General features: G+C 42.9%; 1 protein-coding gene across 1 annotated transcript; it reads left to right on the forward strand.

The window, feature by feature from the left end:
- Positions 1 to 39,628: 39,628 nt before the first annotated feature.
- Positions 39,629 to 52,708, forward strand: ADAMTS1 (ADAM metallopeptidase with thrombospondin type 1 motif 1). The gene is made up of 9 exons (XM_077480029.1): positions 39,629 to 40,383; positions 43,503 to 43,849; positions 44,699 to 44,831; positions 45,223 to 45,390; positions 46,112 to 46,398; positions 47,334 to 47,520; positions 47,627 to 47,802; positions 48,588 to 48,763; positions 50,342 to 52,708. Exons 1-9 carry the CDS (start codon positions 39,834 to 39,836, stop codon positions 51,075 to 51,077), a joined length of 2,760 nt encoding a protein of 919 aa, XP_077336155.1. The 5' UTR covers positions 39,629 to 39,833; the 3' UTR covers positions 51,078 to 52,708.
- The last annotated feature ends 19,381 nt before the right edge of the window (positions 52,709 to 72,089 follow it).

Here is a 72,089-nt window from a genome sequence, read left to right on the forward strand (position 1 = left end):
GCTGCCTCATGTAAACTGGTCCAATCAGGGTTGAGATGAGAGTAATCAGTCCAGTACTTACCACTATTTGAAATCCCTTTTTCTAAAGTAGAATTGCTCCACAGTGCCAGCAGCTACAGAGGGTGGTGAGGGTTTCCCTTATTTGCTGTTTTGTTAAGAATATTTAAAACATTTTATATATATAGCCGGCCACACCTCTACTTTACCTTTCATCAGTTTAAAAACACCTTCAGCTTTCCCAGATACACAACAAATTTCATGATAAGCAGTGAGAGTGATTATTGTCTACTTGATTTAAACTGATTTTACCTTTTCACCGGGCATGGGGCAAATAACGAAAACATTTCAGGTAATTACACTCACTTTAAATGATCCAATGAGTATGAGTGGGGAGTTGTTCTTACATGAGAACCTCACAGTTTGCCTTCAATGTAAAATCAGAACAACAGGCAAAAATAACAAGATAAAAATGATTATAGCCCATTAAAAGATAAAATAATAAAAACAGTTTTTGCTGAAATATTTACTTTCAATCCAGAAGTTTTCCCCTGCAGTATTTTTTTTATGCCACTAGATGTACTCAGTCGCATAGATAGCATCATTCCACCCTCTTTCTCTGAGCCCAGGTCTTCCTGGATACACTCCAGCCTATGGCTGGAGAGTGAAAGTAAATGCAGCATTGTGATGAGCTCCTCTGTCTTTTTTCTCATATCAGCATGATTCTTTTCTACACCTGAAATTGGCTCCTTGTGCTGTTTCTTTCTTCCTAGTCTTCAGTTTTAAGGCACCAGTGACCATTTGGTATGGAAGATCCTACTGGCTCTTGGTTACTATCTAAAGGCTCTTACAGAGAGTTGAGGAGGGTTGGACATACAAGCGTAAGTCAATGACCCTACAGCATTTATGCCAGCTGCTATTTCTGTAAACATAAATGGTCTCAATGTGCAAACCTATCCTCTGGAGCGGTGTGGGGGCCACATTGCAGTCACCCCCGAGACAGGCTTATCAGAAGGAAAATAGGAGTAATCAGTCAAAGATCTTCAAGATCCACAAATGGCTGGATTTGAAGGCAACATAGCCATTTAATGTCTATGGGCAATTTAAAGTGTATTACCCATCAAATATTATTTTTTTAAATAGGGAATTACTGTATGTTCCTTACAGTGCCTTGCGAAAGTATTCGGCCCCCTTGAACTTTTCAACCTTTTGCCACATTTCAGGCTTCAAACATAAAGATATAAAATTGTTATTTTTTGTGAAGAATCACCAACAAGTGGGACACAATTGTGAAGTGGAACGAAATCTATTGGATTTTTGAAACTTTTTTAACTAATAAAAAAATGAAAAATGGTACGTGCAAAATTATTCGGCCCCCTTGCGTTAATACTTTGTAGAGCCACCTTTTGCTGCGATTACAGCTGCAAGTCGCTTGGGGTATGTCTCTATCAGTTTTGCACATCGAGAGACTGAAATTCTTGCCCATTCTTCCTTGCAAAACGGCTCGAGCTCAGTGAGGTTGGATGGAGAGCGTTTGTGAACAGCAGTTTTCAGCTCTTTCCACAGATTCTCGATTGGATTCAGGTCTGGACTTTGACTTGGCCATTCTAACACCTGAATACGTTTATTTGTGAACCATTCCTTTGTAGATTTTGCTGTATGTTTGGGATCATTGTCTTGTTGGAAGATAAATCTCCGTCCCAGTTTCAGGTCTTTTGCAGACTCCAACAGGTTTTCATCCAGAATGGTCCTGTATTTGGCTGCATCCATCTTCCCCTCAATTTTAACCATCTTCCCTGTCCCTGCTGAAGAAAAGCAGGCCCAAACCATGATGCTGCCACCACCATGTTTGACAGTGAGGATGGTATGTTGAGGGTGATGAGCTCTGTTGCTTTTACGCCAAACATATCGTTTTGCATTGTGGGCAAAAAGTTCGATTTTGGTTTCATCTGACCAGAGCACCTTCTTCCACATGTTTGGTGTGTCTCCCAGGTGGCTTGTGGCAAACTTTAGACAAGACTTTTTATGGATATCTTTGAGAAATGGCTTTCTTCTTGCCACTCTTCCATAAAGGCCAGATTTGTGCAGTGTATGACTGATTGTTGTCCTATGGACAGACTCTCCCACCTCAGCTATAGTTCTCTGCAGTTCATCCAGAGTGATCATGGGCCTCTTGGCTGCATCTCTGATCAGTCTTCTCCTTGTCTGAGCTGAAAGTTTAGAGGGACGGCCAGGTCTTGGTAGATTTGCAGTGGTCTGATACTCCTTCCATTTCAAAATGATCGCTTGCACAGTGCTCCTTGGGATGTTTAAAGCTTGGGAAATCTTTTTGTATCCAAATCCGGCTTTAAACTCCTCCACAACAGTATTACGGACCTGCCTGGTGTGTTCCTTGGTCTTCATGATGCTCTCTGCGCTTTCAACAGAACCCTGAGACTATCACAGAGCAGGTGCATTTATACAGAGACTTGATTACACACAGGTGGATTCTATTTATCACCATCAGTCATTTAGGACAACATTGGATCATTCAGAGATCCTCGCTGAACTTCTGGAGTGAGTTTGCTGCACTGAAAGTAAAGGGGCCGAATAATTTTGCACGCACCACTTTTCAGTTTTTTATTTGCTAAAAAAGTTTAAAATATCCAATAGATTTCGTTCCACTTCACAATTGTGTCCCACTTGTTGGTGATTCTTCACAAAAAATTAAAATTTTATATCTTTATGTTTGAAGCCTGAAATGTGTCAAAAGGTCGAAAAGTTCATGGGGGCCGAATACTTTCGCAAGGCACTGTATTTCTCTCCCCTTACATCCCTTAGTTTTTACCTGTTGATTCAACCAATTCTTTCTTGTATTTCCTGCATAGAGCTGACAATCCTGAAAGTCTCTTGCTGAAATTACAGTAGTGTTGTCAGCCCTCTGCACAAGTGGTCACACAGAGACGAAGGAGGGTGTCACCTCCCCTGATGTATATCCAGCCCAAACTTATTGTAGTTACAAGCCATAGACATTAACCACCAATATTTAGGGGACATGCGGATCCCCTTTCTAATAGGATCATACACGGGATGCATGTTACTTAAAATATTGGTGGAAAATGTTGTTGACTGATGGTTGACTGCGACTAGTATGTGCAATCAGCATGTTGGCCGTTCTTTGTTTATTACATTTTAAAAGGTGCCACTACATGCCATACCTGCAAAACTTGGTCGAGATATGTGTGTGAAGTGTATTTGTGCATATAAAGCAATAAATAGTTACAACTGTAAGGGTCCTTTCACACGGGGCGGATCAGTTCTGATCCGCCCCGTGGATATCCGTTTGCTCAGCGGGGATCACTCCACCGATCCCCGCTGAGCAGGGAGATGACAGCTCCGTCTCTGCACACTGCGCAGGGACGGACCTGTCACAGCGCCGCTCTCCCCTATGGGAGATCGGATGACGACGGACCGCAGTGCCCGTCGTCACCCGATCCGATCCGCAGACGGATGGAAAAATAGCTTTTTCCTCCGTTACACTTTTTCGGATCGTAGCGGGTCGGATGTCAGCGGACTTGTCACCGCTGACATCCGACGCTCCATAGAGCTCTATGGAGCACCCGTTCAGGTCCGCCTGAAAAACTGACAGGCGGGCCTGAACGGGACGTCAGTGTGAAAGAGGCCTAATTCTTCCCGTTTTGATTGAAAAGTAAACAGTAAACAAAAAAATACTAAAAACAAAATACTGTGTATGTATATATATATATATATATATATATATATATATATATATCACAGACCCCCAGACCGGTCTGGCAGTTTAGTTCCAGGTTCTATTCCCTATGAAGTACATGGCAGCCAGGCACACAACAGCTCCACAGTCTCACAAGTTTAATGCTGATTGAACTTAGGGTGCAAGGTGGGCCTTCGAATGCTCCAAAATTAGTGCAAAATATACTTTCTGTCTATAACTGGACCCTTCAGGGTGAACCCCCGTTGTGACTAGTAAAAGATGAACATAAAGCTCAGGAAGCTCCAATGCATGAGCAATCCTAAGCCAGCAACTCTGGAACAATCTCTCCCAAGGGTTCATAAGGACAGTCACCAGAGTTCATGGGGGCCGAATACTTTCGCAAGGCACTGTATTTCTCTCCCCTTACATCCCTTAGTTTTTACCTGTTGATTCAACCAATTCTTTCTTGTATTTCCTGCATATAGCTGACAATCCTGAAAGTCTCTTGCTGAAATTACAGTAGTGTTGTCAGCCCTCTGCACAAGTGGTCACACAGAGACGAAGGAGGGTGTCACCTCCCCTGATGTATATCCAGCCCAAACTTATTGTAGTTACAAGCCATAGACATTAACCACCAATATTTAGGGGACATGCGGATCCCCTTTCTAATAGGATCATACACGGGATGCATGTTACTTAAAATATTGGTGGAAAATGTTGTTGACTGATGGTTGACTGCGACTAGTATGTGCAATCAGCATGTTGGCCGTTCTTTGTTTATTACATTTTAAAAGGTGCCACTACATGCCATACCTGCAAAACTTGGTCGAGATATGTGTGTGAAGTGTATTTGTGCATATAAAGCAATAAATAGTTACAACTGTAAGGGTCCTTTCACACGGGGCGGATCAGTTCTGATCCGCCCCGTGGATATCCGTTTGCTCAGCGGGGATCACTCCACCGATCCCCGCTGAGCAGGGAGATGACAGCTCCGTCTCTGCACACTGCGCAGGGACGGACCTGTCACAGCGCCGCTCTCCCCTATGGGAGATCGGATGACGACGGACCGCAGTGCCCGTCGTCACCCGATCCGATCCGCAGACGGATGGAAAAATAGCTTTTTCCTCCGTTACACTTTTTCGGATCGTAGCGGGTCGGATGTCAGCGGACTTGTCACCGCTGACATCCGACGCTCCATAGAGCTCTATGGAGCACCCGTTCAGGTCCGCCTGAAAAACTGACAGGCGGGCCTGAACGGGACGTCAGTGTGAAAGAGGCCTAATTCTTCCCGTTTTGATTGAAAAGTAAACAGTAAACAAAAAAATACTAAAAACAAAATACTGTGTATGTATATATATATATATATATATATATATATATATATATATATATCACAGACCCCCAGACCGGTCTGGCAGTTTAGTTCCAGGTTCTATTCCCTATGAAGTACATGGCAGCCAGGCACACAACAGCTCCACAGTCTCACAAGTTTAATGCTGATTGAACTTAGGGTGCAAGGTGGGCCTTCGAATGCTCCAAAATTAGTGCAAAATATACTTTCTGTCTATAACTGGACCCTTCAGGGTGAACCCCCGTTGTGACTAGTAAAAGATGAACATAAAGCTCAGGAAGCTCCAATGCATGAGCAATCCTAAGCCAGCAACTCTGGAACAATCTCTCCCAAGGGTTCATAAGGACAGTCACCAGAGTCTCTCTCTTTCTCAGGCCTTTACACTCTGTGTCCTGTTTACTTGGATGTATTCTAGTACCCACTAGATTCTGTATTGGGAACCTTCAGGCCAACTCTATAAATGGGTCCCTCAGCTCTCCCTGAGCTGGGGCCCCGATCGCTTCCTGCAAACTCCAGCTAAGTGACCCAGAGGGCCACAGACCTTCAGGATGGGTCTTCTTCCCAGGAAAAAGGCCCTGCTGTTCCAGGTCCCAGCCTATTTATACACCCCTTAATCCCCTACTGGTCATACTTCCTCCCAGGGATTGACTGAGGCTGTATGAATAAGGCTGCCTCTTCCCACCCACTATACTCTGGAACTCACTAGAAACCAGCGGGAAGCAGTTGAGCCTGCAACCAGCAGAACCCGGAAGAGCCAAAACCACTGGCTACAGAGAAGCCAAAACTAAATGTTTCTTAATCCTACTAGCAATCTAGCTAGTAAGGTGATATGCAGTATATATATATATATTGTTACATTTTAATTGTCTCCTGTGTGCATAGAAACCAATAGAAACTTCTGTACATTTTCTCTCCTTTATAATCAGCCAAGGACAGCATATTGGACGTGAACAAAAGCAAAGTACTGCATCTAGTTATGTGTGTGTGTAACTGCAAACAACAAGCACCATCTTTCAATTTTCAATATATGAGTAGATCATCCAAAGAAAAAAAAAAGAAACGATCATAGAAACTTTTGATTGTCACTGAACGTACCTAGAGGGATGAGTAGGCTTTATTTGCAGTAGACGTGCATTTGGCATTCTGTATATACGTAAACAAAACCTCATTGAATTCCCTTGAATAAGAAGATGAAGGCCAATAGACAAAACCTCCTATGTGCAAAACTGCATCTTCCTTATCTGAAAGAGCATGTTGTATGAAGGGGCAGGGCTGGACTAGGACAAAAATTTGGCCCTGGACTTCATAAATTTGGCCCTGGACTTCATCCAGACCGGCACACTTTAATTTTGCAAACACACACAAAAACAATATATATACTGTTAGAGGGGGGTGGAGGACACAGTGTGACATATTGGGGGGGGGGGGTTGTTGGACACAGGGGTCACTGTAGGGGGGTGAAGGACACCATGGGGGGGTGCAGGACACAGTGGGGGGTGGATGACACAGTGGGACACCGTGGGAGGTGGAGGACACAGTGGGGGGTGGAGGACACAGGGGGACACCGTGATGGATGCAGGACACAGTGGGAGTGGAGGACACAGTGGGACACTGTGGGAGGTGGAGGACACAGGGGAACATCGTGTGGGGTGGAGGACAAAGTGGGACACCATGGGGGGTGGAGGACACAGGGGTACACCGTGGGGGGTGGAGGACACAGTGGGGGTGGAGGACAAAGGGGAACAGTGTGGGGGGTGGAGAACACAGTAGGAGTGGAGGACAGAGGGGGACAGCGTGGCGGTGAAGGACACAGTGGGCAGTGGAGGACAGAGGGGAGCAGCATGGGAGGTGAAGGACACAGTGGGGGGTGGAAGACAGAGGGGGGCACCATGGGGGGTGGAGAACACAGTGGGGGTGGAGGACAGAGGAGGGCACCGTGGGGGGTGGAGGACACAGTGGGGGGTGGAGGACAGAGGGGGACAGCGTGGGGGTGGAGGACACAGTAGGTGGTGGACAGAGGGGAACAGCGTGAAGGGGGACATGAGAGTATCATGGGGCTTCCTGGGATCCTGTTTGGGCCTGAGCGCCCTACATCTGTACTGGCTGCCTCTGCTCCCCCCCCCCCCCCACCGTGATGGCGATAGTACATAGCCTCACCCGATGCCTGCAATAAGACCTCTAATGGTCGCGCTGCTCTCTGGTGGAATACTCTGCAGTGTGTTATGGGATGGGTGGAATAGTGGGGGTTATTTACGAAAGGCAAATCCACTTTGCACTGAAAGTTGACTTGAAAGTGCAGTCACTGTAAATCTGAGGGGTAGATCTGAAATGAGTGGAAGCTCTGCTGATTTTATCATCCAATCATGTGCAAGCTAAAATGCTGTTTTTTTATTTTCCTTGCATGTCCCCCTCGGATCTACAGCGACTTTACTTCCAAGTGCACTTTCAGTGCAAAGAGGATTTTCCTTTAGTAAACAACACCCAGTCTGCCTTGTATCATGGGATGGGTGGAATACTCTGCATTGTATCATGGGATGGGTGGAATACTCTGCATTGTATCATGGGATGGGTGGAATACTCTGCAGTGTATCATGGGATGGGTTGAATATTCTTCAGTGTGTGTTATGTGATAGGTTGAAATACTCTGCAGTGTGTCATGTGATAGGTGGAATGATTTACATAAAACAGAGTACAGAGAACAGAGAACAATTTTTCTGAACTTTTATGGTTCCAGCTCTCACTTGCTCCCCGGGGCACCGCGGCTCCAGAAGGAAGTTCATCTACCCCCTCCCTCTCGGCAATCATCTGGGACAGGTCACAGGTCCTAGATGATAGCCTGGCCAGTCACAGCATGCGGCACGCATGCGTAGTGCTTGCCCGACTGTGAAGCCACAGCCGGGCGCCCACAGTGACAATGCCAGCACAGCAGAGAGGAAGGGGAGATGAGCGTGGCTTTGTTCCCCAACATCGCTGGACCCTGGGACAGGTAAGTGTACAATTATTAAAAGTCAGCAGCTGCAGTATTTGTAGCTGCTGACTTTTCATTTTTTTTTGTCGGAACTCCGCTTTAAAAACACTTCTGGACCGCCCACCGTGGATAAACGTTGGTACTTTGATGTTAAATACCATTGTTATGGCAGCAGATAGCTATACCCCGGTATTTTTTTTCACAGCTGGCGGTCTGCTTTAAGATAAAAGTGGTCTCCTTCTCCTTCAAACGTCACTTCCCAACTGCCTTAAAGGGACAATTTTTTTTTATTGAAAAAAAAATACTTTTTTTTTCTTATTGCTAAGTTTAAATGGAATATCTGAGGTCTTCTTGACCCCAGATCTTACATTAACCAGTTGCCGACCGCCGCACGACGATGTACGTCGACAGCATGGCACGGGCAGGCATATGGGCGTACATGTACGTCCCTTGCCTCCCGCGGGTCGGGGGCCCGATCGGGCCCCCGCCCGGTGCCTGCGGCGGTCGGTTTTCGTCCGGGAGCGATCCGGGACGAGGGGGCGGCCATTCATTCATGGCCACCCCCTCGCGATCGCTCCCGACGAATAGAAATCCCCCGTGACATCACTTCCTCTCCTGTAATGTAAACACAGGAGAGGAAGTGATGTATTCTCTCCTCCGTGTCGGTATTTTTCGTTCCGACACGGAGGAGAGCGGATCGGTGAGTTGCACCAACACTCTACACACACAGTAGAACATGCCAGGCACACTCACACCCCCCGATCACCCCCCCAATTACCCCTGCCCCCCAGTCACAGTGACACCAATGTCATTTTTTTTTTTTTTTTGCATTGGTGTCATTTGTGACTGTAATAACTGTTAGGGCAGTTAGGGTTAGCCCCCTTTAGTTCTAATGTACCCCCCTAACCCCCCCAATAAAGGTTTAACCCCGTGATCACCCCCCGTCGCCAGTGTCACTAAGGCTGGGTTCACATTGCAGCGGTTTATGAGAACGAATGTGATTCGCACCGCACTGCAGTGCAAATCACATCCGATCTCTGTGCGATTCGAGTTCAGCCATTCGCCGCACCCGCCGCACCCGCCACACCCGCCGCACCCGCCGCAAATTCGCACGGGACCCTTTTTTTGGCCCGCAGCAGAATCGGATCGCATGGGTGTTCACACCATGCGATCCGAGTTTGCAGATCGCACTGCGATATGCGAACTGATCTGGGGGTGTCAGTAACATTTCACTGACACTCCCAGCAGTTCGCATAGGGCAGTGTGAACTGCCGCCGGGAGGCATGCGATGCGGGAACCCGCCGCGGATTCGCGGCGTTTCCGCATCGCTCCAGTGTGAACCCAGCCTAATAAGCGATCATTTTTCTGATCGCCGTATTAGTGTCACAGGTGACGCTAGTTAGGCAGGTAGGTATTTAGGTTCGCCGCAGCTTTTTATAGCGCCAGGGACCCCCATATACTACCGCATAAAGCCCCCTGATTGCCCCCTAGTTAACCCTTTCACCAGTGATCACCATATAACTGTTACAGGTGACGCTGGTTGGTTAGTTATTTTTTTATAGTTTCAGGGCACCCGCCATTTATTACCTAATAAAGGTTTAACCCCCTGATCACCCGGCGGGTGTCATTTGTGACTAATAACTGTTAGGGCAGTTAGGGTTAGCCCCCTTTAGTTCTAAGGTACCCCCCTAACCCCCCCAATAAAGGTTTAACCCCGTGATCACCCCCCGTCGCCAGTGTCACTAAGGCTGGGTTCACATTGCAGCGGTTTATGAGAACGGATGTGATTCGCACCGCACTGCAGTGCAAATCACATCCGATCTCTGTGCGATTCGAGTTCAGCTATACAGATAGTATGGCTGAATTCGTGTCGCACCCGCCGCACCCGCCGCAAACTCGCACGGGACCCTTTTTTTGGTCCGCAGCAGAATCGGATCGCATGGGTGTTCACACCATGCGATCCAAGTTTGCAGATCGCACTGCGATATGCGAACTGATCTGGGGGTGTCATTAACATTTCACTGACACTCCCAGCAGTTCGCATAGGGCAGTGTGAACTGCCGCCGGGAGGCATGCGATGCGGGAACCCGCCGCGCATTCGTGGCGTTCCCGCATCGCTCCAGTGTGAACCCAGCCTAATAAGCGATCGTTTTTCTGATCACTGTATTAGTGTCACAGGTGACGCTAGTTAGGCAGGTAGGTATTTAGGTTCGCCGCAGCTTTTTATAGCGCCAGGGACCCCCATATACTACCGCATAAAGCCCCCTGATTGCCCCCTAGTTAACCCTTTCACCAGTGATCACCATATAACTGTTACAGGTGACGCTGGTTGGTTAGTTATTTTTTTATAGTTTCAGGGCACCCGCCATTTATTACCTAGTCTCACTAGTGTACCCCTAAATTTAGGGGTGTCTACTTTCCAAAATGGGGTCATTTGGGGGGGGTTTGTGCCATCTTGGCATTTTATGGCCTTCAAAACTGTAACGCCCTTAGAAAGTCTGAAGGCGGTGCTTGGTTTTCGGGGCCCCGTACACGGCTAGGCTCCCAAAAAGTCCCACATATGTGGTATCCCCGTACTCAGGAGAAGCAGCAGAATTTATTTTGGGGTGTCATTTCACATATGCCCATGGCATGCGTGAGCAATATATCATTTAGTGACAACTTTGTGAAAAAAAAAAAAAAAAAAAAAAGTTTGTAATTTTCCCGCAACTTGTGGCAAAATATAAAATATTCCATGGACTCAACATGCCTCTCAGCAAATAGCTTGGGGTGTCTACTTTCTAAAATGGGGTCATTTGTGGGGGTTTTGTGCCATCTTGGCATTTTATGGCCTTCAAAACTGTAATAGGTAGTGAGAAGTGAACTCAAAAATTTACGCCCTTAGAAAGCCTGAAGGCGGTGCTTGGTTTTCGGGGCCCCGTACGCGGCTAGGCTCCCAAAAAGTCCCACATATGTGGTATCCCCGTACTCAGGAGAAGCAGCAGAATTTATTTTGGGGTGTCATTTCACATATGCCCATGGCATGCATGAGCAATATATCATTTAGTGACAACTTTGTGAAAAAAAAAAAAAAAAAAAAGTTTGTAATTTTCCCGCAACTTGTGGCAAAATATAAAATATTCCATGAACTCAACATGCCTCTCAGAAAATAGCTTGGGGTGTCTACTTTCTAAAATGGGGTCATTTGTGGGGGTTTTGTGCCATCTTGGCATTTTATGGCCTTCAAAACTGTAATAGGTAGTGAGAAGTGAACTCAAAAATTTACGCCCTTAGAAAGCCTGAAGGCGGTGCTTGGTTTTCGGGGCCCCGTACGCGGCTAGGCTCCCAAAAAGTCCCACATATGTGGTATCCCCGTACTCAGGAGAAGCAGCAGAATTTATTTTGGGGTGTCATTTCACATATGCCCATAGCATGTGTGAGCAATATATCATTTAGTGACAACTTTGTGTAAAAAAAAAAAAAAATTTTTTTTTTTGTCATTATTCAATCGCTTGAGGCAAAAAAATAAAATATTCAATGGGCTCAACATGCCTCTTATCAATTTCCTTAGGGGGTCTACTTTCCAAAATGGGGTCATTTGGGGGGGTTTTGTACTGCCCTGCCATTTTAGCACCTCAAGAAATAAGATAGGCAGTCGTAAACTAAAAGCTGCGTAAATTCCAGAAAACGTACCTTAGTTTGTAGATGTGACAACTTTTGCGCAAACCAATAAATATACAATTATTGACTTTTTTTTTACCAAAGACATGTGGCTGAATACATTTTGGCCTAAATGTATGACTAAAATTGAGTTTATTGGATTTTTCTAATAACAAAAAGTAGAAAATATCATTTTTTTTCAAAATTTGCGGTCTTTTTACGTTTATATCGCAAAAAATAAAAATCGCAGAGGCAATCAAATACCATCAAAAGAAAGCTCTATTTGTGGGAAGAAAAGGACGCAAATTTTGTTTGGGTACAACATTGCATGACCGCGCAATTACCAGTTAAAGCAGCGCAGTGCCAAAGTGTAAAAAGACCTCTGGTCATTTACCAGCAAAATGGTCTGGTCTGAAAGTGGTTAAAGAGGTCCTGTCATGCTATTTTTCTATTACAAGGGAGGTTTAAATTCTTTGTAATAGGGATAAAAGTGATCCAAAAATGTATTTTTAAACAGACAGTGTAAAAATAAAAAGTAAAATGAATAATAAAAAAAAAGAAAAAATGTAAAGCGCCCCGTCCCTCCGAGCTCGCACACAGAAGCGAATGCATACGTAAGTTGTGTCCACATATGTAAACCCCACATGTGAGGTATTGCTGCAATTGTTACAGCGAGAGCAATAATTCTAGCATTCTGGTAACCTGGAGAAATGTTTAAATGTCACCTATGAAGGTTTTTTATGTGTCAAGTTTGTCACCATTTCACAAGCGGGTGCAATTTTGAAGCATGACGTGTTGGGTATCTATTTACTTGGCATAACATTATCTTTCACAATAAAGAAAAAAATTGGGCTCTTTACTGTTTTCCCAAACAGTACCAAAAAATTGCATTTGTAAGACAGCTGCGTAAATATGGTGTGACAAAGTATTGCAACGACCACCATTTTATTCGCTAGGGTGTCTGAAATATATATATATATATATATATATATATATATATATATATATATATACATAATGTTTGGGGGTTCTAAGTAATTTTCTAGCAAAAAAAATGATTTTAACTTGTAAACACAAAGTGTAAAAAATAATTTTGGTCATTAAGTGGTTAAGATGGCTGCCTAAACTCTCATAGGAATTTGGCATCAAATCAGACACATATCTTTCCAAATATGACTGATGGAGTCCATAGGGGAACAATTTCCCTTAGCAGTTTCCCTTTCCACTGTAGCATCAGCACTGTGCCACCTATAGGCTGAAAGAATGCTTGCACCTGCCTACACATTCATAGAGCAGGGACATAGAAAAGAAGGCCACTTCTTCATTAGTAAAACCTAGGCCTTTATACCCTCTTCCCCATGTTAACCCCAATGCCCTAAACCATGAAGTAATATGTACTGGGAAGGGGTTAAGATGAAGTACTTTTATCTTGTACATAGTTTTTTTTTAAATTTTGGAGCCAAGATCTTAGCACTGCACATGTGGTTGGGTGCAGCATGATGTGGCAGACAGAAAACACAGAGAGTCAAGGTGCAATTTCAAGAATATATTAACAAACAGACCCACCCTACTGGGAGCACTCACAAGTTGTAACAGCCAAAGTGGCAGGAGAGCGGTGGACCACAGGTACCAGCAGCACTTGTCTTGAGGAGTGGAATGTGCACCCAAATGGGAAGGCTTCCAGGAAGCACAGTGTGTCCCTGTGCTTTCCTTACCCCTCCAGAACCTTTGCCTCACGCTACGCACTGTCCCGGACAGACGGGTGACCTGTCCCTACTCGCAAATTACGTGCCAAACCTGGGAGCCAGGGAACTAAATAGAAGGGTAGGATGGAGCGCTGGCAGGTGCCACTTATGAGATAAATAAATAGATGGGTGATAGAATACTTATGTTGGGCAAGGATTATATATTAGAAAGATGGGTATGTGCATAACTCTGAACTGAGGTTTAGTAGTGAATTGAGGTACCGTAAAGGTAGTGAGATTAAATAGGAGTGAACATTCACTGATCATGAAAGGAATGTAAATAGAAAAGAGATTTTTTATGCTTGGGAGGGGATATGATTTCAATATACAAATACCGTACTGGTGACCCCACAATAGGCATAAAACTTTTTCGTAGAAGTTTAACAAGACTTGTGGCCACTCATTAAAATTAGAAGAAAAGAGGTTTAACCTTAAACTAGAGGGTTCTTTACTGTAAGAGCAGCAAGGATGTGGAATTCCCTTCCATAGGCGGTGGTCTCAGCGAGGGGCATTGATAGTTTCAAGAAACTATTAGATAAGCACCTGAACGACCACAACATACAGGGATATACAATGTAATACTGACATATAATCACACAGGTTGGACTTTTTTTTCGACCTCACCATGTAACTATGTAACATATATCTGTAGGTATACCAGATGAATCAGTGAATATGCTAAAACTATATAGACATATAGATGTATAGCAAAAAACTTTGCATTGTTATCCAGATTACCTCACTTCACTTGCCCAGTGTAAGTATTCTATTGCACTTTTGAAACCAGCGATGGTCTGCTGAACTTTGCAGTCTGTTAGTGCTGCCCTCTTCCGCTCCCCTCTCTCTCTATACATGAACTTTGCAGAGATCGACCGATCCCTAAGCCTGACGAAGCAGCACGCGTGCTCCGAACGCGAGTGTTCAAGCCATGCCCACCGTTCTATAGACATGTGTGCTGTCAATAAATTTGTTTTGTTCCATTCCGTTTCGAATTAGCCGTTAACAAATTTTCGTTAGGTTCGTTAACTTTTGGTAACAATTACGGACCTTCGTTATGATGAATTTATCATTATGAGGGGCTCCCACCATCCCTGTGCTGTGCTGACCTCCTGGGTTTTTAACTTCATCATAACAAATAATCGTAATTAACAAAAATTCTGTTTTTGTCCGATTCTGAATCTCCCATCGACTACTAGTACCAGTCTCCCACTCCTATATTAAAAAAGGTAATTTTCCCAACCCTCACTCAGCAGCAGAAGAAAACCTCTGATTGGTCAACAAAACACCAGTCACGTTTCCGTTGTAATGGAATTTGGATCCAAAATTCGTAAACAAAATTACATACAAAATTCGGAAGCGTAGTAATTCGTATTTCGGATCCTCCCGAATGTACGAATTTACGGAAACAAACCGCACATGTCTACCGTTCTACAGAGTCTGACGTTCTTCCTGCTGACATGCCCTGCTGATGTACCTGCTGTGACATCCTCCAGCCTCAGAGCTATGGACAACACTGGAGCGACCGGGGAGTGACTGATTACTGCTGCCCAGCTTGGAACCGAAGGAACAACCAGCACAGCTGAAGAGAACAAACTGTAACCAAATGCCTGATTACCACTGCTAGAATTTGAGTGTATTTTTAAAGCAAATTAAAGCTCATTTTAGCTAATTTATTACTCTTAGCCCTTGTACACAGGGTCGGAGATTCCGACAACCAAATCTGTCGGATCTTGTCTGAAACTGTTGCATACACACGGTCGGACAAAGTTGTCAAAAAATCCGATCTTTCAGAACGTGATGATGTAATTTCGTTACGATGGGACTACGTTCAGGCTAGTAGTCAATAGCTTTGATGTAGGAATTTGATCTAAGCATGCGTGGCACTTTGTCCGATTGGAATTCTCTACACATGATCGGAGTATGTCCTATCGGAACAGTTTGTCGGAAAACATTTCCAGCAAGTTGGAAAATTTGGTCCGACGGATATTCCGACGGAAACAGTCCGATGCATACCACACACAGTCGGATTATCCGACAACGCGGTCCGATAGGACACATTCCGACGGATTCTCCGACCTTGTGTAGAAGGGCTTAGATGCTGCTCTCTTTCTCCTCTTTCTCAAGGAACGAAATAGACTCTGCCTGACCCAAGATGGCCACGGAAGTCTCATGGTGTGCCAGTATTTAATCATATAGCTATCTCCCTGTGATTGAGGAAATCTTAGAAAATCTAGATTCCTTTTGACTTCCTCCTCCACCTGCATTGCTGCTATGAACAAGTGCCAACCGCAGTGGATGAAGTAGACTGCACCTGCCAACACACACTTTAAGGTCTTATTGACATGGGCGCTGTGGACACTGTACATGTGAACAGGCCATTTGTTTATGTAGCTGGAGCTGCCAGGAGATACATGCAGGCAGCTTATATAGCTCAAAGTGAATTTGACAAGCGTGCAATTGCTGGTGAGCGACCCCCAAACGTACATTGTCATAGAATCAATAATATATACAGAGTTCATGAACAAGAGATACTCTTCAGGTCTCGCTTGACCCTGAAAGACATCTTGTGTCTGGGTGCATTTTTCCAGGTAATCTACTCGTTTATCTTTCATGTACTTTGTATATATTTTTGATTCTGTTTAACAATTGCTGAATGCCATTTAACTATACAGTATATGAACTATTTTTTAAAAACATTGTTCTAATGAAATATTATGTCTTTATACTTATTCATTAATAAGTAAATTAAATTTATTTTATAGTGTTCTAGTTCCAAACTTCATCTTTGGTTACAATTAATTGGATTGCATCCCCATTAAGGCTGGATTCACACCTATGCGTTTTTGGTGCTTTTTGCATTTTGCAGATTTGTACTACAGTCGATTTAACATGGTTTCCTATGGAACACGATCTGTTGTGCAAATCTGCAAAATGCAAAAAGCACTAAAAATGCATAGGTGTGAATCCAGTCTTACTTCAGATTGGTGTTCTAAGGTTTATGTGTTTATTGTCCCTACTTGTACATTATGGCAAAATGTTCCTGCGGGCCCAAAATTTAGTATGTGCATTGGCGGTTGGCTTCCGCTTTAAAGTTTTTCTGAACTTTTATTTTATTTGTAAAAGATAAATTGTCTTTTAGCGCCATCTGGTGGACATGCTGCAGTGCAGAGCAAAATGCAGGATGAAGAGAGAAAGTTATCTACTAAATCAATGATAATACTGGTGGGTGGCACTAATTAAACTATATACATCCTAAAATTAACATGTGCTAGATAATGAAGATTACACCCACTGTAATAGTCACTATTGTGCAATGCAAGAATCAAAAAATGCAACAAAATGCACAAAAAAAAAAAAATCCAACACAGAAAAATGTAGATCCATATGGAGAGTTTACTGAAGTTCCATATGAGCAAGCAAGATATTAGTGCCGTTTGGAATGCATGGCAGTCCCTTTTATTAAGGAGACAGCAGCCTCAATCATCTTACTAATTTGGGACTTCAGGAAACTCTTCATTTTGGATCTATATTTTGGCATATGCACAAAAAACAGACAACTACCCCAAGCACTCAGGAGACTTCTACACAATTGTAATGATGTGCGGACAGTAGGAGCCAATAAGGAATCTGCAGCTGGAACTCTCAGCCACTGCAGCCCTGCTCTGATAGGAGAATCTGTAGGAAAAGCAAACGGGAGGGCGTTAATGCCTTACAAAAAGATTAATTGAAAAAAATGAGCGGAAGAGCCAAATTTATAATTACAAAGGCGGTTAAATGCAAGCATGGTATCGCACCAATAACAGATCCAGTGTCATCTGATCCAGTGCACCACAACTATGGTAAGCTGACATGTTTCAGGGGATCCACCCTCTTCCTCAGAGCTAGCTAGTAGTGTGACAAAAGTCCATCTTGTTCAACCAATGATAATCAAGTTTGAACCGATAATTAAAGGGAGCAGATAGAAAACCTCCATATACAAAAGCCGATACCCACAGTAGATCCAGAGGAAGGCAAAAAATTATAATTTGATCCAATTTGCTCCAGCAGCAAAAAAAGGGGCAAGGCCTGTAAATACCAACCCAGCTACTGAAGGGCCAGGTAGTGAAAACCAGAAGTTGCACCTCTACCAGGACGTACCCTATAGATGTATAATCTTATTGCCCATCCTATACCTGTAGAATGTAATCTGAAATTTTACATATCCATTAAAATATATGTATAGGGATTTTTTTCTGGATAGAGCAGAGAAGGGTTAAAACTCCCACCAGGTATTTGGTTCGATACGCTTAAATGAGTAATACTACACCCATTCTGTATACATTACTGATGTTTAATTACCTTCTGCATGTTTGAAACTGTGTATTGTTGTGATTTTTTACAATAAAACTTATTTGGAACAAAAAACAAAAATAAAACTCCCACTAGATTTTTTATTTATTTGCCTGTGTACCTGTGGGGAAATGTATCTTCACTTCCTCTCTCAGAGATGCAAAAATGTAGAGGAAATCTGAGCTTAATTCTGCTCTTATGCCCTGTACACACGATCGGACATTCCAACGACAAAATCCGTCTGTTTTTTTCCAACGGATTTTAGCCCAAACTTGTCTTGCACACACACGGTCGCACAAAGTTGACGGAAAATCCGATCACTCAGAACGAGGTGACGTAAACCACATATGACAGGACTACAAAGAGGGCGGTAGCAAATATCGTTCGTCTGGTAATGTATTCTGAGCATGCGTGGCACTTTGTCCGTTGGAATTGTCTACACACGATTGGAATTTAAACGATTTTGTTGTCGGCAAATTTTAGCTCCAGCTCTCAAACTTTGTGTGTCGGAAATTCCGACGGAAAAAGTCAGATGGAGCCCACACACAATAGGATTTTCTGACAACACGATCCGATCGCACATTTTCCATCAGAAAGTCCAACCGTGTGTACAGGAAATTAGGCAGCTGCTTTGTAAACAGATTTCTTCATTGGAAGATTTTCCCTTAACCCTTCTTTAAGGACAACCCGAAAATTGGATTTTTTTTCTTCACTTTTTTCTTGGTACAATGGTCGCCCACAAATCAAGTAACCAGATCTTCCCAATGGGGACACAGACAGCAATGAAAACTTGACAGAGGGTCTAACCCTTCCCCCAGCTCTTACCAAAACAGAAAAAAATCTCTGTCTAGACATACACTTTAAGCATTGGCATCTTTGTGCAACAGTTCTGATATTGCATACACTATGAGATGTTTTAACTCATCTAGCAAGAAAAAATAGAATTTGCTTGCAGGTACTTCTGTCTGGAGTGTGGCAACTTCCATGGTGGTGGAGCCATGACACACTTAACATTTTGGGTACAATGTTTTTTATACAGTATAGGAATAATGACATAACAATACGAAATTTCACCAACAGGTGGCGCTTGGTGTATGGGCTGTAACTGTAGTTGCAGTGATTTGCTTCGCTCAGGCTCTGACTTTCCATTGTAATTTTCTTAACGTTTCTTCATCTCTCCCCTCTGATTTATAGGGAATCATAAGCAGTTAGATCCCAATAACCCGAGTCGCAAAACATTTTCGATCCTAACATGCAATTGGCTTGAAGAGTTCAGAGAGAAAAGCAAACGTACAAAATTTGATAAATCATATCAACCCATCAGATTTCTCCCTGACCACACTAAGCTAAATGTGATTGGTTGCTAAAAGTTTTTTTTTTTTTTTTTCAATGTCATACTATACCAGGGATATGCAATTAGCAGACCTCCAGCTGTTGCAGAACTACAAATCCCATGAGGCATAGCAAGACTCTGACAGCCACAAGCATGACACCCAAAGGCAGAGGCATGATGGGACTTGTAGTTTTGCAACAACTGGAGGTCCGCTAATTGCAGATCCTTGTACTATACCATAGTTGGATACCATCAGTAAATGACTTATTTTGTTTGGTCAATAAAAATCATTTAATATCTTTTCTGGAGGACTAGACTTCAATCCCAAGCACAACAACACTCAGACTGACAGATAATGCTTTTCACAGTGCTGTCAGTTAAAGCGGGAGTCCGCCGGGAGTTCCGCCGTTTTTTTTTTTTAAAAGCCAGCAGCTACAAATACTGCAGCTGCTGACTTTTAAAATAAGGACACTTACCTGTCCAGCGCGCCCGTGATGTTGGCACCCAAAGCCGATCTCTCGATCGTCTCTCGGGTGCTGCCGCCCACACCGGGTATGGGAATCAGGAAGTGGAGCCTTTCGGCTTCATTTCCCGGTTCCCTACTGCGCATGCGCGAGTCGCGCTGCGCAATAAGGATGGTCCCGCTGCCTCTGGGATCCGTGTGTTTCCCAGCAGGCAGCGGGGGACTTTCGGAAAGGGGCGTAATCTACGCCCCTTTCCGCAGATAGCTATGCCGGAAGTGGGTGCAGATATCTGTACTGTACAGGTACCTGCACCCCCCTCCCCCCTGAAAGGTGCCAATTGTGGCGCCGGAGGGGGGGAGGATTCCACTGAGCGGAAGGTCCACTTTAGGGTGGACCTCCGCTTTAAGCACAGGAAACGTGCTTACAGGAGGGAATATCTGGTCCTGGAGTAGGCTGTGTTAAGCCTAGAACACATTATTGGGAAAGTAGATAAGCAATCCTTTGATTTTTTTTCCGAATGCTCACACGATGTTGAAGATTAAGAATACCATTAATTGTGGCCATAAATGAAGCCATTCATTAAAATTCATATATGTAGCTACGTTCAAGCTTAGAACTGGAAGTGATGGAATTTGTGTGTGACGCTTCTAATTATAATAATCATAATAATCATTAATAAATAATCAATAATTATAAACCCCCAACCCCACCCACAAATACATACTAATAACTATTAGGCCTTTAGAATTGTGGTTGGAGGGTGGCAAAAATGCGCGGTTGAGCCACAGCTGCAATAGGCAACTGTATGCTGCTATTTATCATAAGGGCTGGTTCACACCACTAAAATGCACTTCAGATCTGTTCCAGATGCGTTTCTGCATGCGCATTTTAATGAGTTTTTGGCACGTTCTGGTGCGTTTTTGATCCATTTTTGATACGTTTTCAGATGCTTTTTCTCTCTCTTTTTCCTGTTTTTCTTTTTTTTTCACTGTACTGGGGAGGGGTCCAGTGCTTTTTTGATGCATTTTTGATTTGTTCCAGTATTTTCCAATGCTTTCTTGATGCAGAAAAAAAAAACGCACTGGACTGCATGCGGTGTGAACTGGCCCCTATAGAAATTTCAGTTTATCGCCTTAAAAAATCTTTATTACCCTTGTTTTCTTGTTTATGAAAATGATTTATTATTGCCATCTTCTTCCAGGTCCTACTTTGTTTCTGATCATGCAAATACTTTACTAATCAAATGAAAATCATTAGTTCTGGTAACAAGAAGAATTTTCCAACGCGTCCCTTCCTAAATTTCATGGCGTGCAATGAGGACGTGGTTGTGCTGTCTAGCGAGAGCGACTGGATTTCAAAACTGGCTGAACAGAATTGCAAAACCTTGGCAGATAAAACCATTTATATACAGCATGTGGATTCCAGCTGTGTGACGCTGTAGAAATCAACTTTAACTTTTTTTTATTTATTTTTTTCATTTTAATGAATTGGGCTGCAATGTATATACTTCTCCCTCTATGTACCACCTGCCCCACCCTATTAGATTGTAAGCTCTTCTGAGCAGAGCCCTCTTAATCCTCTTGTATTCTATTTTATTATAACTGTATTGTCTCATTTTTATATTGTAAAGTGCTGCGTAAACTATTGGCGCTATAAAAATCGTGTATAATATAATATATAATATAATAATAATAATATATTGCGCTCATTTCTAGTCTCCTAGCAGCAGTATATTCTGTTTAGGTTGCTGTGTATCTTTTTTTTGGGGCTAGGTCAATGTTTGCAAATAAAGGCCAACTGACCCTGTGTTCAATATTTACAGGGTTGCCATCCTGCTTTCACAAATCAGCGGCAAAGATCCAGGGTCAGGACGGTGACGCTTTGGCGCTCCCCCCCTGGACCCTCAGACGGCACATCTTGAAAAGTTCTCACCTTTGTTAGAAACAAATATAGCAGGGCAGTGCCAATGTGTTTGAAGTTGAATTGCTGTCAGCCTTTGTGCAGATGATTCTGGGATGTGACGTCAACCGGCTGGAACACATTTTCAACTTGCAAAGTGTAAAAAAGTAAAAATGTGGATTTTTAGACACAGGTAGGAAACAATTAGATGAGCTCACCCTTATAGAAACAGCTATGCGGTATCTTAAACAAGAGTGCCATCTGGTGTCTGATTGTGGTAAAGCGTATGGTCATTTAAGGTGGAACGGAATTGTTTAACACATTTCACACTCATACAAAATAAGTAAATTCTTTCTTACTTTTAATGTTAAAGCTGCTGCAAGTATTTAAATATATTAACATGGGATAACGGGAATGACTGTAAAAGATATCAGTCTCTGTGTGTTGTTCGTAAAGCTGTAAGATCAACGATATGGCCAGGATCTGTTGCTATTGTCATCTTCAGCCTTGGAACCTTCATCAGTATGACCAGAAATACAGATTTACTGCAAGTTTGAGAGAAATAACATCAAGATCAGTTTAATGTTTCTGTGGCTGATTGCCCAGGAATGAGCAGAGAAGCCATGCAGGTCTACTTGAGCTGCCTGCCCACCAGTGTGCAGGAGTAATAGAAACTCATTTAGAGTGAGTGAAGCATTTAAACATGGCACTTTTATCCTCTAATTATCTGAAGTGGATTGAATAATGAGATAGAGAGAGAAAGAGAGGGAGCGAGAGAGAGGGAAAGAGAGGGAGAGAAAGAAGAAGCAAAAAAAAAGAATATATATATATATATATATATATATATATATATATAGATAGATAGATAGATAGATAGATAGATAGATAGATAGATAGATAGATAGATAGATATCTAAAAGTATTGGGACACCTGACATTACACGCACACATGAAATTTAATGGCATCCCAGTCTTAGTCCGTAGGGTTCAATATTGAGTTGGCCTATCCTTTACAGCTATAACAGCTTCAACTCTTCTGGGAAGGCTGTCCACAAGGTTTAGAAGTGTGTCTATGGGAATGTTTGGCCATTCTTCCAGAAGTTCATTTGTGAGGTCAGGCACTGATGTGGACAAGAAGGCCTGGCTCGCAGTCTCCGCTGGTTGATGTCAGGACTCTGTGCATGCCAGTCAAGTTCATCCACCCCAAACTCACTCATACATGTCTTTATGGACCTTGCTTTGTGCACTGGTCCAAATCATTTGGTGTAGGTGAGATTATGGTGTGGGGTTGTTTTTTCAGGGGTTGGGCTTGGCCCCTTAGTTCCAGTAAAGGGAACTCTTAAGGTGTCAGCATACCAAAACATTTTGGACGATTTCATGCTCCCAATTTTGTGAGAATAGTTTGGGGATGGCCCCTTTCTGTTTCAACATGACTGTTCACCAGTGCACAAAGCAAGGTCCATAAAGACATGGATAAGCAAGTTTTGGGTGGAGAAACTTGACTGGTCCTGACCTCAACCTGATAGAACACCGTTGGAATGAGTTAGAGTGGAGACTGTGAGCCAGGCCTTCTCGTCCACATCAGTGTCTGACCTCACAAATGCGCTTCTGGAACAATAGTCAAACATTCCCATAGACACACTTCTAAACCTTGTGGACAGCCTTCCCAGGAGAATTGAAGCTGTTATAACTGCAAAGGGTGGGCCAACTCAATATTGAACCCTACGGACTGAGTGGGGTGCCATTAAAGTTCATGTACATGTAAAGGCAGATGTCCCAATAATTTTGGTAATATAGTGTATATATTAATATAGGCATTTGTATAGCTCTATCAATTAACACAGCACTTTACAGCACTATTTATTCCAATCAATTCCTACCCCCAAGGAGCTTACAATATAATAATCAATATCCTAATGACATATATTAGTGCCAATTTAGACAGAAGGCTATTGCCTATCAGCATGTCTTTAGAGGGGTGGAAGAAAAGCATTGTACCCAGTGGAAACGCAAGCCAACTCCATGCAGATAACAAGGCCAGAGTTTAAACCAAGGATGTCAGAAGCAAGTGCTACAAGTGCTAACTACTGAACCACAGCCCTGTGTGTATATATACTGTATATATATATATATATATATATATATATATAGTAAGATATGTTCATGAAATTCAAGATATAATAATTACTTGCAAATACATACACGACTAAAGGACAGGCTGTTCCATATGGTGTTGGCATACATAACTTATTGATGCAAGGAAAAAAATAAAAATGTTGCTCAAGGCAAATATCTCTGTTTAAACGATTAGGAAGACAGTGCCTGACACATTGGGATGGTTAGCGGGTGTCAACGGGAACCAGAGAAAAGTCACGTTGGAATGACAGCTAGGGTAGCGTTAACAACCATGTAAGTACAGTTTGTGCTCATTCGCAGTGTAACAAATCAGAAACTTGCCCAGACAAATGGAGCAGATGCTTTAGTGAAATAGACCATGGTAATTACATTGTACAAAACACCAGGTTTTCAAACATTCTCACACAGGAGGAAAGGTGGTCTGACCCACGGCATCCAATCATGACCTCTGTTTTACACTTTAAATACCAGAACCAACACTTGAGACATTGCTTTGGTCAATGCTACAGGCTACTGTCAGAAGAAGTTCTACCAACCATTGAAGAATGACAGGAGTGATAGCGTGATGGTTTTTTAGGGACAGTACCAGGTTTTAAACATTTGTCCCTCAAATTTTTTTCTGCCACACAGAGACAAGAACTATTGCAACAGCAACTTACTTTCTGAAAAAAATCTAAGGAGCTGATAACTGTGAACTGGCTGTTCACAGTTATCAGATTTTACTGTCCCCTTGTGGTTGTAAACCCTCACATACATCCAGTGAAGTGAATAGCCTCAGATGATACACAGAGATAAAACAAATCCTCCTACATAATGCCGCGTACACACGAGCGGATTGTATGGCGTACTTAGTCCGTCATACAATCCGACGGACAGTCCGTCGTACTTTCCACTGAACGGACTTGACCACACACAGATGCACAAACAGTCCGTCGAAAGCTTGCGCGATGACGTGTACAGCACGTACGACGGGACTAGAAATAGGAAGTCCAAGACACAGCAAAGCACCCTTCCGCCCTGTAAATCCTTTCTGGGCATGCGTCATTCTTAGTCCGTCCGACTAGCATACTGACGACCATATTGTCCGCTGAAACCAAAGTACGACGGACAGAATTTAGAAAAAACCGAAATACTTAGTACTCCGGACTGCACGCTGAAAAAGTCCGCTGAAGCCCACACACGAGCGGATTGTCCGCTGAAATGTGTTTAGACGGACTAAGTACGCCATACAATCCGCCCGTGTGTACGCGGCATAAGTTTTACTTGTTTATCTGCAGGAATCTATTGTCTACACCTCTTCAAAGAGCTGATTTGTGATACAAATCCTTCTGCATCTGTGAGGAGTACAGAGGAGGGGGTGGAGAACTTCAGCTATACTGTGTGAGAGCTGATTGGAGGAAAGGGACACATCCTCCCTCCACATGCGCTCATCTCCCTCCTTGACACAAATTTTAGCTCATGTTGTCTCATATGTTGGAGAACTTGTCAGAAGTGACTCACGCTGATAATAGAGGAAAGAAGCACCAGAGAGAAACAACACTTAGAGCTTTGGAAAGAGAAGAGTAAACACTACAGAGTCAGACAACAGAACAAAAAAAACTTCTTGCACGTATGTGTTGATTAGAAAATCATAAAGTGTGTTTTAAAAGCAACTAGTCCAAGTAGCTGGATGTGATTTGGTATCAGCCAGTCAGGATAGAACGCATGAAGGTAGAAAAATCTTCAGCCTTTAGAATGACTTTAATTGTCCAGTCACAGGCTGGGGGCGGGAACAAGACTCAGCTGTATTACTTAACTGCAGCAGATCAAATTCAGGTCTCCAAGCTAGCTAATATGTTTTGTGATATTCCTTACCAGTCTCTCTCAACTTTTTTTTTTTTTAACACAAATGAACCCTTGAAGTGATGTTCCGGTTTCAGGCCACCAATTCATTGGTGGCCAGTGGGAAAAATGCCCCATTTACGCTGGTAGTCAGAATGACACCAATACAGACAGCTAAAAAGATCACTGGGTCAATGCAGCTAGCTCTGCCACAAGGCATTGGCCTGTGAACTATGCAGACACCATCAGATTAAAGGCCAATAAGCCACAGCTCAAGGAACCCCTAAAAACCTCTGGATGGAACCTTAGGGTTCCTTGGAATCCTGGTTAAGAGTGGCTGCTCTACACTTCACAGCAAGTTGAGTGTATTTTACAATGTTGCAAGCATGCTACATCATATCTACATTAAACTGAGTATTATGGATCACATCCAAAATCAGAAACCTTGGTCTAGTCTAGTGGCTTGGGAGGAATAGAAGACACTGGTAGAAAAAATGGAGAGGAAGAGAAGAGCAAAGAGAGGGAAGTAGAAGGAATAAAGAGAACCTATGGGACTCTGCAACTGGCCATCCTAGTTGTGCCCAAGGATAACCTGTGTCTTTTTGGACCCTACCAATGTCTCTGCTTGGGCCATAAGCACAGATATGTTCCTCCCCCTAATCAGTAAGCAGTATAAGAAAAAGAATGCCAAGGATTGTGTCTGAGACAGAAATGTCTCTGTTATACTACTTTGAGAGAAAGGCAGCAAAGGTCCACTTGAATGCCTTTTGAAAGTTCCCTTGACAAGTATTAAAGAGGAAGTAAACCCTGATGAGTTTACTTCCTCTTTCATTCCCTGCAAAGGCAAAGCATAATGGATTACTATGCATCGCATAGTAGCCCATTATGTGTCACTTACCTGACACAGGAGCCAGCGAAGTCACCGATGTCCCCTGTAGTCCGGCGCATCCATCTTGCTGGTGGCGTCTCGCAGCTCCGCCGCTGTCATTCGGCGAAGCCGCGATGATGTCACTCCCCCGCATGCGCACTGGAGTCGACACGCGTGGCAGCTCCATTCTTGGAAATGTCGCGCTCAGTGCGCCTGCGCGCCGCTGTCTACGGCGCATGGGCCGTAGACAGCGGTGCCCGTTTTCGGGCAAATATCTCCTAAACCATATAGGTTTAGGAGATATTGCTTGGACCTACAGGTAAGCCTTAATCTAGGCTTACCTGTAGGTCAAAGTGGTTTGTAAGGGTTTACAACCACTTTAAGAGATACTGTCATTGACATTATGGAATCCTTAATTCATGATGTCTGTATGTGAGGTTCAGTTATTATATTCAAAGCTGGCATCCTGTCATCATCTGGAACAATGTCCTGTCATGTTCATCAGAAGGTTACATGCATCTAAAGTTTCCCTGGAATGTAATGAATTGTCATTCTGCATGAAATTAGCCGACTCATTTTCCGAAAATAAGAGTATAAAACAGGAAGGTGTAGTAATATGCCCTCAGGTGTAAAATCTCCCCAAAAAAGAAACGCTTTATACTTTGGTAACACATCACGTCATTAAAATTACCCTTGACCCGCCTTTGCTTGCCAAACTCAAGTTTTCAGAAATGTTACAATACCTCATAAATGCCAGTAAAATTCACCTGTGGGTGTACAGGTGCATGGCACATTGAGTCTGCCAAACAAAGCAGTCTGTTTTTGATGCCTGTAAGATTATCCATTCGGCCTGCCAAATGGGTGTCAATGGAAATTTATGTATCATTTTAGGAATTTTAACATAATCAAACAGGATCTCAAAGAATAGATTTAAAGTTGTATGCCAGTTGGCATGGGCGTGTTCTCTAGAGGTAAATACAAATTGAAGTACACAACTGATATACTGTTCTGTGGAGTGTTGCCACCCTAGACCTGTGCCTATATAGTGTTTGCACCTTCCAAATGCTGCTAAAAGATGATTTCTGGTTGTTTTAAATATTTCTATTCAGATGAATTCAGTAAGGCAGGGTAAAGACGATACACAAAGTTCAGTAATCCATAGCTGCCAATCAGAATTCATGCATCACTGATCTGACCGTAGCAGGGGAGATTGGTTTGGTTGTAAGTGTTTGGCCCTCTTTAGCTGGGAAAACCGAGTTTATTACCTTTTGATTCCCAATTGCATACTACAGATTAAAGTTGTAGGCCAACCGTTTCTGTGAACAAAGCCTGGAAACATTGATATCATCTTTGCAGTGCGAGTGCATGAGTGGGTGAGAGTATCTTAACCTTTTCTATTGTGTAAATGTCTTTATTCTTAAATATAAAACCAGAATCTGGTGATGCTTCTCACAACATCTGCAAACCTTTGCTTCACCAAAATGAATCTGTCACTGGTCTCACTTTAGAAAACTGAAATATGACGCGTTGTTACATCGGGTTCCTGCACTTTGTACATCCTTTTTAAATGAGTCCCAGCACATAGAATTACAGATAACCTATGTACGATTTAAGGGAATGCAATTAAAGCTGAGCTAGTCTGGGTGGCACAGTGGCTAAGCGGTAAGCACTTATGCTTGTAACACTCAGGTCCTTGGTTTGAGTCTTGTGGGTTTTCTCTGAGTACTCCAGTTTCCTCCCACCCTCCAAAGGCATGCTGGTAGGTAAATTGACCCTAGTACATATTGGTTAATCACATGTGTTATCCCATTCTGCATGCTAGTTCCAAGCCAAGCTATTGGGGAGGATTGAGGAAAGACCTGGTGATCTTTGTCATAAAAAATTATGTGTATACAAGTTGACTATGCACATTTGTTATCACATTCTGCCTGATGGTCCCAAGGCTAGCAACTGGGGTGGGTTGAGGAAAGATCAGATGACCTACTTTGTAAAAAATAAATAGCAGAGAAAATTCTATGGAGAATGTTTTCAGACATGGTGCCTACAGAGCTGGTCCACAGAACCCCATGAGACTCAAACATGACTGAACAGATATATACATACATACAGTATGTAGTCCAATGTTAACAAGGAGCTATGTTAGCAGCTATGCAGTTAAATTAGAGGTATGTTGGGTGTCTCAGTGGCAAGCACTGATGCCTTGTATTGGATCCTTGGTTTGGATCATTGGGGTTTGCTTTGAGTACTCCAGTTTCCTCCCTCCCTCCAAAGACATGGCTGGTAGGCTAAGTGACACTAGTATGTGTGTACAAATTGGTTAAACATGTGTTATCTGCATGCTAGTCCCAAGCCAAGCTATTGGAGAGGGTTAAGGAAAGATCTGGTGACCTTCTTCATGACAAATTGGTCATAGTACATGTGAACAAGTTGACTATACACATGTGTTATCACATGCTGTCTATTGGTCCCAAGACTAGCAAATGGGGAGGGTTGAGGAGAGACCTAGTGACCTACTTTGTAAAAAAAAATTGCCAAGAAAGATCTATGCAGAATGTTTTCAAGTGTAGTAGACATAGTGCCTACAGAGCTGGACCACGGAGAGTCAGATATGACTGAACAGATATATACATGCATATATAGGCCAATGGGAACTGGCAGCCATGTTAGCAGTTATGCCGGGTTAAGGTTTAAAATACTCGCCTTTCCTATAGAAAATTCCTCAGGATTTTTCCAGTGTTGGTCACGTGTCTACAAGCCTGTGCTAAAGGAAAGCCAGTACAAACGCTATACTACAAACAAGGTCACATGACCAATGCCTAGACTTCTGGTCTCATGCCAAGCATAGAAGAGAACCCTGAGCAGCATTTTCTCTAGGTACTGAGCCATCTCAACAAGGCTGTTATTGTAGATTTCATACAGAGCCATGTATGCACAGATAGTGTTGCAAGATATGTGCAATCACTGATGAGCAGTTATATCAGGAGACTGAAATCCAAATTGCCAAAGAGAAGGATAAAGTGTTTTATGCAGTTTTCCATTCATTTTGATGTACAAAACACATGAGCAAAGATAAAGTACCCTCTGGGGCAGTTACAGGGAGCTTGCTCCATATGCACCCAATGGTTCACGTTTATGTAGGTATTCAGATCCCCGAAACTATGCTCATTTTATAAAAAATCTTTACAGGTAGAATATTGCAAAGTGTAGTAACATAAAAAACCAATCATATTTCAAGGTTCTTAGATGATAACAGGTGATTGGTCGCTATCAGTTAGTTCACTACAGAAACCATTAATGATTTTTACACCACCAAATTAAAATATCCCATTAGTTAAAAAAAAAAGTGCCTGAAGCTTAGCGGTTAAACGTGTCAATAGGCCATGGCTCTGTATTGGAGACGGCGCAGCTTGGATGTGTAAAAGGGGCAGGTTGAATGCATAAACGGTCACTGTACAAGCTGAGAAAGCCTCACTGTTCCCATTTCCTAGAACTGCGGATCTTCCCTCCAAGAAAGCCAAGAAATGGACGATTTTTTTTTTTTTAATAAGTTGCCAAAAAAAGAACAGTGATGTTAGAATTAAAAAAAAGTAGATTGCATCGAGCAATAAACAGGGCTTCCATATATTTCAGCAGAACTAACTGGAGCTGCTGTACTATATTCTATAAGAGCCGCCACTTTGCTGAGCATCTGCTTCCAGTTGGACCCCGCCTCTGCCTCCTCTGCCAGAAGTACAGGAAAAGATGTTATTAACCCATTCCGCTACACTTTTTCTTGAAAGGAGAGTCAGAAAAGCAGTTCTGAAACTTTGAGAGCTGCGGCTTTACGAGTTGACTGTGGGCCATGTAATTCCCAGTAGTCCTGCCGTACAAGAGTCCTGGGTAATATAACATGTTGGCTTTTAATACGATCCTAAAGCTATTCGGTTTTTAGTGTTTCTGACAATGTGAAAAACAGAAAGCGTGGCTCGGGGACTGCCCTGTCTATATGTCACTGCTGTAACTGGACCTAAATTGTATGTGGCAAGGGAGAGAGAGCGAGTAAATCTATTATTTTGAGCAATACTCTCTTATAACAAAGTATTATGAACAGGCCATGGCAACCAGGATGTGTACAGGGAAATCCGTTAATCTGCGGAGCTGATTTTGAATTAAATAACTTGAAATGTCTGTCTGGGAGTTGTATTCTGACAGTAGCGATTGGGTTACCTGCCTCTAGTATAGGTTAGTACTGGCGATAAACTCTAGCAAAGCCTTTTTCAACTTTTTTACCCTAGAGGGTAAAGGGTAAAGGGTAGACCCTTAAAATAATTTTCTTGTCTTGGGTGAACCCTTGCTAAAAGCAATTCATTGGCGGTCAATGGGAAAAATGTCTTTCACATTGGTGGCCAGTGGGAAGAATGCCCCTTACAGAAGTGGTGATAATGCCACCCTTGCAGGCAGCTAAAAAACTCATTGGTCACAGATCAAGAAGATGTGAGCTTCTTTTTATCTGTCAAAATGTTGGTTGGGCTTGAGGACTAGATTGCAGCAGCTCTGGCACAATAGGGGGGCCTTCTCAAGTGGTGGCAGCCTCCCAAATTGAGAAATCCAAATGAAATTGAGAAAAATAACACCAGATAGTCATCTTATGAGACCATATTCAATTATGCAGGCTAAAAGTCAATCTTCCTTTTGCCACATTTTAACGTGGATGGAAAAGAAGAAAGGTAGCAGCGCTCTCTGCAGGGGCAACTCAATCCATACACCATTCTTACTACTGTCACATTTTAACCTGCAATAAATAATATTGAGTCCTAAGACTACTGTATAGCACTTGTTTTCTCAGTTTAAAAAAAAATCTAATTATGCAACTGTTTCTGCCAGGTGGCATTGGCCCTGGAACTATGCAGACACCATTACATGGGAGGTCAATCACCTAAAGCTAAAGGAACCCCTAGCAACACTGGAGGAAACTCAATAAGGCCATGGAACCCCGGTTGAAAATGACTAGCTCCAGCCCAATGCTTCATTTGTATGATCTCAGAAACCCTACATTGATTATTTGGATTATTTTACTTCTTGATCTATATTACCAAAGGAAGTCTATATCTCATTATGCTGATATCAGAAATATCATTGGCTCCTGTGGGCTCGGGCACCACAGAAGAGGTCAAGGTTCTCTTGCAAGAGCCGACCAGTCCATGCCCTCAAGGACCTTACTATCTCAAATACATACATAGACATGCTAGGACTTTTGTAGGCAGTAACCAATGAGCCTTTGATGGTGACATCTGAAATCTCATTGGCTCATGTGGGCCTGGGCACCACAGAAGAATTCAAGGTTCTTTTGCAAGCCCCCTCCCCCACTGGAAACCCCAAAAACTTCTGTGATCTGCCAAGAACAACAATTTGCAAGGAAAATCAAACATGTGTCTCCTTTGTTTCAACTGGTATGTCTAGCCGGGAATTTCTGCTCTGTACTAAAAGCACCAATAGTCAAAATGATCAGATCATTCTTGGTAATATAATGGCTATGAGTTTATGCAGCACTTTTCTATACATACCAGTCCTTGACCTCAAGGAGCTTACTATCTAAGGTCCCCTAACTTATATATATATACACAGACACACTAGGGCCATTGTAGACAGGAGCCAATGGACCTACCAGCATGCCTTTGATGCTGACATCTGAAATCTCAATGGCTCCTGTGGGCCAAGAGGTCAAGAGTCTCTTGCAAGGCCACCCCCACTAGAAACCCCAAAAATGTCTGTGAACTGCAGAGAACAACAATTGGCAAGGAAAACCCAACATTTGTCTCCATTGTTCCAATTGGGGGTGTCTGCTCTGAACTAAAAGTAACAACAGAGTCAGAATGATTAGGTCAGTCTTGGCAATGTAAGGGCTATGCATTTATGTAGCACTTTTATATGCATACCAGCCCCTGCCCTCAAGGGTATGGTTCCCTATCTCATATTCATACATGGACACACTAGGGCCACCGTAGACAGGAACCAATGAACCTACCAGCATGCCTTTCGTGCATGTGGTAAAATATGGAAGCTCCACACAGATAGTGTCCTGAGTAGGATTTAAACTGAGGGCCCCAGAGCTGAAAGCAAAGTGCTAAGGGTCACTTCCTGCTATGAGTTCCCTCATTGTTAACTACCCAATGCTTTAAAAAATCACTTAATGGCATTGAATATTTTGCCCAATTCAGCACTGGGCAGCCAATAGATGATACATTTTTCAATGAAAAAACTGACCTGATTTCCCCATCCACACACTCAATGTGGATGGAAGAATCTTCCTGCTGCGCCATTGTATTCTGACAGTGGGAAGACTTCCCCGTCACCACAATAGACTGATAGGCGTTGCAGGCTATAGCTGATGGTGCTAATCGAACGGTAAAAATCCAACAGTGCAGTTATCCAGTTATCATTCTGGACAACCACCCTGCCCTTACATGGACTGAAATGTAGTCAGTCCCTGCTGAACCAGCTGCATTTCCATCCATGTATGCCCGGCAAGGACTAAGCTCATATAAATCAGAACAATATGCGTTTACAACTCACAGGAATAATTCAATTAAGTGACACTGTTTGCAATCTAAGGGCTTCTATGCAAAGGCCAAAAGGGAATGATTAGCATTTGCGTCTGAAACTCAGCAGTGTCTCCTGCCATGTGATGTGTGAATATTGTAATGAAGCAACACTTTATCTTTGTTTTGCAGGAAAAAACAACATATAAGTGATAATCCTGGCCCCATTCACTTAAATTGGGCAGCAGTGGCTTTCCAAACCCTTTCCTCCACCCCGAGTAACATCAACACCTAATCCAACACTCCATAATGTACAAATCCTGGGTTTGTACATAGCACAATCTTACAATGGCTCCACACGGAATTATTTTTGCATGTCATCATAATGTTCTATTACTATTATTCATCAACCTTGCTGTTTATTTTTATTTTTTTTAACAGTTGGATATAAAAAAAGAACAATTATCTGGTATAAATAAAAGAACGATCATTGATCATGAGTGCAGCTCAGATGTAATCAGAATAGAACAACATTTTTCTCATTTCTTATGGAGGGATAACTATGGACTTCTGTTATTTGGCCGACTGGACTGGCAATGGAAAATCTTTTCATGTATGGCTAAACAGACCTTCACCCATTTACAAATGCCATATACAATTTTAGAAGAAAAACACTTTCAAATACCTCTTTTTTTTTTTTTTTTTCACCTTCACTTGACATACACTATATTGTCAAAAGTATTGGGATGGCTGCCTTTACACACACAAGGAGGCTACTTTTAGATATATAATCTTATTGGCCATTTTATACTTGTATAATGTACTCTAAAACTATACATACACTATATTACCAAAAGTATTGGTACGTCTGCCTTTACACGCACTTGATCTTTAATGGCATCCCAGTCTTAGTCCGTAGGGTTCAATATTGAGTTGGCCCACCCTTTACAGCTATAACAGCTTCAACTCTTCTGGGAAGGATGTCTGCAAAGTTTAGGAGTGTGTCTATGGGAATGTTTGACCATTCTTCCAGAAGCGCATTTGTGAGGTCAGGCACGGATGTTGGACGAGAAGGCCTGGCGCACAGACTCCACTCTAATTCATCCCAAAGTGTTCTATCAGGTTGAGGTCAAGACTCAGGCCAGTTAAGCTCCTCACCCCGAAACTCGCTCATCCATGTCTTTATGGACCTTGATTTGTGCACTGGTGCGCAGTTATGTTTGAACAGGAAGGGGCCGTCCCCAAACAAGCTGATTCCCCTCAACTAGATGGATGGGGGAATCCTCCCTGCTGCACTGCAACCACTGATCAAGCAACTTTTATCTGACAAGATCAATAGATCAAATTCTGTTCAACTGCAGTGACCAGACATGGGTGGAAATTCAACTTGACCCTGCTGAAGTGGCTGAAGTTGGATCCATCCATGGCCACCTCACATTCATTCTTCACCCTGTTTAAAAATAATTAAAAGCCACCAGCTACAAATACTATAGCTGTTTTCTTTTAATATAAGGACACTCGCCTGTCCAAGGGTACAGTGCCATCCTCACCCAAACCGGTTCTTTGATGGCCTTTGGGTCCCTGGTGCTGGCATGTTTACTGTAGACAGCCAGCTGGGATTCCTTGCAACTTCACAGTGGCGCGAGCCACTGTGCACTTTATGAATGGTCCCGCATTGACATGTCCCAGAAGGCTGTGAGTGGGGGGACATCTCCGGTGAAAACCCCCCTCAAAAACAATGGCAAAGCTAGAAGAGGGGAATGGCATAAAGCAGAATTCCTCTTCAGGGATGGATCCACCATAGCGATCTAAACAGAAGTGGCTTATTTGCTGGGGGTGCATCCCCCCCAAAAATAATCAAAAATAGAAGAGGGGGAATAAAGCTGATCATCATCATTAGGGTAAAGTTCTGCTTTAAAGTGGTTGTATACCCTCTTGGTGATGTTTACCTACAGGTAAGCCTACAATAAGGCTTACCTGTAAAATGAATATCTCCTAAACCTGCATGGTTTAGGAGATATTCACCCTGCATGCAGCCGCTGATCCTTGCCAGAATGGAGGGCTCCCGCGCATGCGTGGGAGTGACGTCACTGCGGCTCCGGCCACTCATAGCGCCGGAGCCTACAAACCCAGAAGAAACACCAGGGAACATGTCAGCCCCCTCAGCGGAACTGGGCGCTGCTGCGGGGGCTTCGCTCTAAACTAAGTATTTCATAATGTGCTAGTATGTGTTGTATACTAGCACATGATGCTATTGTCTTGAAGGTTTTCTTTTTCTTTGTTTTTTTCAGCGGTTTACTACCACTTTAAGGATATTGTATTATATCCAGGGCCAGATTTATAAGGGCCAGAATGAGCAATTGCCCCGGGTCCAGCTCTCTACGAACATTATATAAAACAATTTGAAAAAAATATACATAAAATAATTGAAAAAAATAATAAAATAATATAAAATGTATGATAAATAAATATACAGTGCTGTGAAAAAGTATTTGCCCCCTTCCTGATTTTTTATGTTTTTTGTATATTTGTCACACTTAAATGATTCAGGTCATCAAACTAATTTTAATATTACACAAAGATAATCAGACTAAATACAAAATTAACTTTTTAAATGACGATTTCATTTATGAAGGGAAAAAAGCTTTCCAAACCTGCTTGGCCCTATATGAAAAGGTAATTGCCCCCCTAAACCTAACAACTGGTTGTGCCACCCTTGGCGGCAACAACTACAATCAAGCGTTTGCGATAACTGGTAATGAGTTTTTCACATCGCTGTGGAGAAATTTTGGCAGACACTTCTTTGCAGAATTGTTTTCATTCAGCCACGTTGTAGGGTTTTCCAGCATGAACGGCCTGTTTAAGGCCATGCCACAGCATCTCAATTGGATTTAAGTCCAGACTTTGACTAAGCCACTCCAAAACCTTAATTTAGTTTTTTTTATAGCCCAGAGGTGGACTTACTGGTGTGTTTTTGGATCATTGTCCTGCTGCATAACCCAAGTGTGCTTGAGCTTGAGGTCTGGAACTGATGGCCGGACATTTTCCTTCAGGATTTTCTGCTAGAGAGCAGAATTCACGGTTCTCTCAATGATGGCAAAGCAGCCCCAGACCATCACACTACCACCACCATGTGTGACTGTTGGTATGATGTTCTTTTTATAAAATGCTGTGTTAGTTTTACATCAGATGTAGCGGGACACACACCTTCCAAAAAAGTTTAACTTTTCTCTCATTAGTCCGCAGAATATTTGCCCAAAAGTCTTAGGGATAATCAAGATTTTATTGGCAAATTTTAGAGGAGCATGTGTGTTCTTTTTGGTCAGCAGTGGCTTTCGCCTTGGAACTCTCCCATGGATGGCATTTTTAGTTTGCTATTGTTAAATCATGAACACTTACCTTACCTGAGCAAGCGAGGCCTGCAATTCTTTAGATGTTGTTCTAGGTCAGTGATGGTGAACCTTGGCACCCCAGATGTTTTGGAACTACATTTCCCATGATGCTCACCTACACTGCAGAGTGCATGAGCATCATGGGAAATGTAGTTCTCAAACATCTGGGGTGCCAAGGTTCGCCATCACTGTTCTAGGTTCTTTTATGACCTCCTGGATAAGTCATTGTTGTGCTCTTGGAGTCATTTTGGTTGTCTGGCCACTCCTGGGAAGGTTCACCACTGTTCCAGGTTTTCTCCATTTGTGGATAATGGCTCTCACCATGGTTGGCTGGAGTCCCAAAGCCTTAGAAATGGCTTTGTAACCCTTTCCAGACTGATACATGTCAACTACTTTGTTTCTCATCTGTTCTTAAATTTATTTGATTTGTGCCATGATGTGTGGCTTTTTTAGATCTTTTAGCGTGCTTCACTTTGTCAGGCAGCTTCTATTTAAGTGATTTCTTGATTCTACGGGTCTGGCAGTAATCAGGACTGGGTGTAGCAAGTAAAATTTAACTCGGCTTTCCAAAAAAAACAAAAAATGTTATTAATTACAGTTCATTCATGATTTAACAAGGGGGGGGGGGGTGATTACTTTTTCACATAGGGCCAGGCAGGTTTGGACAGCTTTTTTTCCATAATAAATGAAATTATCATTTAAAATCTGCATTTTGTATTTACTTGAGTTATCTTTGTGTAATAATAAAATGTGATCTGAATCATTTAAGTGTGACAAATATGCATAAATTAGAAAAATCGGGAAGAGGGAAAATACTTTTTCACACAACTGTATATTTTCTTTTATTAAAGGTATCTTGTGAAGTAATATTTTACTGTCCGCCATCTGTAAAACACTGGACTGGTATGCTGTATAGCAGGGATATGCAATTAGTGGACCTCCAGCTGTTGCAGAACTACAATTCCCACGAGGCATAGCAAGACTCTGATAGCCACAAGCATAACACTCAGAGGCAGAGGCATGATGGGACTTGTAGTTTTGCAACAGCTGGAGGTCCGCTAATTGCATATCCCTGCTGTATTGTTTTTCAATAATGAATTTTGGCCGCTCACGCAAACCATACATAGGGCGCCATGACTGTGTGTGTGTGGTCATGTGTGACCTCAGAATGATGTTGTGTCATGCAACTGTGTGACTGTCATTGAGACATTGGGAATGTAAACCCCCCCCCCCCCCCATGAACCTGAAGTGCCCCCAAGGTCTAAATCTGTCTCTGATTATATCACTTTAAATGGTTCTTCATAGAGGAAGTAATCTCCCATCTTTAAAAGAGAAGTAAAGGTTTTTGGTTTTTTTTCAAATTCATACTTACCTCGGTGGATGCATCTTCTGTCCCCCGGTGCCTCTGTGCTGAGAACCGAGCGATCAAACACTGCCAATCGCTCAGTTTTTAGAGCTCTGTGAACAGAGAGCTGTAGACTGTCAAACAGCAGCTCTCTGCTCTACTCCCTCCTCGCTCATTGGAGCCTGAGCTGTGGAGGGGACGGAGCGACAGGCTCAGGCTCTCAGCAGTCAGGCTCTCAACGGCTCACTGAGAGGCTGAGCCGGGTGTCAGTCCAGGCATCTGGTGGATCCCAACTTTATTGTAGTGATGACTCGGTGCCTGGACTGATTTGTGTGGCTTCAGCAAAGAGCGGACTTCAGCTCACTCTCTGCTGAAAAGGGGTCACAGGAGTGCAAAACAAATTGCACTCCTGTGACCCATAGGAGAAATACAGCTAAACGAGCTTTGGCTGGACTTCTCCTTAAAAAGAGAAGTATGGGTTTGCACTTTTTTCCCTAATAATAAATATCTAGGTGGGTGCAGCATTGGAGCGATGCTGCAGCTGTCCCCCGCCTTCTCTGCACTGAGAACTGAGTGATCGAACACTGCAGACGGCTAGGTTCTTTCGGTTCCCCAAGAGGAGTGCTGCTGACCATCAATCAGCAGCACTCCTGCTCTGCTCCGTGGAGGTGCGGCTCGCTGAGAGGCTGAGACTGCCATCAGTCCAGGCACCTGGTGGATCCAGACTTCCTAAGTCGGGATGACGCGGTGCCTGGACTGAACTTGGTGACACCAGTGGAGAGCGGACTTCAGCTCACTCTCTGCTGAAAACGGGTCATAAGAGTGCCAAATGAATTGCACTCCTATGACTCATAGGAGAAGCCCAGCCAAATGAGCCCAGGCTGGACTTCTCCTTTAAACCTCCTTTAATACTAACCACAACATACCAAGCCATTATCAACTCTGCCCTCAGCTACTTCACCATTCTTGTCTCCAAATATCACCCAAATCGTCCTCTCCGCTCTTCTCAAAACCCCCTACTCGCAAGCTCTCTTCTTCTTGTGCTCTTCTCCAGGATTTCTCCAGAGCCTCTCCCATCCCCTGGAACTCACTACCTCCACCTATCCCCTACTCTCGTTACCTTCAGGCGATCCCTGAAAACTCATCTCTTCAGTAAAGCCTATCACGTCTCTAACTAATCTTTTACCACTTACATCAGCTCATTCCCCACAGTTACAACCTTTTGTACCAAATATAAAAAATAAATATGTGGTGCTACCTTACCCAAATATAGTGAATCCTAATAGTGAACACTATGTATATACGAATAAATACAAAGTGCAAAATGTGATCAATAAAATATAAACTAAATATTTGCATGCCAACTTCAAAATGTTTCAAGTAAATATGAACATAACTTCAAGTGCATGCATTGTAATAAAGTTCAATAAATACAATGGCAATATCCTATATTCCAGTGCCACCTGCCCCATCCTATTAGATTGTAAGCTCTTCGGAGCAGGGCTCTCTTAATCCCCTTGTATTATAACTGTATTGTCTCCCTTTTATATTGTAAACTGTTGGCGCTATATAAATCCTGTATAATAATAATAATCAACCTCATTCCTCTGAGCATTTTGCTTGGTCTGTTGCAGGAAGTTGAAAAATGACAGTTACTGGCAGGATCAACAGGTGAAAATAAAGAGGAAAGGGCTAAATAAAGAAAAGGAATGCAGCCACAGCATTTAAGGATTTTGCTGTGTGAAATATATAGAATTTCTGCTTTTGGATGAAGTAGAAGTGTGTGTGCAGCCATGCCCAATGAGGAGAGGCAGTGGTGGAAGAAGTAGGTGAGCAGGCTGGGCTGTGGATTGCAGGCACCTCCATAGGCACACAGCCTGCAATGTCAGATTTCCAGGCTAGCCAAGCAGCTGCTCTCTCCCTCCTCCTCCTCCTCCTCCTCCTCCTCCCTAGTCCTCATGATTGATGATGTTGGCCGGGCTCCAGCACAAGGAAAGGGGATTGTTCCTCCAAGCACTACGCACGAGATGAGATCAGCTCACTTCAAAGAGCCGGGGGGCGGGGCCCCGGGGAGGCTTGCCGAAGGAGCCCATAAATGGTGGCACGGGGTGTCAGTGTGCCGCACAAATCCCCAGCCATGCCCAGGACTGTATGATAAGTGATCCGGCTTGTCTATGAGCAGACGTGCGCTGGGGAAGAACGAGTGACATCCCTGCACACTGCCGACCTTTTCCCGACTTCTGCAAAAGAAAAAAAAAACTTTTCCCGACTTTTTTTTTTGCACAACTGTTCCCGACAATACATCTGCCAGCCAGGATGAGCTGTGTGCCCTGCCTGCTGCCCTGCCTGGCAGTCCTGCTCTGTGCCCGGATTGCCCTGTCTGCTGTGGCCATGGAAGAGGAGCTGGTGGCCCCTGTCAGGCTGGAAGGGGCCCCTGAGGGTGGGAAGGTGCTCTACCGCCTGGATGTCTTTGGACAAGCCTTGACCTTGGAGCTGGAGGCAGATCCCAGCTTTCTGGCTAAGGACTTCAGCTTGCAGTACGTCGGGCGACCCAACATCCCCACCGGGGAAGAGACCGGCAACCTGGCCGAATGCTTCTACTCCGGGACCGTCAATGGGGAGCCGGCGAGCAGCGCTGCGCTGAGTCTGTGCTCCGGGATCCGAGGAGCCTTCTATTACCGGGGGGAAGAGTACTTCATCCAACCCAGCAACCACACCATCACCCCGGCTTCACCCAAGCCTGACACCCCCCTACTCCTTCATCTGGTCAGCAAGAGGAGCCGTGCCAAGGCTAAGTGTGGGGTGACTGATGGTACCCCCCAACAGATGGACTCTGAGGAGCCCCCCAAGATCCTCACCCCTCCAGGTACTGCACCCTACACCACCAATAGGATCTGCACCATCACCTACCTACATACTCACCCTGCACCACACCACCAAGATCCTCACCCTTCCAGGAACTGCACCCTACACCACCAATAAGATTCTCACCCTGCACCCTACACCAACATCCTCACTCCTCCAAGAACTGCACCCTGCACACCACCCCTTATAAGATCCTCACCATGCACCCTACACCAAGATACTCACCCTGCACCCTACACCATACCACTAAGATCCTCAACCTGCACCACACCACCACTAATATCCCTACCCTACACCACACCACCACCAAGATCTTCACCCTGCACTGCACCACCAATAAGATCTTCACTCCTCCAGGTATTGCACTCTGCAACACACCACCTCCAAGATCATCACCCTGCACGACCACCAAGAACCTCATCCTGTACCACACCATCACCACGATCTTCACCTTGCACCACACCGCCACCAAGATCTTCACCTTGCACCACACCGCCACCAAGATCTTCACCTTGCACCACACCGCCACCAAGATCTTCACCTTGCACCACACCGCCACCAAGATCTTCACCTTGCACCACACCTACACAAAGATCTTCACCTTGCACCACACCTACACCAAGATCTTCACTTTGCACCGCACCACCACCAAGATCTTTACCCTGCACCACACCACCACCAAAATCTTTACCCTGCACCACACCACCTCCAAGATCTTCACCCTGCACCACACCACCACCAAGATCTTCACCCTGCACCACACCACCACCAAGATCTGCACCAAACCACCATCAAAATCTTCACCTTGCACCACACCACCAAGATCTTCACCTTGCACCACACTACCACCAAGATCTTCACCCTGCACCACACCACCAGTAAGACACTCACTCCTCCAGGTATTGCACCCTGCACCACACCACCTCCAAGATCTTCACCTTGCACCACACAACCAATAAAATCCTCATTCCTCCAGGTATTGCACCCTGCACCACACCACCAAGAAGATTCTTAACCTACACCACACTGCTACCAAGATCTTCACCCTGCACCACACTATGACCAAGATCTTCACCCTGCACCATACTACCACCAATAGCTTCACCCTTCACTCTGCACCACCACCAAGATCTTCACCCTGCACCACCACTTAGATTCTCAACCTGCACCCCCACTGCACTCCTCACCCTTATCCACACCACCACCAAGATCCTCACCCTTATCCACATCACCACCTAGATCCCCTCCCTACACCACCACCAACATCCTTACTCTGCACCACAACTCATTCTGCACTACACCACCACCAGGATCTTCACCCTGTACAACCACCAAGATCCTTACCCTGCATCACATTACCAGCAGGATCTTCACCCTACACCACACCACCACCAAGATCCGCACCCTGTACCACAACTACCTCAACTCCACACACTCTCCAGTGGCAACAGCCTCCATTATGTCCAAGCACACTTTGTTGCAAAACTTTAAAACCAGTTATAAAATTGTTTATAAATAGGAGTATCAGCTCATATTTATAATAAAGACCATTCAATGAATAGGCGGAGAGGTTCTGTGCAGCAGATGTTTAGCTTTGTGGTTTAAGGACATTTCCAGGGACAGATCTCCCAGAACTGGAATAGTGTGGAATTATTGTAAGCTGGTAACTTAGCACAGAAGCTTATAACTTTGCACTTGCAAATATATATAGCATATTAGCAAACTGAGTATAGATGCCAGGTTTATCCCTGGAAATGTTCTTAGATCCAAAGCTAGGACAATGTGGGATTCCTGGAAAGTTTATATATATATATGTGTATGTATGTATGTATGTATGTGTCAAGATATGAGTCACCTACCAACTTTTTAAAATTGAATGAGTAGCAAGCAATCCCTGTACAGTGCTTGTATGTGGGGCCGGTGACAGATTACATCTCCATGCCAGAAACTTCATCACATTTCCAACACACTGTGTATAAATATAAATAAATTAAAAAAAAAAAAAAAAATATATATATATATATATATATATATATATATATATATATATATATATATATATATATATAATATTATTATTATTATTACTATTATTATTATTATTATTATTTTTTCAAACATTGCATAATTAAGAGCTTCCAAGAATTCAACTTTGTCCCATATATATCCTGCGCAAAAAAAATCTAAAACCAGCCAAAAATGACCAAATAAACCCATTAAGGTCCCAGCCTAGTCCTGAGATTAGCTCAGCTCATATTTCATCAAAAAAAAATCTTTCTGTAAAAAAAATTTCACCAGAAGTTTAATACAGAACACCTAATAATAAGTCAAATCTACTCTATGCCTTTAGTTTATTGGCTCTTCACTAACCAATAAATGTGCAGGACAGCATGCCATGGAGCCAAGCCATGGGGCCGTACCATTCACAGTTTGGCAGTGCACCACACAAGCTGCACAGCAGGTTGGAGAAGAGGTTGGAGGTGAGCCCGGAGTTGCAGGAGTTAAACCATGTGTGCTTAGGAATGATATCATTGCAGAAATTGGACAGGTTGCTGCTTGCACGGTTCCCCTAAGTTTTATGAAAAGAATTATACCTTTTCATGGTTTTGCACCTTGTTATACAAGACTTGTAAAACATGAACCTCCATTCATAAAAAAAAAACAAAACAAAAAAGCTGCTACATGTGATTGCAAATTATATAAAGTATTGTAACTGGAGGAAACGGGCTGCACACTTTCACCTTGCATGTTTCTGGCTAGCTTGTAGAGATGGTGCTGCAGCTAGGGAAGTGGTTAATAGAGCTCCAGATTGTCAGAACAAGGGTACAGTGTGTTGGAAATGTGATGAAGTTTCAGGCTTGGAGATGTAATCTGTCTCCGGCCCCACATACAAGCACTGTACAGGGATTGCTTGCTACTCACTCAATTTTAAAAAGTTGGTAGGTGACTCATATCTTGACTTGCAAGCCAAAGATGACTTAATGTGAGAAAAAAGGACGACGTGCTGTTGGAATGATTTGACACTTTTGCTAAAAATAGCAAGTTTTTTTTTCTTTTTTTTTTACCGTTTAAACTGTGCAGCAGATTGACAGTTGCTCTTTTGTATGTTCTCCTCTGTAGGATTGGGAAACACAAGGAAAAAGAGATTTGTCTCCAGCCCACGCTATGTTGAAACCATGCTGGTAGCCGACCAATCTATGGCTGAATTTCATGGGAGCAATTTAAAGCACTACCTCCTCACATTGATGTCAGTGGCTGCAAAGCTTTACAAGCATCCCAGCATCAGAAACTCCATCAGCATAGTGGTAGTGAAGATCCTGGTCATCTACGATGAACAGAAAGGACCTGAGGTCACAACCAATGCCGCCATGACTTTGAGGAACTTCTGCAGCTGGCAGAAGCAACATAACCCACCCAGCGATCGGCATGCTGAACATTACGATACAGCCATTCTGTTTACGAGACAAGTAAGTCAAGTTTATGTCTGCCTAATCTTCCATAAACGTCTTAGATATGGAATCGCAGCCCAGAATGTTTCTAGCTGTGATGTGTGATGTACTTCTAAAGTGAAAAAAAAAAAAGTTTCCTAAGATCTCAAACATGCATGGTCTTTTAAACCGGGGACAGCAGCTAAAGTTAAACATTTTCCGGCCAAAGTTTTGTCCTTGAGCTAATTTATTTATTACAGGTATTTATAGAGCGCCATCAATTTATGCAGAGATTTACATATATATTGTACATTCTTTTTTTTTTTTAAAGATTTTTATTGCACAGATGAGTATTATACAAGCAGTATATCCAACGTGGGTTACATCCAGAACAATGAAAAGACCAACATTCATTAAGCTTGTATATTGTACATTCACATCAGTCCCTGCCCTCGAGGAGCTTAGTCTATGGTCCCTAAGGCGGGCCATACATGTTTGGAATTCTGTCTGGTTCCTGTTGAACCAGCCAAGATTCAAACCATTAGTGGACAGGCTGAATGCACCAAGTTGATCAGCCAATCAACTTGGGTACAACCGGCATGCTGGATTTGCTTGCGGCTGCCCCATCGCCAGGAGAAGACAATTGCTGATTCCTCTGTCAACACTGTCTGCGTTGATGGGGGAATCATCCAAATTTCTTTCCTGCAACCCATGGCTGCATGGGTTGCAGGAAAGAAATTCACACTGTGTATGACCATCCTTACTCACATTCATACATACCAAGGCCAATTTATACAGGCGCCAATTAACCTACCAGCATGTCTTTGTGGAAGGAAACTGGAGAACCAGGAGGAAACCAATTAATATTGAAACGGTTTTGTTTTCTAGGACCTTTGCGGAGCTCAAACATGCGATACCCTCGGCATGGCTGACGTTGGAACAGTTTGCGATCCCAGCCGCAGTTGCTCCATCATTGAAGATGACGGCTTGCAAGCAGCTTTTACAACGGCCCATGAACTAGGTAGGACTCTCTGACTTTATATAGGCATGCTGGGGTTTGCTGTCAGGCTAGGATATAAGTTATGCTCAAACAAACTTCTCAGGAAGGAACTTAATATTTGCTTAGACACAACAGATGGTCAGAAGATGTTTATGACACCCTAAGCTACAAAGCAACCTGGAAAGGAATGTGTTTTGAAGTGTTAAACTTTTATGATAAGGAAATACTTGAACACATGGGAAGTTTGCAAAATGCTTAATATTGTCTTGATTAGGGGAAGACTTCCCTCAAGTGCATTGTTGAGTTTAGGGAAGGGTTGTAAAGTATACTTCACACTGTGAATTTTTTCAATTTTTGAGGAAATCGGAACCCTCTCCTGCATTTTTCTATAATGGAAAATTTCTGTTTCCAGGTCATGTATTTAATATGCCACATGATGATGCAAAGCACTGCTCCAGCTACAATGCCGATGATAAGAGTTCACATATGATGGCTTCAATGCTCTCCAATCTGGACAGACAGGAACCATGGTCTCTATGTAGTGCATACATGATCACATCTTTCTTGGACAACGGTCATGGTAAGTGTGTGATGATACAATATCACATTTGTGTAATATACTTTTTGAAGATAGGCTGCAAGATACCAAGAGAAAAATGGTAACAGGGGAGAGACCTCCAGCATATTGATAGCCTCAGCTCTGTTCCTATCTGCTGTATAAATGGGATGTGTCCCTTTCCTTCCAATCAGCTCTCAGAGCTCTCCTTACTGAGCTCTGCAGAGTGTAACCTCAGCTCTCCGCCCCCTTTTTTCTGAACTTTCAGACAAGCTTTAGAATTCAGCAATTTGAACAGATGTAGAGAAGAAAGGACTTTAGGTAAACAGGTACAACTTATGTAGGATAATTTGCTTCATCTCTGTGTATCACCTGAGGCCAGTCACTTCACTGGGTATATGTGAGGGTTTACAACCACTTTAACTCTTTTGATGTCTTAGTTGTTGGCCCTTAAAGTAAACACTTTGGATGTAGTATCAAAATATAGATAGTTATTCCAAATAGAATAGCTGTTTGAATATTTAATTTTTATGAAGGAAGTTTGCAGCTTTAAGCTTAAGAGGAGCTTGAAGTAAAGTAAAAAATAAAGTGTCCTTTCAGTCATATTGAGAGTTATTGCCCTTTAAATGATTCACAAGACCCAATTTGACTGGGCTCATAGTCAAGCTAGATGTCACAATTTGTGAGAGTATGTTCTTTGAAAAAATTTGCTCTTAACCTTATTTTTTTTTTTTTTATTAATTAGGAGAGTGCTTATTGGACAAGCCAAGCCGACCCATCCAGCTCCCATCAGATCTCCCTGGAACATTGTATGATGCCAATAAGCAGTGCCAATTTACATTTGGAGAAGACTCCAGACATTGTCCAGATGCCGCCAGCACGTGTACGACCTTGTGGTGCACTGGAGTCTCCGGAGGGCTGCTCGTGTGCCAAACTAAACACTTCCCCTGGGCTGATGGGACCAGTTGTGGAGAAGGGAAATGGTGTCTTAATGGGAAGTGCGTTCAGCAGATGGACAAGAAGCATTATGAGGTATGTTTCTGGTTTCGATGTATAATTCTTTTCAGTTAGTATTTGGAATTCAATATTTTTGTTGGATCATTCCACTACATTCAGATTTCAAGATTGGGCAATTTCCAAACCCTGGCACTGGGGCAGCTTTTTTTTTTTCAATAGAATATCTAATTCATTTGAGCAAAATTACACAAGCTTTAGATGATACCTTCAAATTTAAATGTTGTAACTGGCAATGAACTCAAGATTGCCCCGTTTGGAAACTTTCCAGTGAAGTTTTTATGGTTTATTCTAGTTTTATATTTAAATCATGGCTCAGATATAGTTTAGATGCAATGTCACCTTTGGCAAGCACTTGTATTTTTTTTATCAGGCAAGGTTGATAGATACATTTCTGCTCAAAAAGAGGAGTATTTTAGCACTTGGCTACCTAAAGCCTGGTACACACTAATGGTTCTTTAAATTTTTTTGTTCAACCCAGCGAGCTTAACAACAACAAAAAAAAACACTGAAGAGCTCAGGAGGGGTCATTGTACTAACTAGCCAAATGTTAGTACATCAATCTTCCCTGCTGAGCTACTGTGTTCTGACAGGGGGGCCAATGGCTGAGAGCGCTGATCAGGTACTGGTCGGCAGAACTCTTTCGGTCATGCCCCTTCAACAGCAGACCAGTTGCCATACACACAGGCCGAATTTCAGACGGTTTCTATTGAACAGGCTAATGCCGCCCCACATTCGGCCCATGTGTATGGCCCTTTAGACTGTAAATTTCTCTAGCAACAATTTGTATATTCACAGAAATCTACTTGATTCACCTTAAGAATGCTGATCTGTTGATGGTTGCCATCAGTATTTATCTTTGCAAGATGATCATGGTTTTGCAATTGCCTATATTGTGAATGTGTTTTGTGCAATTAAAAATGCTTAATGGTCCTTTTTTTGTATAATTACAGACTCCGGTACATGGTGGTTGGGGAGCATGGGGATCATGGGGAGAGTGCTCCAGAACTTGTGGTGGTGGAGTCCAGTATTCTGTGCGAGAGTGTAACAATCCAGTGCCAAAAGATGGAGGCAAATACTGCGAGGGCAAAAGAGTGCAGTACCGCTCATGCAATACTGATGAATGCCCTGAAAATAATGGTAAATTAATAATAACATTCAGTTTTACAATTGAATCCTGAACATAGAGAAAAATCATAGTTATAGTTGTTTGCATGGCCTAATGTGTCATATGTATTCTCCTCAGGCAAGACATTCCGTGAAGAACAATGTGAAGCCCATAATGACATCTCCAGGTCCGCCATTGGAAGTGGACCTGCTGTTGAATGGACCCCTAAGTTTGCCGGTGTTCGTCCAAAAGACCGATGCAAGCTTATGTGCCGAGCTAAGGGCACTGGATTCTTCTTCGTACTGAACCCCAGGGTAAGCTCCTAACTCTTGAACTTATATTCTGATATATATCTACATATATGATTCAGCACCTAATGTTGTGGGCTATAGTCAGGAATTCCTTAATCAATACCAAGAAATTGAAATAATTTGATAGTCTTGTAATGTTGTTTAAAGCTGAACTCCAGCCAAGAATAAAAATACTCTTTTGTATCCTACCTTAGTATTTTCAAAAAACGTATTATAAGTGTCTGTGTATTTTACTTTTTTCTTTGGGCTCTCATCTTGAATACTGAATTAAATCTTCCTTTTAAAACATGCCACTGTTGGCAAGAGCAGTGCAATCCCAAACTACAATCCCAGAAGCTGTTGTAGGAAGCCATGACTCTTTTGGTGGATTATGCCCAGTCACCACCTAATTTTACCATTTGTAAGCAAGTATTTATGCAAGTGGAAACACTTGATGGTAAGAGCCCTTCCTAAATACATGAGGGTACTTGGCACAAAAGACAGTAGCTTAATTGACCAGTCTCTTCAAAGGGAATCTGCAGGGTAGCCAATTGTTCTTGCCCATCATAAGCCTTTTTTCACCCAGGACACATTTAGTGGCAGTTAAACCATCATTGTAGGTATGGCAATCAATGCACAATACTTCAGAAAGTTTCTACCTGTTTCCATAACTTAAGCTTTAAATATAAAGACAGATTTAAGGGTTTTAAAACCACACTAAACTCATATTTTACCAGTATCATTATTGTGTGCTTCCCAGTAAATTAGTGGTTGGATCTAATGAGCTGTTTTTTGTTTCCACAATATAGGTTGCTGATGGTACTCCATGTAGCCCCGACTCCACCTCTATCTGCATCCAGGGTCAGTGTGTCAAGGCTGGTTGTGACAGAATTATTGGGTCCAGCAAGAAGTTTGACAAGTGTGGCGTCTGTGGAGGAAATGGATCCACCTGCAAGAAAGTCTCTGCAACCTTCACCAAAGCACGGTATGTTGCAACTATGTCTGTTTTCACAATTTCTATCCTCTGAGCTTCTCTTCATCTTTCACCCTCCAAAGTTAATGAGTTGCTTAAGCCTTTTTAAGATTATAAATGATGCACTCACTGAAAGGAATTTCAATGTCTAATTAATCAGTAGGACATTACATTAAATGGAAGAGTAGTGTGTGTGTTTTTTGACACGTTTACAGTTTAACTCATTGAAAGGACAAAGGTCCAGTTAATCTGTTACTATTTAAATGGAAACTATACCAGGTCCATAAATTTAAAAAATGGCCAGGTAGAAATATGTATTTCTACAATAAATGTACCAAAAGAACAAAGGTGATGCTTTTTAGATCCCTATCTGTTGATGCTGGTGCCATTTTTTCTCAAAAGCATATAAGAACGGGCGTAAATCAAAACAATATGTCCATCCTACTCATATAAGTATGGTTCTGTCACAGAAGCCTAAGGGCATATAGAGAAAAAGTTGTCCCCAAGACGGGGAACCAAGTAGGCTGAGCTAGTGACAAGGAGTGTGGACAACTCTTATACAAAAAAATAAATAAATCAATTATTGGTTGTCAAATGTATCACCTAAGAACATGTAGGTCTTAGTATTCAAAACACCCAGATAGGGTACACCTAGAACCACTTGTGCAAGGCACGACAAGCATGCTAACTAACATAGGACAAAAATATGGACAGTGACATAAAACACATGAAACAAAAACGTCCAGACCCTAAGTTATCTGACACACTGGGCACCACCACGGCAAATGCCCATATAATGAATTGAACACGTCTTGTCAAGGTGGTGCTGCATTGTGTTAGCCCTTTGGAGGCTCAAGCTGGAGGGAGTGTGGACTGTGTTTTATGTGACTGTCTATGTTTTTGTCCCATGTTAGTATGCTTGTCATGCCTTGCACAAGTGGTTCTAGGTGTACCCTATCTGGGTGTTTTGTATACTAAGTCCTACATGTTTTTAGGTGATACATTTTTGACAACCAATAAATGATTGACTTCTTTTTTGTATAACCGTTATCCACACTCCTTGTCACTATATATGCACATACAGATACATACATACTATCTTCACATGGATAAAAAAAATCAAAAGCGAGGGAAAATCCCATATTTAGCATTTGTAGATTTCCCTCACTTTCTGTTCATGCGCCAACTTTAATGTTTTGGATTTTCCATCACTTTCTTTATTGGAAACCATGAAACGGTGGTTACCGGGACAAATAGAAAGGAAGAATCTCACAAGCAGGGGCACAGACAGCAATAAATCTTAGCTGGGGTTTTGACCCTTCCTTGCTTTATCAAAGAATTTTAGTAAAGCAAACCAAATATCCTTACCATGATTTTCAGTTTGATTGTTTTGCACGGAGTTCACCTTTTAGTTTGTGAAGAATCTCCCATTAAAAGTTGTCATATGAATGAGGTAGACATAACTGCTTATGGTTTGTAAAAATATGTTTCAAAATTCTTACTAACAAAGACCATAATGTTTATGTAAACTGGATTGAAATTTTTCTTCTATTTTTGTGTGTTAAAATGTGTTAATTTTGATTTTAACAGACCGGGGTACCACGACGTTGTTACAATTCCTGCGGGAGCAACAAACATTGAGATCAAACAACGTAACAACAGGGGATCTATGCATGACGGCAGCTTTTTGGCAATTAAGGCTGCCGATGGAACTTACATCCTTAATGGAGATTATACACTGTCCACACTGGAGCTAGACATCTCTTACAATGGGAACTTCTTGACCTACAGCGGTTCCACGGCATCCTTAGAAAGAATCCGAAGCTACAAGCCTTTGATAGAACCGATTACTATACAGGTCCTCACGGTGGGAGAATCTCAACGCCTGAAAATCAAGTACATTTATTTTGTCAAGAAAGCAGCTCAACCAGAAAAGACCTTGAATAAAAAGAAAGAGTCCTTTAACGCCATTAAAGAAACCATTCTTTCTGAATGGGTCATTAAGGAGTGGGGTGAATGCTCAAAGACTTGTGGATTAGGCTGGCAGAGAAGATCAGTCGAGTGCAAAGACTTGAGGGGTCAGCCTTCAAAAGACTGTGCTAACGAACTAAAGCCGGATGATGTTAGGCCATGTGCGGACATCCCTTGCCCCCAGTGGCAATTGGGAGAATGGTCTTCATGTTCTAAGACCTGCGGAAAGGGTTTTAGAAAGAGACTTTTAAAATGTGTCTCTTACGAAGGTAGCAACTTGCCTCAGGACAACTGTGATCCTTCAAAGAAGCCTAAACATTTAATAGACTTTTGTACTCTTTCCAACTGCAGTTAAACAGCACCCGACTCAGAACATTACTAGGGTCTATCAAACAAAACTGAACATGCTGAAAGCAGAAGGGTCAGGTAGAATGTGTTTGGTCAATGTGCATAGGGTAAGAGGATGGAAAGTTTGAGAAGGAACAGTGCAGACAACTGCATGTTGGATTGGACCATCAGGTTGAGCAGCACATGTAGGTTTGTATGAAGGGCAAATTAGTGTCACTAAACCCTTCATTGCTAGGACCCCGAGGCATTGTCTGTTTTTCAAACCTTAGCGTCTGTTACAAGTTAGATGAAGCTAACTGGCAGCCATGTTGGTTGTTGACACAGGTCTGGACAAGCTCCCGGAGCCAAATAGCCAATGAGCCTAAAATAACTTTTTTATTTTTTGGCGTGGTCTGTTTTGTGGCTCTTAGATTGGACTGACTGGCTCCTGAATTTTTACATTTATTCATCTAATCCTGTAGCTGACAAAGCTTGGGCTTCTCACAGACTGTAAGCCAGTGATTCATGGCATTTTTCTTTAGGGGTATTCTGATCTGTTCTTGAATATTGTCCATAGTGGGGTTAACCTACCTCAGTCAAGAAGGGTAAAATCAGGAGCTCAAAAGGATCTTTAGTAAAATAACAATGGCTGCTATGGTGTCACAGTATATATATATCATTTTTTTATAATGAAATAAAGCCATATTCTTATTCATATGGGATGTGCAGATTAGTTGGACCAATACAAATGTGCTATATTGCAGCTTGCTAATATAGTATTGAAATATAAGAATAACTTTATTCTTCAAAAGTTAACTGTTGGCAACCAGATGTTCAGATAAACTGATACTTAATTTTGTTTTTGGTTCTGCCCTTAAAACACCCTCAAGCGTCTTTTAGGGCTCTTGGTGGTAAGATTCCCTGTACCTGAGTTTCCACCTTCACTTCTTGTAAGCTCAAGAAAGGTATTCTCACTCTGCTGGATTCTTTACAAGAAAGCAGCTGGAAGAGTGAGACTTCCACCTTTGGTATGAGCTCAATCAACTCTAAACAGGAATCTCAGGAATGGAGTCATTAAAAGATATAAGAAATCAATGGGTAATTCAAAAACCGCGAGTCTACATGTAGCTGAAATATCAGGTATAGGTGGACTAAACCCTATCATAATCCATCTGGTTGTAAATAGTTTTCTCAAGAAAGCCAATAACATCAGCAGAGGTTGGGGGGGGGGGGGGGGGGGGGGTCTAAATTTAGGCCAGTATAGAGTGTAGGATTATTCTTCTATATGTATAGAGATGTAAACAGAAATTTCTATATGTTCCATATTTCAATTGATGCAATATGGAAGTATATTTGATTGACAGTCCTGGGGATAGCAGGTCCATCCACAGCTGTTGGCCAACCGCTATGTGTCACTTACCTAGGTCAGGTTGGAGAATATGACTTTTAATGTGTATATACACCAAGTATACTTCATAAGTATTTGCGTCTGCCTCTTCTATGAAGGGATCGTTTCAATGTCATATCATATACCTATTTATTTTTGTACATCAAGTCCGATTATATATTAAGTTATCGCTTTCTATAACAAAGAAAAGAGTATTTATGCTGTATTGTATGTTACTAGAATTATTAAAAGAACACAGTGACATTCCTTGACTATCTTGTTTGCTGTCTTGATTTCACATGATAAAATGATTGTAAATGTGTCAGCTCTTGGCTCAAATTTTTTATGAGTTTGCATAGCATGGCTATTGTGGTCTGTGCACTTGTGTACTCTCTTTGCTTTGGTAAGCAATGGAATAATAAATCACATAGCCAAATAAGTCAGAGGTGTATAAAACAGCGGGTGTATTGTGCAATGCAGTCATCAGCTGGGAATGACGTTATATACATTGAAATTTTTAGACAACTATAGACACTTTTGACCACTTTCTAATGCTAAAACAACTGTTCAAAGCAAACTTCAATGTTTATGGTTTTTACCTTATAAGGCTATAAAGCTAGCTTAAAGTAATTTTTATGGTTAGCATGAAGGCAACTCACTGATAAAAGTAGAACTTGACATTCAGTTTATGAATGAATGAACTTGAGATACTCAACCTTGGCCAAATGTAACAACTATTTAAAGGGTAGGTCAACTCAAAGTGTGTTATACACCCATGAGTAAATGTTGAGGATCCATCAATCACTGCCTGTTTTGGCCCTTAAACAGAAGGTTCTCTTGACAGTACACCCATAGACTCATTGATTCTTGCCTTAATGTTTCAGTGCTGCATCATTCATCTGTTGAAGCCCTTAAAAATAGCCAATATTTCTGAATATGGCAGACCATTTGACTTTCTCTGCTCACTTTGAGGACACAGTGCTAGAGCCTAAGTGGCCTAATTGGTTATTATCCCTGTGTAACCTCCAACACAGACCACCACATTTAAATTCAGGGTTTTAATAGATGAACAGAGTAACCGGAAAATGTGTGGATGGTCAAAATCAATGGCCATAGGGGTGTCCTATCAAGAGAATGTGCCTTCCTTTAAGGGAATATCGAAATAAAGCATATTTGTCTGAATTTTGAGCTCTACCAGATTTGCCACATGGTCTCTGCAGATGTTGGAGTTATTATCTTCCATTGATGACAGTGACGTCCCTCATATTGGTGGGGCGGGTAACCAGGCTGGTACAATATGGGAGATCGAAAGGGAAATTTGGTATCTGCAGACAGCAAGAACAATTCTTCTTTCAAATACTTCAGGGTATATTCTGGATTTAGAGAGGGCTGACATAGTCTGCGGTGCTTTACACAGTACCTAGAACCAATAACGTAAGGAGCTTACAGTCTAATGCCAGTCATATATTGTACATTGTAGGACTAATTTTGGATATAAGCCAATTAACCCATGAGCATGTTTAGGGAGCAGGCTCAGACATATCATTTGTGCAGACTCTGCAGCTACACAAAGGCACCCTGGGGCTTAGGGGCCCATTTAAACTGGAGGTAAGTTGGATGGTTGTTCGGACCTCCTTCCTCTTTCATACTTAACTAAATTTCCTATCGAAAGGGCATCGGCCGATATCAGCATTCAAAGGTCTCTATCTGTTTATACTAGGGAATTTGTCAGCATGTATATCCAACGAAGTACTATGTCTGACAATAATAACCGAATGCTAGTTGCTTTGAAATTAAGATGATCCTCTGGCTTTAATATGCTTTGACTCTCTTACAATCATGAAGGCTCAGCAACACATGTGAGCGTTACCTAGGGAAGTCTACATGGAAATGCAGCCTGCCTAGGAATGCCCACTACTGCAGACTGACAGCTACCTTTTTGCCGTGTACACACGACTGGACTTTCTGGCAGCCTAGGTCCGACGGTCTTCCCGGCGGACTTTCGGCAAACTTTCTGAACGGACTTGGCTACACACAATCACACCAAAGTTCGATGGATTCGACCGTGATGATGTACGACCGGACTAGAATAAGGACGTTCATAGCCAGTAGCCAATAGCTGCTCTAGCGTCGGTTTTCCTCCGTTGGACTAGCATTCAGACGAGTGGATTTTTCGACCGGACTCGAGTCTGTCGGAAAGATTTGAAACATGTTCTAAATCTAAAGTCTGTCTGATTTTTTTTCAGATTCGTTCCCTCAGACCTTTGCTGTCAAAGTCTGGTCATGTGTACACGGCATTTAAGGCATTTATCACATAATTCCTCCCAAGAGCTAGTGCACTGCTTGCAACAGAGCTAAGGACTCTTGAAAGGAGTACTGAGGCAGGGTTCTGGGCTACTGCACCCTGCTATCTCCCACCAGTCATGATCTTGCATTGCATAGAGAAGTGCAGATGTCACTGGGTGTAAAATAAAGGTATGTAATGAAAATAGGAAGTTTTTTTTGTATTTTTTTTTTTTAGATGGAAGGGGGGTTGGAGTAACCATGAAGACAAATACAAAAAATTAAACATCATTAAAAATCAGTTACAAAAGTTGCAACAATGGAGATCTACTGCAGGTCACATATCCCAAATTGCCATGTTCAGGTCACATGACCTAACGTGCCAACCTCAGGTCACATGACCCAGAATGGAAGCATCTCCAGACCTGTCTTCTAGAGCCCAAAAACAACCCCAAAGGTAGGACTGATTGATCACTCTTCAACCCCTGCCATCCACTTAAATGGCTGGAAGCCTAATAAAGCTGGTGGAATTCTATAGTTTAGGTCTAAGCTATAGAGCTGGGCCTATGTTCAACTGAGATTCTTTGACAGGCTGAGGGTCAAAGGAATTGGTGGCAGTTTATCAGTGGCCATGAACCTCCTTCTGGGCTGGCTGGAAGAAATATATATATATATATATATTCATACCACCTGTTTGTGAAATCTCATACTATGGCCTGTGGTACCAGTGAGCAGACCTACTGGCGACAGAGAGAAATGCACAACCCATCTGAGTTTAGGGAAAAGCCAAATATAAACTGTACAATCAGTGTAAGCTGCCTACAGCCCAAAAAAAAAAAAATGTACATAGTCGCCCATGTTTAGGACCAGGGGGCTAAATTTTAATACTTTGGATCACTGACCCCCTGCACTGAAAAAATTAAGTGCTTGTTTAGGGTAGAGGTCTCCAAACTACTGCCTGTGGGCCACATCTGGCCCTCTACTAGATTTTATGTGGCCCGCAATTGGGATCAGTGGCATATCCTTATTGTTCAAAGATTGAGGATTATGATCAGCAGAGGCTCCCTATGGTTTACGCTTAAACTCCCTGCCTTTATACCAGTGGACTGATGTAAGGGGGGACCCTCATGGAAGGAGGGACTCTGAAAGGAGTTCCTGATGTAAAGAGGAACCGTTATGGGGACCTTGATATAACAGTGCACTAATGTAAGGGGGACTTTGATATGGAGGACCCTGATGTAAGAGAGGACTCGGACATCAGGGGACATTGATGGGGACCCTGATTTAAGGGGACACGCTGATGAAGACCCTGATGTAAGCTGGGGCTCTGATGGGGACTCTGATTACGGGGGGAACCTGATGGGGACCCTGATGTAAGTAGGGACTTTGATGAGTACTCGGATATAAGAAGGGACTGAGTAGGACCCTGATGAAAGCAGAGACTCTTATAGGAACCTTTATGTAAGAGGACACTCTGATGGGAACCCTGATTTAAGGGGACATTCTGGTGAGTATCCTTATGTAGGGGAACACTCTTATGGGTACCCCAATGTAAGGGGGGCTCTGATGGGGACCTTGATGTAAGGGGGACTCTTGATTTGTGCTCTGATGTAAGAAGGGGCTTTTATGGGGACCCTGATTTAAGGTGGGACTCTGAGTGGGGCCCTGATGTAAAGGGGTGGCTCTGGTGGGAACCCTGATATAACGGGACCCTCTGATGAGGATCCGGATGTAAGAGAGGACTCTGATGGACCCCTGGTGTAAAGGAGGGGCTCTAATGAGAACCCTGATGTACAGTGCCTTGCAAAAGTATTCACCCACCTTGGTATTTTTTGTGTTTTGTTGCCTCACAACCTGGAATTACATGGATTGTTTGAAGATTCGCATCCTTCAATTTACAGAGCATGCCCACAACTTTGAAGATGATTTTTTTTTTATTATTGTGAAGCAAACAACAAATAGGACAAAATAACAGAAAAAGTCAATGTGCATAACTATTCACCTCCCTAAAGTCAATACTTTGTAATGCCACCTTTTGCGGCTATCACAGCTCCAAGTCGCATTGGATGAATTTCTATGAGCTTGCCACATCTTACCACTGGGATTTTTGCCAATTCCTCCTTGAAAAACTGCTCCTTCAACTTGGATGGTTTGCACTTGTGAACAGCAATCTTTAAGTCTGGCCACAGATTTTCTATTGGATTGAGGTCTGGGCTTTGACTAGGCCATTCCAACACATTTACATGTTTGCCCTTAAACCACTCAAGTGTTGCTTTAGCAGTGTGTTTGGGGTCATTGTCCTGTTGAAAGGTGAACCTCTGTCCTAGCCTCAAATCACACACAGAGTGGTACAGGTTTTACTCAAGAATATCCCTGTATTTAGCACCATCCATCTTTCCCTCAACTCTGACCAGTTTCCCAGTTGCTTAGGGGTTGCAGTCTCTGGGGCCTTTGAAAAAGGTGTGTATATGTAATGACAGATCATGTGACACTTAGCCCACGTACACACAGTCAGAGATTTTGCCAACCAAATCCGTCGGATTTTGCCCGTCGGATTTAGTCCTACGGATTGTGTCCGAAACTGTTGCATACACACAGTCGGGCCAAGTTGGCGAAAAATCTGATCTTTCAGAACGTGATGATGTAATTTCGTTATGATGGGACTACATTCAGGCTAGTAGCCAATAGCTTTGATGTAGGAATTTGATCTGAGCATGCGTGGCACTTGGTCCGATGAAAATGCTCTACACATGATCGGATTAGGTCCGTCCGGCCCAGTTGGTCGGGAAATCTTTCCAACATGTTGGAAAATATGGGTCGGACGGAGATTCGGGCGGAATCAGTCCGATGCATACCACACACAGTCGGATTATCTGACGACACGGTCCAATAAGACTCATTCCGACAGATTCTCCGACCGTGTGTACAAGGGCTTAGATTGCACACAGGTGGACATCATTTCACTAATTATGTGATATCTGAAGATAATTGGTTGCACCAGAGCTTTTTATGGGCTTCATAACAAAGGGGGTGAATACATACGCACATGCCAATTATCCGTTTTTTATTTTCTGAAAAATAGTTTTATGTATATATTTTTCTAATTTTACTTCACCTAGTCTACCTAGTTTACTTTACCTAGACTATTGTGTTCTGATCCATCACGCATGATTCATTTTTCAAGCGGAATTTGTAGTTCTAACCTTGCAGTCCTGAGATTTACTGTAGCTGAGACAAGAAAATTACACCACTTAAAGCGGGAGTCCACCGGGACTCCGCGTTTTTTTTTTTTTTAAAAGCCAGCAGCTACAAATACTGCAGCTGCTGACTTTTAAAATAGTGACACTTACCTGTCCAGCGCGCCCGCGATGTCAGCACCCGAAGCCGATCTCTAGATCGTCTGTAAGGTGCTGCCGCCGCCATCTTGGGTATGGGAATCAGGAAATGGAGCCTTTCGGCTTCATTTCCCGGTTCCCTACTGCGCATGCGCGAATCGCGCTGCGCAATAAGGACGGTCCCCGCTGCCTCTGGGATCTGTGTGTTTCCCAGCAGGCAGCGGGGCACTTGCGGAAAGGGGCGTAATCTACGCCCCTTTCCGCAGAGAGCTATCCCGGAAGTGGGTGCAGAATACCTGTACTGTACAGGTATCTGCACCCCCCTCCCCCCTGAAAGGTGCCAATTGTGGCGCCGGAGGGAGGGAGGGTTCCGATGAGCGGAGGTCCACTTTAGGGTGGACCTCCGCTTTAAGGTTAGGCAATGTTTTTGTGTATGTTATGTTGTGCGTTAGCTTGCATTGCATTAATGCAGGGGTGTTAAACTCAATTTGATTGCGTGCCACATCAGAATTACGGTTGCCCTCAAAGGGCCAGTTGTTTCTACAAAACTAGATGTCCAGAACACCCCACCCCCTCTAAAATGAAATGTCAAGAACCCCTCCACCTTCAGAAGTCAAGAGTCCCCCCACCCTATCCTATATCACAGTGCACCCTTTTACCCTGTACTGCTGCTGGGAAGAAGCTGGGGACAGACATGGGTATCAGAAAGTGCAGGGTCAGGATAAGGACCAGAGGAGGGTTTGAGTCAGCTGCCAAAGTCTTCTGAATGCAGAGACCAGGGAGGAGAGCTTCGGCTGCAGGGAGAGGTGCAGGATCTGTAGGAGGAAGTCTGTCCTCCTCTCTGCTGTCAACCGCTGAGACAAGTTGGGGGCAGAGATTAGGGAGGTGCCACAGGTGTAGGAAAGGTGCAAGGCCCACATAAAATGGCCTGGCAGACCGCATTAGGCCCGTGGGCCTTGTGTTGGGCACTTGTGCATTAACGCACCCCATTAGGGTTGCCACCTTTTCTTCATACCAAACCTGAACACATTAGTGGCACAGGGCATATTTGTTTTCGTAGTATACACATTAGGATTATAAAAGACCTGGGACACCTTTGGGTGCCCCAAGGAGAGTGGTAATGCAGCTTGCTGCGGCAAACAGTGGGTGTGGCCAAACTGCTCTTTCTGACATCATGCCCCCCCCCCAGTGATGCCAAACCTGCCCCCAGACAGCCTGCCCCGTAGCTCCCGAATGGCAACAGATTGTTGTGTGACTACAGTGGAACCTTGGTTAACGAATAACGTGGTTAACGAGCGTTTTGAAAGACGAGCAACTTCTTTTTTTTTTATTCTGACTTGGTTTACGAGTGTTGTCTCGAAAATCAAGCAGAATTCAAGCTAATGGGGTGTGCAGTACCACATTTGGCCAGAGGTACAGGGGGGCACCAGTGACACTCAGAACCGTTCTGAGCCATTTGGAAATACTTAGAATCACTTGGAAATACTCAGAAACACTTGAAAATACTCAGTTCCTGAGTGTTTCCAAAGCTTTCTGAGTTCAGCCGAGCTGTCCTCGATTATTTTTGTTGCCCCCCCACCTCTGGTCACATGCAGTATTGCATGCAATTGAAGTCAATGCGGAACTAATTATCTTTATTTCCATTGACTTCTATGGGGAAACTTGTTTTGATATGCGAGTGCTTTGAAATATAAGCATTCTTCTGGAGCAGGTTATGCTCGTAATCCAAGGTTCCACGGGATCTCAGTTACTTGAGGAGCTAAAGCCCAGTCTAAATAATGTGTCCGGGTTTCAGGCAGACTGAAACCCAGACACAAGATTCCAAACCTGAACTGTCCGGGTGAATCCTGGACAGGTGGCAACCCTACACCCGTGGCATTCTGAATGGGCTGCCAACACACCCTATCACACTTGACCCTTTTTTAAGCTTGGTTTTTGCATTGTGGTGTGTTTCGGTGCACTGTAAAAGATGCCATTTAAAACTGAAATACATCACACAGAACCTTTACGCTATGGTAACACACATGTTTAACTGTGTGTTAACACAATGCACAAGTGTGAACAGACCCATAAGGAATACAGTGGCATCCTTTCTTTATCGCCGGGCCTGCTGTCTGGGCAATAAAATAGCAGCTGTGGACCGATGAGATAATCACCTCACACACTCTGCTCTCTCCTCCTATCAGCATGTTCCTTGTCAACGCATTTGTATTCTGCACACCTGATTGGCTTCTGGTCATCTGCCTTCCTCTCCCAGAGTACTACTGTATAAGTATGGTGCCATGCCTCAGTATTGTCGGCCTGCAACCAGTAGCCTAATGCAGGCAGGATCACCAGCTAAAGTTTATTCCAAAATATTCTCAAAAAACAATTACCTTTAGCAACCTACAATCCCTCTTGTATGCTCCTTAATATACTTAAATATGAATCCTGTTTAAATTGACCACCAAATATGTATAAAGCAAATTCATTATATAATTTGCTGCTAATAGGACTTAAACTCTCCCTCTGACCTCTAAGGAGGTCCACCATTTATGATACGGATCTCTTTTGTAATTTTACCTTTTAGGGTACATCGCCGGCATCCTCTCATACTGTATGTTCAGCACAGCGAGAAAGCTATATAACGTGGCAAGTTCATTAAGTCAAAATTGATATTTTGCCAGAGAAAAAAAAATGCAATCCATTATGGAAAGAGTCCTGTAAGGGGGCCAAATATTTTGTGTGTGTGGGTAGTAAGAAGTGGAAATTACTTGGAAAAAAAAAACTCTGACTGCTTCTAAAGGGGTCCTGTCACCAGTTTTTTTACTCAGATGTAATTGGTTTAGAAAAAATCATCATGCTGCACATTTAAATAGGGTGGTAACATCATTGCTGTAAGGAGCCACTCACACCACAACACCACTAGGTGGGTTATGGCACGCTGCTTTAAGCATCCTATTCAAAATGAATGGGCTGACATGGACCTCCATATATTTAGTGTGGGCTCTACTGTACAATGTACAGCAATGCACAAGATTAAAAATGTAACACACCCGGCCGCAGATGAACTGGGATCCCCCACCCTGCACAGCCAGGCACACGAATCTTCACGGGCATACTTGAGTCAGAAAACAATCCGTCACTGTTTTGTTATTTATTGAGGGTTAATAATTTGGATAAGGATGGGAGGTTATGGGATGGCCACTTGACTTAAACAATACTTCAGTGACAACTTTTCCTATATACAGTCTCTATATACAACTCTTCTTCTTCCTCCAGCACACAGTTGCTTGAAAAACCCAGCAGGAACATGGTGTATACCTGACAGTCACTCAGTCAGATGAAGCAATGACCCATTACAGGCAGGAACCAGAAGCCCCATGGTTGTGTAGAAGAATTTCCATGTCCAGCTAGCATCACTCCTGTGGCTACTGATCCCAGTACCACCTCTTAAGGCACTGCCAACCCACCTGGCTGCAGGCTGCAGCTGCCCCTTTCTCTAGACTTGCAGGCTAACTTCTCACCACAGTCCTCCAGACTGACACTTATCGGCCCACCCAGCTGACTCTCAGGAGATCTCCCAGACATGCTGACCTGCTCCCGCTGTCCTCTCTCTCTCTTGCTCCCGTGCCTCCAGGAAGGGTTTTCTCTGTGTGTTTTAGAGGGAATCTTCTCATCCCCCCCAGGCAAGGGGGCACCCTAAAGGGCCACAGCCAGCCCATTGCTGGGGATTGGCCGAGGCCTCATAAACATGCACATCAGACCCTCCTTACTCCCACCCTCCAACTCTGAAAGTTTCTACAAACTTTGTATGACTTTCTCTCTCTGCAACTGCTAAACGTCAATGGGAGGGAGAGGAGAAGAAGCCAGAAAGAGCCATACAGGGGATTGGTTGCAGTAATTTCCCCCCTGCCGCATCGATCACCATTCCTGCCCACATCTGATTCACCCTGCTGCTTGGAACCCCTGCTGGCCCAGGTTCTGTTCAGTACTGATGGTGCCCCCTTATCTATGGCCTTGCTCCTCTCCATCCCTTCTCTACTGAGTCTCCTCCACTGTGTAAATATATATATAGATTTTTTTTTTACCAAAAAAATCTATGGTCCACCCCCCCCCCCCCCCCCATGCACATCACCCACCTAGACAAATGACATGCACTTTGCCTGCTTTGCCTTATTGAGTAATTGAGTATTGAGCTAGGCAGGTGAGTATCTTAACTTTGTAGGACCCACAACCAGGTAAGTGGGGGTTAAAAAAATGTGTCTGGAGGGGGGCGGTGAAAGTCAAAACATTGATATCATGGGAGCCCTATTTAGTTTGTGACTAAAACCTTCGACCTTGTCCATGCAGAAAACAGCAACAACTTCACCTTAAAGCATATACGCACATACTACTCACCTTTGCTTCACTCCCCATCTGCTACGTTCAGCTGTCAGGAGATAAGAAAGACGACATTTTTTAAGCTCCAAATTGCCTCAGTTGGACCTTATACAGGGCTGAGGACTTTTTTTGCCCCCATGTGAGAGCACTGGGTCAAGCACCAACACTGTTGCATGGAGAGAGGTACGTGCTCCACCATACCCAGAAGTACCAGGTATTTTCTTTTCTCCGATTAGCTAAAAGGAGAGACAGGAGAGCAAAGGAAAGGTGAGTACATGCTGCTGGCAAAGGCTGCATTAAGGCAATTCTTTTACTTTGCCCTACATGGGAACAGGTTTGCGTGAAGGTACCATCAACATTAAATGACTCTCACCACATGTTGCCACACACTCCAAATTCTAACTCTACCATCTGAACCAGAAAATTAGCTCTGATCAGAGCACACCTTTTCAGTTGAGTTCTGATAATCCTATGCCCAGTGAACCTTCATTTACCTGTTCGGTGATGTAAATAATGGAACCCAGTGTGGTCTTCTGCTGTTTAGAGAGAGATGCTCTGATACATACCTTATGGTGTGTACATACGACCGGACTTTTTCAACAGCAAAGTTCAGAGGGAACAAATCCGTCGGACAATTCGATCGTGTGTGGGCTTCATCGAAACTTTTCTGTCCAAAAATCTGATGGACTTTAGAAATAGAACATGTTTCATATCTTTCCACCGGAACCAGTTCCTATCGAGAAAACCGCTCGTCTGTGTGCAGGTCCGACGGACCAACAATGACGCAAGAGCAGCTATTGGCTACTGACTATCGAACGTCGTTTTTCTAGTCCCTTCGTACGTCAACTCGTTAAACGGTCGGACTTTGGTGTGATCGTGTGTAGGCAAGTCCGTTTCAGCGGAAGTCCATAAAAAAGTCCATCAGAGTTCATTCTGACGGAAAGTCCAGTCGTCTGTATGCAGCATTAGTTGTAAAGAGCATTTATGAAAGTGAGTGTAGACTTAGAAGCTGATTTACTAAAGCTGGTGCACTCAAAATCAGGTGGAGCTGTGCATGGTAGCCAATCAGCTTCTAACCTCAACTTGTTCAATTAAACTTTGGCAACAAAACCTTGAAGCTGATTGGTTTCTATGCAGAGTTGCACCAGATTTTGCATTCTCCATCTTTAGTAAATAATCCCCTTACAGTGTCAACCTCCTTTCACCTAGAGAACTGGATGTTCCTTGTTTTTCGTTTTTTTCTTTTCCGTTTTTTAAGCTTTCTTTGTAAACTGTAAACCATAGACCAAGAAAATAACAGGTCAGCAGTTTCTAAGATGCTGCATCATCCACCACATGCGCCGAAAATTATACTACAACTGAATTCTCTTAGATTACACATCTTCTTTGTTCTATTGTTTGGTTTAATAATAATCAAACGTCCAGTCTAAAGTATGGAGTTGCAACCATGTGATTCATTTGGCTGTTAGCACTAACCAGAGGTTGTACTTAAAGAGAAACCACCCGAGGCGTGTTGTCCTCTTCCGTCGCAACATCTCTAGATATCCTGCTCATGCACAAATGTGCCCCAATCTCTTCCAGGTCTTCTGGACCTGGCAGAAATCTGCAGCACATCTGCACATGTATGGGGCTATCTCAAAATATACCGTAAATCAACCCCACGTGGACAACCCAGGGTGCAGCTGGGCCTAATGTCATTCTTGCTTAAGTGAGAAAGGAGATAGGAAGGAATGCTACAGTACAGTATTAAAAAAGGGAAAGCAATTCAAATAATGGGTGTGGGGGTGGGGGGGAGGGCATGATCCAATTGCATAAGAGGGAAGGGGGATGAACCAGGAAAGAAACAGATGTGTTAAAGAAGGCAGGTCCTCTTTAAAGAAGAGAACCAGACAGTTATCAGGCAGAACCTCTCCTAAATGTGTAGGTATAAAAGGATGCGTTAGGGCTTCTATGTGATTGTTCCTGTACACAATATAAGCATTTGGTATCTACACTAAACCCAGACCTCAGCAAGCAGCCATATTGAAATTTTCAGGTGATAACTACTGTTCCCCCAAAAATGTTACTAGTGCAGGGAGTTTGCTGTGGGCACACAGGCACTCTCTTTAACAATATTAATTTTGAATGTCTAAATTCATTTCCAGTAAATCTAACATCTTCCAGCTATTTGTAAAGTAATAAATTATATGCGCAACTCAGATGTCACACTCCTAATCTGATGGCTGAATGTATTACCTACCGAGTTCTTCAACTTTCATATCAATTATTAAAAATCAGAGGCATTTATTTGACCGTACCGACAAAGACTCAGGCTCAAGACAAATGTTGTATTTGAGTGGTCTACCTCCCATACCTGGGTATCCAGTTACTCAATGATCCTACAAAACATTTAAGCCTTAGCTTTGCTTCCCTTTTTCCACTTTTATAAACTAACTAGTTGAACAATACATAGCTAACCCCAGTATATCCATGACAGCCAGTTATCTCCTGTGAGCTGAACTTCCAGGCTACCCCTTCTAAGTTGAATCCTCCATACATTCATTTGGAGAGTCCAGAGGCCAAGGTGTTACTATGGCCTAGTTAAATAAAATAAAAAGGGGGCGCATGCGCGGAGCCGAGCATGATGGACGCCTAACACTGTAGCTCCGCATTACACGGGACACGATCAGCTTCCAGAGGGCTATAATCTGCCTTAAACCTGCCACCTCCAACACCCTTCGAGGCAGAAAGAAACAGTGCATGCCATCATCAAAGAAAAAATCCCGGGTCTCCGATCAAAAGTCGCTCACCCACTATCTTTTCTGAACCAGGGAGCAGTACCCAAAATGGCACCGTGGACCGAGCAAATTCCCCTGCTCGACAGCCCTCTCTATGCCTTCTATCCCTGGCCCCCCCTCGGACCTGGTCGGTGAGTACACCTCATCATTGTTAAAAGCTGACCTAGATGCTAGCCTGGAAGCGATGTACAATAGACTTACTGCAAAATTCCAATCCGAACTGCACAAAACCTCCCATACACTGTCACAGGAGATTGCAGCTTTGGGTACTAGGACTGACAGGGTGGAAACAAAACATGATGAACTAGCCCTGGCATATAGCAATCTCAGTAGGGAGACATTATCAACAGCATTTACCAAATACAGTCACAAGTTGAAGACCTGGACAACAGGAATAGATGCAATAACTTGCGTTTGTGTGGTATCATAGAGTCAGTTACAGATCTGATTCCCACTGTCATCAGACTGTTCAAGTCTCTGCCAGACTTCAAATCTGCAGCCTTTACATGTGACAGGATCCACAGGGCCCTTATAGTGAAACCCACAGTGGATAAACCGCCATGTGGCATTATCCTTTGCATGAAGGATTTCCTGACAAAAGAAGACATCCTACGGGCTGCCCACCACATTGGACAGACACTGGGGTATGCAAGACGTCACCACAGCACTTCAAGTGGCTCAGATCAGCTACAGATGGGGCTTTCCATTAAAATTGATGGTTCCGCATAATGGCTCCACATATGTTGCCACTACGGTGCTGGAGGGTCAAGAGATCCTAGTGATCCATGAGGGGCCCACCCATGACCCCCAGGCCATCTCAAATCTGGCACACACCATCTCACAGATGGGATAGAAGAAGAATTCGGTATGAAATTTGTTAAAGGGGACAACAGTTAACGACAACACACTGATACAGTTAACTCTATGAACAACTTGATTTAATTCAACAACAATGCACTTTCATTCTTAAAGCATCCATTTTGTCAGGAGCCTGTCCCTTGGTGCTGATGCATGTCATCCCCACCCAGCAATGATGACAACTTTTTTTACAGCAAGGTTACTTTTACTGGCTCCCTCTTTCGTTTTTGAGCCAGGGTATTCTGTGCAGCTGGGTTTCGAGACCTAGCTGTCTTGGTTTGGTTGTTCTATTTTCAGTATATCAAAATGTTCCTGAGCCCGTTTGCTTTTTGTTTCTTAAACACTTTCTGATCTTTTTTTCTGTGGTAAATCTCGGTGAATCTTGGTCATTCAGTTGGTAGCTTTATTTGATGATTTGGTTTTATTTGGGCTGTCCTCAATCCGTTACCAATGAAATGTGGCAGTACCTTCTACAGCAATAGGGAACGAGGGTCTAGGCCCCACATTTGACAGTATCCTAAACGCCTGCTCTTCACTTATTCAGCTGAACGCACAATTATGTAGGATTTACCCGCAGGCCTCTCCATCTTGCTTCCAAGGATGTGCTCTCCTATGTTCTTTTTTGCACGTGTTCTGGGAATGTGAATTTCTGCAACCTACTTGGAAAAAAACTGTAGAGCTGATAGATAAGTTGGTGGGAAGGCACATAGCTCTGACTCATATCCACTCTTTTATTTGGGAAAATCCCAGAAATCCCCAAAACACTTAATTAAACGAATACACACTATTTGTATTGCTTTGCAATGGGCAATCGCCATTAACTGGAAGTCTAATACAGTCCCATTCACACAAGTCATCTTGTGTGTTGACCAAATAATGTTATCCGAAAAAAAAATTCATACACTGCTGCAAGACTCCTTACCTGACACTAAGTGGAACCCTTGGTTCATCTATCGTCTTCAAGAATGACTTGAGTTATTGTTTTCTTTTTCTTTATTTCTGTATTGGCCTCTTCTGGTTGCAGTTTTGTTTTATATGCCATATAATTGATACGATCCTACTGAACCAAGATCTTTTAGTATATCTTCGAATGTGTACAATATTTGGATGATCGATGTATGACCTTTTATGCTAATTTTTCAATATGTGGGGTTTAGAGTTGCCACCTCATCCCTTTAAACCCGAACACCTATGAATTACTCAGGTTCTGTGGCTGATTAAGGTGGTAATTAAACTCACTTGGTGCTTTATCTGCACTAAATTAGTCTCAGAACCTGTGTAATTCATAGTTTAAAGGGATGAGGTGGCAACTCTAGTGGGGTTATATCTGATGTAATTTTGTACTGTAAACCTCTTTATCTTAAAAAAATGCTTAGTAATAAAAAAAGAGGGTCCCCAGGAAGTTCATCTCACAGCAGAGCCTTGGCTGTTGTAGTAGGACCGGACATTGCAGAAGATCTTCCTTTCCGGGTCTTAGACAACAGTAAAAACTCAGTAGGAGACTGAAAGCTTGCTAGATCTATTTGAAACTGCACCAAATGTTGGTGGAGTTCCACATAAGTTGGTTTCCCTTAACTGATCCAATACTTATTCAGGTTTTTTGTTGGTTGCTCTGAACATTTGGCCTCTCACTGCCTCTAACCCTCTGATAGTTAACAGACTTCTATTTCATAAAGTAAACAGTTCATGTGAAGCCGTGCTATACACACGTAAGCTGTATAAACATTATAACCTAATATTTACGATGGCTGATTAACAATTCAAATGTTACACTTTGGATGAAAGTGTGTTTTCTTCGTATCTGCATTTGGCTATCTTCTGGCCATGTACAACAACACTCGTATTGTATAATCACTGTCAGTCCTAAGAAGTCTGACTAGGCTAAAAGAAAATTCAGCCATGTACTGGGGCCGTTACTAATCGCCGAGTCACGCTTAGTGGTTCTGTATAGGCCACTTTGACACCGGAGAGAGTAACTGCTTGGGCAGAATGGCCACACATGATGATGTTTTGTCCTTCTGAATTACCAAAAAACTGTCTTAAACCTCCCCTTAACAATTGCTCCATCCGAGACATTTCCATATCAAAGGAGAAGAGATGTGGTGGTTTTCACGTCCCCATGAAGCTCTCAATTTGTCATGTCACTTGTTTATGAATAAGCCTAGAGAAAGCCGTCCCCTCTTGTCAACTGTCTGGCTTGCCAGTCTTCAAAGCTCTGCAAATGAAAGCTATGAAAATCCAGATGGACATGAGAAATGTATATCATTTCTGTTCCCAAAAATATGGGAGAGCTGCGTGGACTCTAGATTGCCTCCAGGCATTCAGTTAATGGGGTTTAGAGGACAGCCTAAAGGATGTCAAAAGATGCGAAATAAAGTCAATTTAAACCCAATCACTAAAAGTCTCATATATGCTTTAATGTGTAATGCCTTGTACACACGCTCGGACATTCCGACAACAAAATCCGTCTGATTTTTTCAGACTGATTTTGTCCTAAGCTGGTGTTGCATACACACGGTCTGACAAAGCTGTTGAAAAATCCGATCGTTTGGAACGTGATGATGTTCGTTTGTTACGACGGAACTACGTTGATCTGAGCGAGCGTGGCACTTTGTCCAATCGGAATTCTCTACAAACGATCAAGTCAGATTGGATTTTTTTGTCTGAAAATTTGAGATCTTGCTCTCAAATTTTTTCCGTTAGAATTTCCGACGGAAAAAGTCCAAAAGAGTCCAAACACAATCGGATTTTCTGACAATATAATCCGATCGGACCTTTTCCGTCTGAATTTCCGACCTTGTGTACAAGGCATTAAAATACCACTAAACGACCTCTGTTAAAATGATATGCCAGTCCTTATTGTTCTTCACCACCATTTTTGACACAAATGTGTCAAATATTGTTGTATACCTTTTTTGTTGATCTGTATCTTCTGCTCATGCTCGCCACTGCTCCTGCATTACATCTATTTCCAGGCAAGAAATTGTGTTGCAGTTAGATGCACCACTTTACTTAAACAACAACATACAATATGCATTAGGACCAAAATATCTGATGAGCACCTTGGGAATTCATTGAGAATTGCTACTACATCCATCAAACAAGATATTGACATGTCAGTTCATCAAAAACAGTGTAAAAAATGTTACTAGTTTTATGTTGCCCTTTGAAAATTTTCTAATAAAAAAATATTTAAAAAAAAATGAGCTTTTATTGCTCAGGATAGGTACATTATCTATATTAGTGATCTGCCTTTTTCTGCTCATCAGCTAGCCTTATTGTTAGTGTATTTTGGCCCAAGACAATTTCTCTTCTTCAAATGTGGTCCAGGAAGGTCAAAAGGTTGCACACCCCTGGTGTAGACCATATTGTCAGGACAAGCAGATGGCAAGTAGCCACCTTTGTGGAATTTTCAGCAAACAAAATATTGTCCAGTTAGTGCTCACGTGTCCTTTAACATTGTAAAAAAGATATTTACATTTAAATTCCCCTCTTTTCATCACATGATCAGTCCTGGTGTTCCAATAAATTATTTTTTAATGAATTACAAGGTGATGACATTTCTGTCAGAACCTACATTTAGAGACTTCCCCAAACAAGATATCTTCTAGAAAAGAGTGGCATCATAGTCAAGGGAACCTTCTGTGGTTGCTATTACTGTAACATGAAATAATCTGGTGCTGGAAGTACCTACAGTCACCTCCTCATCTCTTCCAGACAGGAATATGAACTTTGGGAGCATTTATGTTTATACCTGAAGCTGAACATAAAGACATCCTCAGGTAGTTTGTATATCTTTAATCACCTTTACAGATCCTGAAAGACAAAAGATAAAGTTATGCAATGCCTGCATATTTATAATGACTTGTCCATCTCACCCAAGATTTTCACTTACTATGTAGATTTTGGATAATTTTGACTTGTAACAACAAGCACTTATAAAGCTTTCATTACCACCTCCTGAAGGCAGGGTCGTTTTTAAGGCAGGGCAAAAGGGGCAGCTTCCCTGGGCCCTGTCATTGTTGTGGGGGCCAAAGCAGCTGTCTCATACTTGCCAACTATCCTTGTTTAAATTCCCTCGTTCCTTGAGGTTTTAGGCTGGGTTCACACTGGAGCGGCTACGAGAACCGGATGTGATTCACACCGCACTGCAGTGCAAATCACATCCGATCTCTGTGCGATGCGAGTTCAGCCATACAGATAGTATGGCTGAATTCGCATCGCACCCGCCGCAAACTCGCACGGGACCCTTTTTTTGGTCCGCAGCAGAATCTGATCGCATGGGTGTTCACACCATGCGATCCGATTCCTGTCCGAGTTTACAGATCGCACTGCGATATGCGAACTGATCTGGGGGTGTCATTAAGGTTTCACTGACACTCCCAGCAGTCCGCATAGGGCAGTGTGAATTGCCGGCGGGAGGCAAGCAATGCGGGAACCCGCCGTGGATTCGCAGCGTTCCCGCATCGCTTCAGTGTGAACCTAGCCTAAGTCACATGCTGTGTCCCAATATCTCAGTGTGAAATGCTGTTACTAATGCTGCCCAACTCTGCCCTATTGTTGTGTACAGATGACTCACCTGCAGACCCTGTGTTTACATGTAAATTATCGACATTCATATGTAAATAGCAGTGGCATTCATATGTATATCATGGCCCCCTGAGGTCATATCCACAGTAATCTCTAGCAACCAATCAACAAGCAGAAATCATGTGCTGTAACTTCTAGCAACTAATCAGTGAGCCGTAAATGTGTGCTGTAACCTCTAGCAACCAGTCAGTGAGCGGTAATAATACACTGTAACCTCTGGTAACCAATCGCAAATTGCTGCCTGGTCTGATTCAGTAAACTGATTTTGAGTCTAGCTGCTATTTATTGTATGTCTCAGAGCTGGTGGAGAGCTGCATAGGGGGGCCCCAAGAAAAGTTTTGCCCAGGGTCCAATCAATATTAAAGACAGTCCTGCCTGAAGGTAACCCTATATATTCACCATAGCATGGCATTTGGGTTGGGTTATTGGTTCAGGGCAAGATTGGTCCTTTTATTGTCAGCCTACGTTACTACTCATTTACTGGGCAATTATTGGAAGGTTGAGATTAATACAACTAATTTGGCCAGTATTGTATAGTGGTGTGGGCAGCTTAGAAGTGGCACAAATACTATAGAGGATATAGAAAGGATTGCATTAATCGCAGTGCCATGTTATACAATCAGCAGAAATAACTCAGTGACTAAGGTACTGAAAAGCAAAGAAGCTTTCTTTGTTATGTAAATGTTCTAAAAACGGGCCACAAAAGCTGATGGGTTCACTATAAATAAATAAATAAATAAATACACTTTTTTTGTACATCCAATTAATTTACTCTCGGGTTCTGGAAGCTATTTTAAAGGCGCTAAGATGTTTTCTGAGTTTTCTATTTATTTTTAGATACCATTCAATTGTTAATATGGCACCAACTTATTCTGCAGCATTGCTGAAAATTCTGAACCATTCAGTGTTCAGAAAATCATGCTGTTTAATATCCTTTCCATCATATATACCTTCCACCTTTCTGAGATAGTAAAGGTCACCTTTTAGCACAATGAGGTTTAGGTAAAATACACAGGATATGTCTAGGGTTGCCACTTGTCCAGGATTCACCTGGATAGTTCGGGTTTGGAATCATGCGTCTGGGTTTCGGATTGCCTGAAACCCGGACACATTATTCAGAATAGACTATGGCTTCCCAGCAGGATTGCTAGCTGCAGTTGTCTAACCTGAGACTGTCTGTTACACTCCGTAACACTGCCCAAAGCCAGCACTAACAACCCCCCCCCCAAAAAAACACACACAGATGGGAGAGGAGAGAGGGCTACATCTGCACCTCTTCTCCCTACCCCTCTGTGCCTGCCCACACTCCCATCTTCAGCGCTGTGCCTTTTGAAAAGGACAGTTGGAGCCAGAAATTTGAAGTCCAGCAGCCTCAGTTACATCTGGATGAGAGTTGCTGACTGCCAAGGTGAGTGAGCTCATCATCCATCCTTATCTGTGTCTGAAGC

This window comes from Lithobates pipiens, unplaced genomic scaffold (assembly GCF_037356315.1).
Source record: "Lithobates pipiens isolate NorthernLeopardFrog02 unplaced genomic scaffold, aLitPip1_a1.2 Scaffold_16, whole genome shotgun sequence".
NCBI lineage: Eukaryota > Metazoa > Chordata > Amphibia > Anura > Ranidae > Lithobates > Lithobates pipiens.

Coding starts and splice junctions, on each gene's coding strand:
- ADAMTS1 (XM_077480029.1), top strand. CDS start 39,834: ATGAGCTGTGTGCCCTGCCTGCTGCCCTGCCTGGCAGTCCTGCTCTGT. Junction 45,391..46,111: donor TTTCTTGGACAACGGTCATG/GTAAGTGTGTGA, acceptor TTTATTAATTAG/GAGAGTGCTTATTGGACAAG. Junction 46,399..47,333: donor TGGACAAGAAGCATTATGAG/GTATGTTTCTGG, acceptor GTATAATTACAG/ACTCCGGTACATGGTGGTTG.